At 54.0% G+C, this 70,792-nt stretch overlaps 1 protein-coding gene across 1 annotated transcript; it reads right to left on the reverse strand.

The window, feature by feature from the left end:
• Positions 1-12,836: 12,836 nt before the first annotated feature.
• LOC309684611 (E3 ubiquitin-protein ligase TRIM36-like) lies at positions 12,837-41,908 on the reverse strand (the record flags this gene model as incomplete). Its single annotated transcript, XM_082500488.1, has 7 exons — positions 12,837-13,138; positions 13,424-13,717; positions 14,259-14,383; positions 15,035-15,288; positions 16,221-16,316; positions 17,396-17,542; positions 41,897-41,908. The coding sequence occupies 7 exons, from the start codon at positions 41,906-41,908 to the stop codon at positions 12,837-12,839; spliced, it is 1,230 nt and encodes a 409-aa protein (XP_082356614.1).
• Between the last annotated feature and the right edge of the window lie 28,884 nt (positions 41,909-70,792).

Raw genomic sequence — 70,792 nt, forward strand, 5'->3', positions numbered from 1 at the left:
TAAAGAAATAAAATGTTGGTCTCTATCCCTGGTGCTGTGGTTCCTCCTCCCATCCCGCGGCTGGGGCTGTGCCCCCCTCAGTGCCCGACCCAGTGGGACAGGCTGGCACTGCTGGCACCCACCAACCTGGGGGGGTGGGGGTGTCGGGGGAGCTGGGTGGGCTGGAGAAAGGGATGAAGCACCTCTTGAAACCAGCTTGGCCCTCCCCAGCCACAAAACCCTCCCCAGAGGCACCAGAGGGGACCCCCAGATCCTTGAAGGGCTGCCCCAGACTCCCTCTGGCCTGCAAGATTCCCCCCCAGGACCACATAAGGGCAGCCCAGGACCCCTTACAGACAGCCCAGTGGCGTCCCAAATCTGGGTTCTTCACCTGCTGGGCAAGCCAGTAACACACTGTGTGGGAGCAGCCAGCCAAGCCGGTTTCAGAGCACAAGAGGTGAGAGGCAGGGAGCTGCCGTCCCACTCAGCTCCATCCCCGCCGTGCCTTGGCTGTGCAGAGAGAACTTGGGGGGAGCTGCAAAACAGCTCAGCCCGGGCTTATCTCAAGATGGCACAGAACAACCAAAACCAAATGGCCCTTAACAAACAAAATGCCCCGAGTCCCATCCCACCACTCCTCCTGTGACGTTGAGCGCCGGACATCACAAATTGGCAACAGAGACTTCGCTATGGCACCACCAGAGGGAAATATCCCAGACAGTGTAATCCACTCGGGCATAATCCTGCACCCTCACCGAGTCAGGAAATATAAATCGCAGGGTCTGGGGAGACAAATGGGGAATCCTCCAAGGATACAGCTGGCCCCTCGGAGATCCGCCCCCCCATCCAGGACGCTGTACAGGGTAACTTCCCCGGGATGGAGCGACCTCACCTGAGAGAGAGAGGGTAAGTGACTAAGAAACATCCGTACGGAATAGGGCATGCGATTGAGTTTGTGACTGGTGCACTCTTCTAAGGCATTAATATCTAGCGCCCTTGTGGTTTGTGTTGCTACTTGTCGGGGGCATTTGTAGCTCGCAATAGTGGATCCCGCTAATTTCTTTTAAATTGCAATAGTGTAATCGCCATCGCACACACAGAACTTGCAATAGTGACGTATTGGACCCGTGAGCGAAGTCCAAAGAAATTGTTAATTTGAACCTCTCAGTGAAGCCCTTTTTCCCGTTTCGTCACACTCCCCGAGCCACTGGGTAAAGCGACACCTGGCAAAAAAAAACACCACCACCACCCCAAAAAAAACCCCACACCACATCCCCCACTCCTCACCCACCCCTTCTCCCCCCATCACAGCCATGGGGCAAACTCCCACCCCCACCCCCCCAATCTCAGCTCGGCCGTGACCCCCTCGAGACACTGGAACGAAAGCAACGGAGAGCAGCTCAGGCTCGTGTGAGCTGGAGAGATTTCTCTGTTTTTTGATGTTGTTGTCATTGGGTGGGTTTTGGTTGGTTTTTTTCACAGAACACTTTGCAGTGTGGTGTCGCAGCCCCCAGGGCCGGCGCTGGCACCGCCACCTCACCCCCGGCTCTCGTCCCTCCTCCTGCCCGATGGCTTTCACCACTTTCCTTGCTTGGTTTGGATGTTTTTTTTTTTTCCTTTTTACCTTTCTTTTTTTATATTTGGGGTTTTTGTTTCCTTTTCCTTTTTTTTTCTCTTCCCTCCCCTTTTTTCATTTTCCCTTTTTTTCTTTTTCCCCTTTTTTTCTTCCCCCCCTTTTATCTCTTTTTCTGTTTGTTCTTCTTTCCCCTCTTTTTTTTTCTTCCCCCATTGTTTTCTTTTGTTTTTTTTTTTTTTTTTCTTTTTCTCTTTTCAAACATCTCTCAAGCTTTCTCCGAAGGAACAGCCCCTGGCTCTCAGCCAGCAGAAGGAGACTATGGAAGAGCTCTGGCACCCGTGGGATTGCCTTCCTTCTCCCGACTCGCACTCAGTAGAGAGTTTGTTTTCCAACTCGTTTTTTTTTTATTAAGAAAATAAACAAAAATAATGCTCCAGCTATCAGTTTTACAAGGCATAGAAAATCTCTAAAAGGGAAACAGAAGCGCAATGTGCTGAGGTATGAAAACCTGAGGTAGTTTTTGTGTGTGGATGTGTGTGTGTCATTTGGGGTTGGGGGTTGTGTGTGTTTTACTTTTGAAATTAAAAAAAAAATAATAATTTTGCTAGTGTTTTGTTTTTTTTTTCCCCCTGCCCTGGGCTGACAACCTCTTGGAAATCTGTTTTCCCCCCCTGCCCCTCTTTTCCCACCTTCTCTCCTTGCAACCGGGATCTTTCCCCAAAGCGTTTACGGCCGAGCACGGCCTTTCTTTAACCTCTAGAAAAGCCGGCTTGTGCTAAAAAACAAACATCCACCTCCCGCCCCCACCCCCTCTGAAATTAAATAAATAAATAAATAAATAAAATCCTTACAAAACTTAAAAATCGCTGTTAGTTTTGTTATCGTTACATTAATTCTAAAAACCGATGAGCCGCTGCGCTGTGTGCCGCAGCCCAACCTCCCCCCCTCAACGCTGGGTGAGCTCCTCTGGCCATGCCTGGGATGAAAAACCGGTGGCTTTTAGGAAATAAAAAATTAAAAAAAAAAAGAATAATAAAACCTCTCTTTCTCTCTCTCTCTGCCTGTGTTAGTCCAACTGAAGGGGTAGCGTCGGGAGGCGAGGGAGGAGGAAGGGGGAGGCTGTGGGATGGAGAGAGCCCTCCCCGTACCCCTCGGCTGTGCATCCTCGCAGCACTGTGGGGAATGGGGGTGGGGGGGGTCTTTGGTTTGCACAGGGTGGCCATGGTGGGGGCCCAGCCCCATCCTTACAGTGCTGGGGAGCACGGGGCTACCAGGCGCAGAGTCCCTCCCCCAGTGAGGTGCTTTGGTGCGTTGAGGTGTTAGATGGGGTGGCACAGCCCCTGCCCGCCCCGGGAGGGGGGACACCACCTCTCCGGTGGCACTGGGTGGGAGGGAGGGAGGGAGGGAGCAGAGCTCTTGGAGCCATGGAGAAAGGTGTGGGGGTGTCCCTCATCGTGGCAGCCCCCAGCAGCCCTACCCCGCCACCCGGCCACCCCAAGGGACACCCAAGCCCCATCTTGGTCCTCTCCCCGTTGGGTGATGCCCTTCCACCCACCCCGGAGGTGCTCTCCTCTCCTGCGGGGGGGACGCCCAGTGCTTGCCTGGCTAGAGAAGCACCGGGGGGGTGCTTAGGGGGCATCTGAGCTTCCCAGTTACAAGGGCGTAATTAGTGCACCATTAATAACCATTAATAACGACTTTGGCTTTGCTAACCAACTGCGGCGAGGCCCCCACCCCGCTTTAGCACAGGCTTCCTGATGCCAACGCCTCCCCGAGCCACTGGGTAAAGCGACACCTGGCAAAAAACCACCACCACCCCAAAAAAAAACCCCACACCAGATCCTCCACTCCTCACCCACCCCTTCTCCCCCCATCACAGCCATGGGGCAAACTCCCACCACCACCAACCCCAATCTCAGCTCGGCCGTGATCCCCCCGAGACACTGGAAAGAGAGGAGCGGAGAGCAGCTCAGGCTCGTGTGAGCTGGAGAGATTTCTCTTTGTTTTTTGATGTTGCCGTTGGGTGGGATTTGGTTGGTTGTTTTTCACAGAAAACTTTGCAGTAGAGGACAAAAACGTGGTGTCGCAGCCCCCGGGGCCGGCGCTGGCACCGCCACCTCCCCCCACCTCCCCCCACCTCCCCCCTCCCCCGGCTCCTGTCCCTCCTCCTGCCCCGGGGATGTTCCCACTTGTCGTGGTTTAGGCCAAATCCACCACTGGGGACCCGAGGGACCCCAGCCCGGACGAGCCCCCATGCCGGGACAGGCGGCGGAGGGGCCGGTGGTGTTGCGGTGGGGGGGGCGGCTGCCGGTGGTGCCGGTGCCGGTGCAGGCGGCGGCGGCGGAGGAGGAGGCGCCTGTGCCGTTGCGGTGGGGGGGGCGGCTGCCGGTGGTGCCGTTGCTCCGGGGGGGGCGGCTGCGGCCGGGCCGGGCGGGGCCGCGTTTTGTGCCGCTGCAGATCGCCGAGCGGCTGCGCGGGTCTGAGTGGCGGCAGCGCACGGTCCCCTCCAGCTCCCCCTGCACAGATGTTTCACATGAAACCACCCCTGCACCACATTCAGGAGCCCCAACAACAAAATCACGATCTTAACAAGGTACCAGTCCTTATCCTCAGAGCCCAGAAGGTTTCCATGCCCCAGCTCTGAGGGTGTCACATCAGCATAAGTATCAAAGGGCGAAGTAAACATCCCCCAGGTAGAACCGAAAGTATAATTAATAACAGAATCCATCACCTGATGCCCGAGATATACAGGTAGAGCCGTTACCCAACTCATCGTGTTATACATCTGAATTGCGAACCACACCAAAACAGCACCTTTAAACCTTCGCATAAAAAGACAAAGAATAAATGAAGTTTGCAACACCTTTGGCAGGTTAGACCAAGTTGACTGCATTAAGGTCCAACAAAGCTGTTTAAAGGCATGATACACGATTGCCTCTAAGAACGACATGATGCAAGCTGTCTGTTCTAATCTCGGAGCAAGTTGGAATTCAAACTATTTGGACAATTTATCACAGCTCTGGTGGAGCACTGTTCGGGCCCCACGTTGGGCGCCAATTAATCTGTCGTGGTTTAGGCCAAATCCACCACTGGGGACCCGAGGGACCCCAGACAGGACCGACAGATGCTCCCCTCTACCCCTCTACAAAGAGAGAGGCAGAGGAGGAAAAAGAGACTTACGAGTTTAGAAGAAACTAAACTACTTTAATGAAATATTAATAATAAAATAAAAAGAAATAATGAAAAATATATACAAAACCGTATCAAGCTCCCGAGATGACAATCACGTCACCGGCTGGCACTGGGGCAGTCCCAGGCTGGACTCAGTGACGGACGGGAACTGGATTCCGGATCCAGAGTCAGGATTGGGATCACAGGCAGACAAACAGAGTCCTCCTCAGACATCGGCCATTGAAGGAAGAGCCCGTGACCCTTTGATCCCTCAGCTTTTCTACTGAGCATGAGGCAGATGGGATGGAATACCCTATTGGTCAGTTTTGGGTCACCTGTCCTGTCCGCTCCTCCCTCCAGGTGGGACCCCACTATGCTTTTCCGCTTCCGACCCTCCGACGGGGCAAATAACAAAGTTGGTTGGCCGTGGGGGCTATAGCAATAAGTATAAGCAGGAGCCTCTCTGCATCCCATGCCTGGGCATCAGCTATAAACATTGGTCTGATCTCTCTGAGAGAGTGAACACTGTCTGCACAATATGCAGTTATTTTAGTAGTTAGAAGAGGCCCCGCTAAGAAGCGAAGTTACTGAACGAAATTGGTTCTGTTTTATCTCAAACCAGGACAGTCTCCATCCACAACCTTGGGGGATTCCTCATATACAGGGGTGAAGAGGTGGAGGGTCAGATGTACACATGCGGCACGGGCTGCGTTAACCCCCGCGCCTCCCACTGCAGGAATGACCGCAGGCAGACGCACTGTGAACCAAACATCAAACCTTTAATGAATTAAGAAAGAGAGAGAGATGTGGGAGAGTGGGGCTGGGGCTGGAGTGGGTGGGTGCGGGTCGCATGCGGTGGGGATGCGTGCTCCACGCCTTCTCTATCAGCCCATGAAGAGAGGCTGGGCGAGCGTGGGGCACTTTGCCCCCCAGCATCCACCAGGTTTCTGCGTCGCTTGGTGGCCATAGTGTTGCCATCAGATGCCCTCCGCTTGTTGCTGCCCATGTGCTGCCTGCTGCTGCCCACTGCGGCACCGTCCCGCTCCGGCGTTCCCTCCCACAGGGGTTTGGAGTGTTTTTCCACCTAGCACACCACCATCTTCCTCTTCTTGGGTGGGATGTTGTCCCACGGGGAGGTCTCTTGCGTCCTGGGGGTGCCGTGTGGCGCGGGGCGCTTGGCCTGCTTGCCACCCGCCTCTCCCGATCTAGGCACAGCCTGGCAGGAGACAACGGCTGGTGGCAGCAGCGAGCGGGTCAAAACCTCCTGGGACTGCCTCCTCAGCAGCTCCTCCAACAGTTGGGCCATGCGGGGTGGCCGATGCTGGGGGACAGCCGGGGGTCTGGCCAGGGTTCTTGGCAGCGGGTGACAGAGGGTTCTCAGCAGGGAACTCTCTGGAGGACTCTTCCGGGGATCCTTCCAGGGACTCTTCACAGGACTGTCCTTTAAAGTCTTCTCTGAACTCTCCATGGAGGGACAGCTTTGCTGGTTTTGCTGCCTCGGCTCGGTGGTGGCCGTTGGAGGGCCCCGTAGGCAGGCTCCTTGAGCAGGCTGACCTCAGAACTCGTTGCCGATAATACGGCTATTACAGACGTTATGAAGGCCGAGGCTTCGCGGGGATGGGAGGACTCGGCCTTCACCGCCTTCAGCACTGTGCGTTCGGTGAGGATTTTCTCCCCTATTCCTTCTCCTTCTCTTCCTCCTCCTCCTTCTCTTCCTCCTTCTCTTCCTCTTTCTCCTCCTTCTTTTCCTCCCTCTCTTCCTCCTTCTCCTCCTCTTCCTCCTCTATAGGACTGAGGGTTGGCTGCCATCTCTTGGCTCTGCGTCCATGTCGTCTTTTGGGCATTGCTTTGCCCTTGGGTTGGCTGGTCATGGGTTGGTTTGTGTCGGAGGAGACCCTTGGGACCACCAACCGCCGCCTGGAAGGACACAAAGGGAGAGGTCTACCTGAGGACACAATGGGTTTGGGGCTGCTTTCTGCCCCTCCCCATGAGCCACGTGCCTCCTCATGTAGCCAGCAGCAGGTTGGCTGAGGAAACCCCCTGTGCCGGGACCCTCATCTGACACACAGCTGTCCCATTGTCCCTAGACCACGCTGGGGCTCTCCTGAAGAGCTGGAGAAGATCCAGCCCTGTGAAATGGGGGTGTTCCCAGCAGCCACATCCCACCCCTCCAGGTGCTGCCTTCACCACTCTTGGGTGGTGATGACCAAGGAGCGTTCAGGGCTGGGGAACGGGCTCTTGCTGGGTCAGAAAATCATGGAATGGTTTGGGTTGGAAGGGACATTTAGAGGTTCATCTAGTCCAACGCCCCCCGCTGTCATCGGCAGGGCCACCTTCCAGTAGACCAGGTTGGTTCCAGCCCCATCCAACCTGACCTTGAACACCTCCAGTCAGGCTGATGGAATGGTTTGGGTGGGAAGGGACCTTTGAAGGTCCATCTAGTCCAACACCCCTGCCATGAGCAGGGAGGTCTTCAACCAGATGAGGTTGCTCAAAGCCCCATCCAACCTGGCCTGGAATGTCTCCAGGGATGGAGCGTCTCCCACCTCTCCGGGTAAAATGGCCCCGTGTGGCCGCCCACCCTGAGCCTTCAGCCTCACCTGGCCAGAGACCTTGTCCTCTTCTTCTGCAGCTCCAAGATTTCCCCAAACTGCGGTGTTTTGCTTTGAGTCGGGCTCGGAGCAGCAGGAAAGGGAAAACCGGGAAACCCCACTGGAACCAGAAAGAAGACACCTCCTCAGAAGAGCGTCGCTGTGACGCTGCCAGACCACCCAGGGACACGCAGGGGGTGCTCAGGCCCCTTCCCAAAATGTCTGAGGGTTGGACATTCTGCTCCTCTAGCAGCCCCATCGTGTCCTCCCCAACACCAGCACCATTTCCAATGTGGTTTTCCGACTTCATCATCATCATGATGGTCAGGAAGGAGGAGCCGGGTGGTGCTGGGGAGGGGACAGGTGTCATTTCTGAGGGGAAGAGGGGGAGGAGAAGGCCTTGGCCCACCATCCTCCCACTGTACCCTTGGGCACATCCCACCCCGGGGCTCTCTTTTGGTGACACCAACAAATCGTTAGGACAAAAGGCCCTCAGGAGTTGGCCTGAAGCTTTGGGACAAGTCGGAGCCTTTTGGCGCTCAGCGTCGGCCATTTCCCCACAACATGGCAGAAGTTGGCTGCCCGTCCCATGGAGAAGAGCTGGGAGCTGCTTTACCTTTCCCACCTTGCTGGAGAGCTGGCAAACTGTCTTTTCTCGTCTGCACATCCTCACCAGGGACTTGTCTCGAGGTCTTGAGGAGAGCCCTGGGTGGGTGTTTGGGCACACACTCCATCACAAACCTGGAAAGAAGGAGAAGACACCCATATGACCCATGGCACCACCAGCACTTGCCACTTCCTGCGGCCACTTGCCATGAAGGCCATTGACTTCCCAAGTCTACCACATCCCATCCCCAAGGACGGGCCTGGGAAATGGAGTCGCCCAGCAAAGAAGTCCAGGCCACCACGGGAAGAAATGTCATCCAAATTCCTCTGTCTTTCCCCTCAGAGCTGCCTTATGGGAGTGACTGCGGCCTGGGGACATCATCAAGAGTCGCCGCCTGGTGTCCCCAGGACACCCGCAGCGGCACAAGGAAGAGATGCTACCTTGGGCGTTGGCATCAAAGAGCGGCTACAGCCGCCAACGTACTCACTTGGGAAAGAGGATGACACGGCCGGAGAAGCTCAGTGAGGCCACGGGTACCACTGGGGACACAATCATGTCCTGCAATGGAGGAACACAAAGATTCAGGACATCCTCAACGTGGTTGAAGCACTGCACACTGGAGGATGCCAAAGACAGCAGGACATCCTCAATGTGGTTGAGGGTCTCAGTGTTGGAGGAGGCCAAAGATGGCAGGACATCCCTCCACGTGGTTAAAGCACCCCACATTGGAAGAGGCCAAAAACGGTGGGACATCCCCCACATGGCTGAGGCACTCAAGTGTCGGAGGAGCTTGAGGCAGCAAGTGTTGGCAGGACCGTAACTCTCACCTGGACCGAGTGGCTGAACGTGTCCTGAGGGACCCCACACAAGCAGTGCCAGAACACTGCCGTGGGACCGCACGCACCACAGAGAAACCAAAATGCTTACCTTGAAGACAACCTTCTCCAAGTTCTCCTTCCCAGACAGCCTCTCCAGGAAGCTGCGGTAGAATTTCACGTGCACTTTCGTGCCTTCGATGAGGAGCACCCCCACCTCCCTCAGGATGAGGGCCACATTCTCCCCCTTCCCCAGGCAGTGCGAGAGGAGGGTCGTGGTGCCTTGGATGCAGTCCACCACTTTCTGCCGGGACACGGCGGCTGCCACGGCCACCTTGGAGTACTTGAGGGGCTCCAGCTCCTTGTTGCCTGGAAGAACCACAGGAGAAGGATGGAGACGCTCACCCGGTGGCCCGTGTCCTACAGCTTGTGTGTCACAATCATTGCATTGCCCCAAAAAAACTCAAACCCACTCAATTATTGGACTTTGGAGTTGCTTCAGAGAAGATGACCGTGCAGTCAGCCATCTTACCGGGCAGGTAGTCCTTGTTGTCCATCAGGTTGTGGACAACAGCAAGGTTCCTGGCCAGGTGGAACACCGGCTTCTGGATAGTCACGGTTTCATCTCCGACCTGGACGCGTTCGAGGACAGTACCGAAGGAGCCAAGGGTGGGAATTCGGACGCCCTGCAAGTGGACGAGAAGGGTGGGAGGGTGAGGACTGGCTAGAGGGAAGATCTGGAGGTGACCTCCCCCATCCAGGGATGGTGCTTGAGGCTGGATCCTGCCCTCTCCCACCGTTTGGAGGCACGAGCTGGGCGGTGGGGAGAACTTTGGGGAGGAGATGTTGAGTCCTTCCCCTCCTCAGGAGAAAAAACCAGCACTGGAGTTTGGGCAGAACCAGGACGAGGCCATCCCGGGGGGGTCTCCAGCGACCTGGATCAGCCCTACCAGAAGTGACACCAACATTGCACAGGCCCCGTTTGGCCATCAGTGGGGACTTTTGGGGTGAGATTCCTGTTTTCTGAGGAGTTGAAGGGTGAGAGCAGGCCACGCCCCAGGGGGATCCCACCACCCCTCATGGTGCATGAGGAGGACGCGGGTGTTGCACCACCTTGTGGAGCAGGAGTTGGTCTTGAATGTAGCCAGCCACTGCATCCCAGACGGCCGTTCGCTCTGAAAAAACAAAGAAGAACCAGGTCAGGCCCCATCTCCACCAGCTCTCAGGTCCACCCCAAACATCTCCCCCTTGAGCCGCGACGCGGTGGCAGACGCCAAGTGTCAGGGCTGGCTCCGAAATGGTGACAAGCCCTTGAGTCTTGGCTGCCGGAGAGGTGGCTGCGGTTGGCCGTACCTTCAGCGGTGACGCTGGACATAGCGAAGGTGTGCTCCATCCCATCCCAGAAGTCCATCTTGGTCCGCCTCACGCTGGCAGGTCGGTTCTTGGTGGCGACAGCCATGTTGGAGGTCATCTTATGGACGTTCCTCCAAAGTGTGGGACCCACCACCCGGTGGGCCCTTTTATACCCCCTGAGTGGGTGTGCCACGCACCTCTTGTGACATCAGGGTGACATGTTCATCGCTGATTGACTGACCGTGGTGACACGGCAACCGCCAACCTCTGGTGGGGTGGCCATTAGCAGGGAGAGCTTCAAGCAGCTCAGGATGCTCCAAGCCCCGTCCAACCTGACCTCGGACCTTCCAGTCATGGACACACAGATTGGTTTGGCTTGGAGGAGACATTTGAAGGTCCATCTCGTCCAACCTCCCCTGTCTTCGGCAGGGGCATATTCCAGTAGAGCAGGTTACTCAACGCCCCATCCAACCGGACCTTGGATACATCCACTCAGACCCACAGAATGGTTTGCATTGGTTGAGTTGGATTTTTGGGTGGTTTGGGTTCCAACAGACCAGGTTGGTCCCAGCCCTGTCCAATCTGACCTTGAACCCCTCCAATCAGACTCATAGAAGGTTTGGGTTGGTTGAGTTGGATTTTTGGGCTGGAAGGTTTGGGAACCAGTAGAGAAGGTTGGTCCCAGTCTCATCCAGCCTTACGTTGGACACTTCCAGTCATAGACCCACAGAACGGTTTGTGTTGAAGGGGACCTTTGAAGGTCCATCCAGTCCAACCTCCCCATCATCGGCTGGGACACCTTCCAGTAGACCAGGTTGGTCCCAGCCCCATCCAACCTGACCTTGAACACCTCCAACCGGACCCAAAGAACAGTTTGGATTGGATTTCTGGGTGGTTTGGGATCCAGTAGACGGGGTTGGTTGCAGCCCCATCCAACCTGACCTCAGACACTTCCAGTCATGGACCCAAAGACTGGTTTGGGTGGGAGGGGACCTTGGAAGGTCCATCCTGTCAAACCCCCCAATCACTGCAGTGGCCGAGAATAAAAGTAGTGCCACGAGTGGGGCGGGTGCTCCTGCGTTATTGTATCTCATCCTATTGTATTATTTTATCTCTTTCGTTTATTTTGTTTTTTCCTCTTGAGCTGTTGAGCAGAGATGGTTCTCGTGCTCTCTTCCCATCTCGGGGGGGTCGTTGGGCTGCGGCGTGGGGCTGCAGAGCCCGGGAGGAGAGGACAACCCCGAAGAAAAGGTCCCCTTGCCGCCCTCCACCAGCAGCGGTGGGATGGGTGCAGGGACCCTCCTGCCATCGGCTTATCCCGTCCCCTGCGGGAGCCTTTTTCTGCAGCAAACCGACCCAAAACGACAACGGCACGTTGGTGCTTCTTGCTAAATGGGGAGGGGGGAGAAAAACAAATCTATCAGTTTGCTCTGTAAGGATGGAAGCAGCGCATCCCCAAACAGGGCCAAAATCAGGCGGCTTTTACAGGATGGGGTTTTGCAAAGCTGCTGGTGCCAGTGCCCCATGGTGACGGTCAGAGGGGGAAGAAACTGGTTTAGCCCTTAAAAAGAGGAAAAGAAAAAGGCTCGGAGGAAGGGAAAGGTGCAGTGCCGGGGTTTCCTTGCTGCTGTTCCTCCGGGATGCCCGTGCGCGTCCCCTCCACGCTGCCCTCCGGGCAGGACCGTGCTCACTGCTCCGGCTCTGCCTCCCTGGAGGGGAAAGGTCCCGGCGCAGGAGAGTCCCCATCTCTCCCCCCTTCCCAAAAGATACTTTTATTACCGGAGAGGTACATTATTACGCCGGTGACCCACAGTGGCTGTGGGGCTGGGGGGCTGTGGTACCAGCCCTATTGCTGCCCTACCCTTAAAATGGAATTATACACTTCTAATATAGGACAATTTGGTTTTCTTTTTTCCATTTTGTTTTCCTCCCTGTAAAAGGAGGGAGCGGGGCTGAGCTTCGCTCCCTCCTGGCAGGGACCGGGAGAAATGAGAAAATCAGGATCTAATTTCTCATTTTTCAAAAAGTCTCCATCTGACTTTCAGAAGCTTGAGACACTGGCGTTTTTATAATTTCAGTATGTTATACAGCAGAAGGCCAACACTTTTGTTAGATTCATGAAAAAGTTAAGAGCCCCTGGGAGATAGCCTCCCAGCCTGCAGTTCCTAGACACATCCAGGCTTACTACAACTGTAATTGAGAGCTGGAAATCTTTTTGCTGGTTTGTCCACTGCACTTTGGCTTGTGCTCAGTAGCACTCCAGTGTCATATGCAAATCTATAGCCTGGGATGAGCCAGTGACTTGGAATCCACCATGACGCAAGCTACAGCAAAGACACACAGATATGCACAGTGAACATTGTACCTCTGAGTGGCTGCCAAACCTAGTATGCTAAGGGAATTAAGGCAGAATCTTACTATTGACAACTAAGCATTGCTTCAATCTTGCAAATGATGCTTTTTTTTCTCTTTTTTAACCTTCTTGCTTTAACTGACATATCTTGATATCTGTAGAAACCCGATTTCTTTCCCAGAAAGAAAGAAAATAGGACTCTGGACAATTAGAACATCTTCCTACTAATAGTAGAGGATGAAGAGGACAACCTGCTTACACTATATCCTTCAAGCCACTTCCCACTGCTTAGGTTCATCTTGTATACTAATTGAGACCAGGCTCGCTCTTAATTTATTTTTTAAAAAGCCATCTCCTTATACAAAACATGTATTAAGCAAGAGTCTGCAATTTACCTTGGGCTGGTCACATCATGGGTATTATGGAACAACTTCTGTATCTTGTTGCTAGAAACAACTCCCACTTTCACCAGGTAGGAATAGGCTTCCACGTGAAAAGCCCAGAAGTGCTTCCCTTTGGCAATCCCAGTGTCGCCAATGATGTAATCCAGGGTTGTGTAGCATCCGACCTGCATGCGCTCAGACCCCAGCAGTAGAGGAAATCCAGCCCTACTTTCCACAGAGGTTCTTCCTGGGTTCAGCAGGAGATGTTCACTGTTGTACCCGCATTTGTCATCAAAAAGAAAACTGAGAACTGAAAAACAGCATCCCAAAAAATTTTCTCTTAGTTAAGTATTTCTGTGCTTATAAACTATATTTTAAGTCACGCTGGCACTAGAATTCCTCGCTTTTAAAGGCTACCAGGAACATTACGCAAGCTAACACAGTCTCAGTATGCTACCTACTTAACCTGTTTGTTAACAGTGCTTTTAAACATTTATACAACCGGTAACAGTGTAGTAGAAGTCTGGGAGCTACTGGAAACCACCTACAGCTCTTAACACCACCAGCAGCTCGTGGACATAAGAAAACCCAATACCTGGGGCTGGAGGCGTACGCAAGATAACTTCTCGGCTCCAAGGGCTAGAGATGGATCCTTTATATCCTCGAACTCTGAAGGCATAGCTGCTGTCGTCATCGAGATCAGATATTACTTTGCTCTTGCTGCAAACTTCGATCTCCTGCCACGTTGTACTCTCCTCTTCTCTATTAAGCTTATGATACTCAAGAACATAGATATCAGCTGAGTCTGTCTTCCCAGGGCATTCCCAACTGATCAGAGCTTTGTTGTACATTTTGCTCTGCTCTTCATTGATTTCTGGTATTTCTAGACCTGGAATGACAGAGATTCAGGAGAAAAAAACCTCAAATGTAGATACATGTTGTTTTAGAATTAAACACAGAAGCCCTTTGTTGAGTGGCTACAGCACTGGGGGGACAGTGGGGGGGGGGAATCTGACTCAGTCAAAGAGTGCAGATGAGGACGGGTCTGTTCATGCACTTAAATCCTTTCTGGTTTTACTTTGAAAGTTGTATTATTTATTTTTGCTGGCAACTAAAAAACCATATAAAAACCTATTCTTTTCTGTCATGCAATCACGACAAAAAGCTGCTAGGAAGACCTAGTATTACTTAACTACAATATTTTGGAAGCCAATGTAAACTGGTTCTGAATGCCATGGCATCTTAGCTTCTTTATCAAAGCTGAAGCTAGCATTGCTGCCAGGTAATGCCTTGAGAATCACAGAGGCAGAAGGGACAATGCAAGTCACAAGATTGAGTTCTGCAACTGCAGCCCTGCACAAGTTTTGCCTCTTTCCAGAGAAGCCCTTAAAGCTATAACTCAAGAAAGACATGATGCTCTCATAATTTGCCATTGGAATGGAAGGACAAGTCACCAAGGATCTCTTCTTGCTTGGCTATGTCCATCACAAAGTCCTCGAAAGTAGTTTCAGCTGCTGGCTTGAAGCTCTTCAGAGATTCAGTAGCTTTTTGGATTCTGAAAGCACAGAAGCAGAGGGATGGCAGAAGAGGGAAAAAGGAATTCACATGGGTGCATTCCTTAAAGCAAAACCGCTAGGTTTTGCTTTAAAAAAAGTTCTCTTTTCAGGTACTTACTCACGTGTCCCAGAAACTTGTCTCTCTAGACAGAATTAAAATGCAAAATTTAAAGGCCTTTTGTACATCAGTGTAAAGATAACTAACAGGGAATCTTTTGGTTGGCAGAGCATTTTAACAATTTGGGGCATTACATTCAAAGAACAAAATACGTGTGAAGCGCTAATGGAGCACAACTATTCAGATCAAAGAGTTTAAAGCCAGAAGAGACCTGTTAGATTAACTTGCAAATACCCGATGCAATCTCTGAGCAAAGGACTGTATCAGTGAGCTGAATGGGTTACCCTTCCACTGCAGTCCTACTGAAGAAGGCTAGGCGTTGGCGCAGGACAGAGCCCCTCCTCTGGGCTGTTTTTTAACGCACACTGTAATATAGGAATTTCTACTGAATGGTACCGGGACCGCCTCTGAGGCTCTGCAACACAAAGTACTTGCATTCAGTACTTTCCTAGCAGGTGTCCAAAGAATATGACTGACCAGACATCCCTGGAACAGTACCTGTACCTCAAACGGAAGATAATTAATAAGATACCTGACATGAAGTTGTTTTGCTGTTTGAACAAAACAAGATGGATCAGTTTCTTTAAGCAGTTCTTGAGCAAGTCCTACAAGGCCATTATTTTCCAGGAGCCCTTGAGATTCTTCTGCTTGTGTTTGCAATTTTTCCAGCCTTAAATTCTTAGAAGCTTCAATTGCCCTAAGAGCTGCGGATTTCTTCTCTTCCAGGACATGAGATAATTTCTCAAAACTCTGAGATGCTTCTTCTTTAGCTCTTTCACTGTTGCACTAGGAGGGAACAAAAGACATTTTAGACGGATCCCACAGCACTGTGGCTGTGTACAGAAATGTACTTAGGGTTGTTCAAGAGATCAGAGCAAACTAGTCATCTGTTTGACTGACAAGACTAACGAGCTTTGTTATGCTCTTCAACACTGAAAATGCAATCAGCACTGCACCCAAGCTAGTAAGCGTCTCCTACGTTAACACAGAGAGGAAAGAGCAGGAAATTATTCCTCCGATTATGTATTGAGTTACGCACAGCGTTTGTCTAAATAGTTCATGGAAAAGCACTGTAAAAGCAAGTCAGCGTCTGAAGTCTTCATGCCCAAGACCTAGGTGCTCTTCCACCTTCCCCAGTCACCCTGAACTGGGAGTCCAGCCCAGTTTCTCCCCTATGCCCTGTAGTGCCACCTCTGATGAGTGCCCTGGATTAAAGGAACTATGAAGCACAAAGGCCATCTGCAGCAAGATACAGGCAGGGCCAGGAGCTCCTGCCAATTTTTGCCATTGCGTTTTTCAGCTCGTATGTGAGCTCCCAGCTCTGACTCTTCTGCAGGGAGATTTTGCCCTTAATTCTGACTTCACTGCAACATCCTCAAGGTAAACAGACAGCATAAATTGTGCAGCACCACTCATATGCAAGAGCTGTAAGTCTAACCCACCTCTCTTTGGGTAAGGTATCAAATAAGCTTTATGTCAATTAAATTCACAGCAGCACCCAAAACTTAACTTCCCTCTGTAGGTTGCCCAAATTTCCCACACTGTCAGGATTAGGTCTTACCGTCTGTGACTCAGAACCAACACAAACTGTTCAGAAATGGTTTTGCTGGCTAACAAAAAAAAAAACCAAAGGATCTGGAACACTTCACTGTTCCATTTGGAGTCCCTGCTGTGTCCTTGCAAGGTCCATCCCCAGACAACCCACAAGCCACTCTCACCTCTGTTTCTTTCAGCAGCAGATCCAGCTGCGTGATGCGAGCTTTCACCTGGCTCTCCTTACTGATGAGGTACTCGATATCTTTTGAAAGCTTCTCCTGTTAAAAGAAAACAGCAAACTGGCAGGCAGAACAAGGGCATCCCACCCAAACTGACAACAAGCACAGGTGGGCCACCCAGCCAGCACTCAGTTTCTGTAGTTACGAGGACAAGAGCCTGCCATCAGTTATGAGCAGCAACCCTGCGGAGAACTGCTCAGTGACCCGCCATGACTGGCCCGGGACATCAGGCCACTGCCATGTGCAGGACTGGTGGCACAGCCTCTGAGGAGAAGAGGTGACAGCCTCAGCTGGCTCATCCTTCCCCAGCCACAGCAGTCACCTTCTCTCTTAGGCTAGGAACACGAGTCTTCAAGACATTACCAGAACTAATAGAAAAGCCTCATAGGTTATTAACTCATCTGTAGTAAGGTTTGCTAGAAAAATGAGTGGTTGGAAACTTGAACTTAGGAGTGTCTCTGCACTTCCTTAGTTGCAAGAGTTAACAGCTGTACAGGAAAAGCCTTGCAAACAGGCGAGGAGGCCAAAGAGCAGAAGGCAGGCTGGGATGGGCTTTTTTTTTTTTTTTCTCTCCTGTGAGCAAGAGAGGAAGCAAAGGAAGAAGAGGAGGCAGCAGCAATCATTCTTTAATAACAAAGCAGTGTTTGCAAGGCTGCCCTGTTGTATGGTGCTTAGGGAATCAACAGCTCTGCAACTTCAAAAACATACAGCGTCCCAGCCGATAACTGCCGATGCAGATTCTTCAGGAGTGCTTCTGAAGTATAAGCTAACCCAAGCCACAAGGACACTTGCCTTAAAAAAGCCAGATTGTAAACCATTAACTTCTTAAACCTTCTGCATTGGTCAGTACTGATGCACAGTTGGCTAACATAAGGTGGAAGCGCTTTTAAGGGGTTCTGTTTGAAGCCTCATAGAAAATATAGTTTAGTTTCTTAGCCGCACACTATGTCACACTAATATATACATTAACAGATGTTGCACAGCAGCATGCCTCATGACTCGTTCAGTGTCCTCCAAACACACGTCCTGGCATCCTGCCAGGGGAAGTTTGCCCTTAAACCCGAGGCTCAGTGCTCTTCCCCCTTCTTAAGGCCAGGTCCAACAATATTTACTTTTACCTTAAAGGTTTTGTAGGCAGTGCTTATGGTTGTTACTCTGTGGTTTGCATGACATCCACCCGGTTTACATAGACGACAAACAGGCCTTCTGCAGATTTCACAGTACATGTTTACCCTCTCCATTTCATGTTCTGGACACATCAAAATCTGGAAGAAAAAAAAAGAGAGCAGAGAGAATGCAGGTGTCCTTCCAAAAACTGAGGTGCTCAACAAACCACCAAAACACTCAATTATCCCACAGCAGCGTCTGACTTATCAGTGGGTATTTTTTATATTCTGTTTATCTTCCACCTTTTACATTTGTCCATGCCAGTGAAAGCCAGCAGATGAAAACAAACAGTTTCACCAGGTTTACAGTGAGTGAACCTGTAGCAATGTCTGTGTACACATCACATAGCCTCCATACTGCAATCAACCATTTTGCTAATCCCTGAAGCTGTCTGCACACCTCAAGCTCCCCGCACTCCAGTTCGGAGATGTAAATGCAATACAGAACATGTCCACCCTGTCAAATTTAACCCTGTTCACACCGGCATCTCTTGAAACACCTATGAACTGTTTCTTAAAGCAAGAGTTGACATAATACTGTAATGACTGAGGTCTAAGCTAGACTCTGACCAGCCACATAGCCATTGCTCTTGGAGCAACAAATGAAACGCAGCCACCACCACCAGTCACAGCCATCTTAAAGACAAAAGGCCCCAGTGTTTCAATTTTTCTGTCTGACTCCAATTACAAGTTGCTCATGCTGAGCGCTAATTCCAGCAACAGCTTAAACAGCACTGTAAAAAACCTGGTGTTCACTAAAACTCATCTTTCAAAAACTGAGCGTGTTGAAATAACTGCTCAAAGAGGGAAAAAGTGCCGCTCAACTCCAAGATCATGCAACAGATAAAGCCATCTAAAAGGCACATAAAGTAGCATAAACACGGACACTCAAAGCTAAGGTTGCAGACCATCTCCAAAACCAACTCTCAAGCTCCAAATGTTATCTTAGGCTATGGTGAAAAGCCCAAAGACAAAGGAAATGTTCAGGAAAATTAGCTGTGCAGGCAGACATCTCCAAAAACTGCAGTCATGCTGTTAGTCTGTGGAAGCAGTTTTTCCACAGCAGTGCACAGTCACACCTAACGGAAACTGCACACTTTTATTCATCTCCTCGTGTAAGTAAGAATTACAGCCTGCAAGCTAGAGACCGAAGAGGTCAGCAGATTACCTCGTCTAGTTCTCTCAGAATTCAAGAACAATCAGCCCAGTATCTGCTTCTCCCATCCCCACCACACACGTTACAAAGTGCTCTCCAGTCTGGTTGTGAATGAAAGCGGGTTTATGAAAGGTGGGTTAACCTTGACCAGCAGCCAGACAACAACCAAGCTGCTCACTCGCTCCCCGTCCTCAAGATGATACGAGGGGAAAGATGATCATGGGTCAAAACAAAGACAGGGAAATCACTTACAAATTATCAGTTCATTGCCAAGTCAAGTAGACTTGGATAGTCAGAAACTATGACTAAATATTTTAGACCATTCCCCCACCCCACTTTTTTTTTTTTTTTCCCTAGGCTCAAATTACTCCTTCATTTGCATTTGCATTTCTTCTTCTCACTCCCGCCTGGAGAGGCACACGAGGGATGGGAAATGGAGGATTACAGTCAGTGCATAACACTCCATCTCTGCTACTCCTTCCTCATTATAAGTTTCCTCTCTTCATCACAGGTCCTCTCCACAGGAGACCAAGGTGTTTGTGGCCAAGGGGATCTGTTCTCATTTCTTTCTGTCTTACTTTTGTCCTCTACACTCACAGAATGGGTGAGGTTGGAAGGCACCTCTGGAGACCGTGTAGTCCAAGCCCCAGCTGAGGCAGGGTCAGCTACAGCAGGTTGCTCAGGACCTTCTCTCGGTGGGTTTTGAATAACTCCGTTATTAGAGACTCCACCACCTCTCTGAGACACCTGTTCCAGTGTTTGTTCACCCTCAAAATTCAAAGCTCACTGGGAACTCCTGAGGGTTTGGAAGATCTCCATTGGTGGAGAGTTAACAACCTCTTTGGGCGGTTGCAGTGTTCCAGTGGTTCCAGGGTTTGACAACCTTCCGAGTCTACTCACTGGGAACTCCTGAGGTACAGTTGGCTCCCTTGCCTTCATTCCCTCCCATCAGGCATTGAGACACCTTAATAAGGTCTCCCTGAGCCATTTTTTCTCCAGACTGAACAGCCCCAGATCTCTCAGCCTGAAGAGGACTTCAGGTGTGTAGGGGCCATCGTGTCTACAGGCAGGTCCATGAAACTCTCCACGACAGCGGAGACAGGAGATGTGATGGGACACCGTACCACAGACCTATGGCACATCCTCCGCTTGAACGGCAGGTAACCGTGGCTGAAGAAGACACCAGAGGGGAAGGAAACACTGGAAACTCTTGGGGAGAGTGAAAGAGGGAACGGGGAAGGAGGGCTAAGACAACAGTGACAGGAAAGGAGAAGAGACAAATTGTCCCTTCCCAGGGGCGGGCTCACAGGGGGCGGGCTCACAGGACACAGCCAAGGGGGGTGAAGATGTCCATAAGAGCGTCCCACCCTGTGCCTGAGCTCTGCTTCCAGCAACAATGGCCCAAGGAGCTGCTCAGACATGCAAGTTTATGCACCTACCTTCAGACAGCGCTGAGTAAGAAAGCAAGGCCTGGAGTTACTAGGAACCAATTAAGGAAGCTAATTATGGCCTTCAAGCATGAACTGAAGTCCTCCAACTTCTCCAATAACCAAAGCACCCACTGAACCTTGCTCCCAGACAGAACCGCTGTCCTGAGGATAACAGTTATTGCCCACCATGTCAGGGATGAGGTGGACTCTCCTTCCCAGGCCCAAGGGGGTTAAACCCACACCTTAGACTGAAATAACGACTTTTCAGAGCAGCACTGGCACAGTTGGAAGCCCATCATCACCTGAAGGGCTCTGAGCTCTGCACCAGGCCAGTGCCCCTGGACGCCACGGCCGCGGCACGAGGAAGCAGTGACTCGGGGCACTTACAGTCACCGTGAGGTTCTCCCAGGTGATGCCAGACACATTGATCTTGTTGCTCTCCCAGAACTGCAGGGTTTCGTTGCTGGGATGGGTCGGTGCCTCACCCTTACAGCTGGGAGGAGAGAAGCCAAGACAGAGGTGAGGGGAAGGCGATGGAGGTGCAGCCCTGAGCTCCTGCCAAGGGGCAGCGGCACTTTAGGAGGAAGAAACCCACTAGGAGATGGTGAGGAAGTCCAGCTTGCTGTGCGTGTGCACAGGGTAGGCCTCTCGCAGGTGACTCAGCTTCTCCAGAGCCTCATAGATGAAGATGATGCAGATGAGGGAGGCGAAGGCTTCTTCGGTGAAGCGGGTGATGTAGCACACCAAAGAGCTAGCGTCAGTGGCCACCAGCACCATGCAGAAGAAGGCGGTCCACAGCCCAATGCACGCCATAGAGAGAGGTAGAAGAGTGCGTAGTCCCTGGGAAAGCAAAAGAAAACGCAGGGTGGAAAGGGCAGCAAGAGGCTCCGAGCCGTGCCTTCCTTTGGGGAAAGTCGGCAGCAATTCAGGAGCGTGTCAAGGCTGCGGATGGTAAATGCAGTTTCCACGTCCTACGACAGACAGCCTCGGGGCTGCGGCGCAGGGTGTGGGCCCGCAGGAGGAGAGGCCAATTATTTAATTATCATTCTTTAACAATTACCTTGTGTTAATGCCTCGGAGGCTAATTGAGGTCAGGTCCCTGTTGTGGAAGGTGGTGTTCTCCCACATCACCCCGATGCCCTAACAGCGAAAGCGGCTGGGTTTGCACCCAGTTACCCGCTGCCAGCAAGTTGGGGCTTCATAATAAATTTAATTGCAATAAGAGAGGTTAATCTCCCATCACAGTTGCCACAACAAAAAGACTGTCATGGAAAATATCCATTTTGCCTGAAAAGCTCCTGCTTTTTCAAAAATCATCAAAACATTTGACCAGAAAACTGTTTGGATATGTGGGTAAAATATATTTCCACTTCCAGCAAAAAACATGCAAAAAAGTGCCCGAGTTTGTACTGAGAGGAAAGCAAATCTTCCCTCATTCCCAAACCAGAGTCATTTGTCTCATCTTCCCTGTGCAGCCCATCTCGGGCATCCATATCCTTGTGGTTTCTCCTCCTCCTGCTCTTTCACTTTAACTCTAAAAACCCTGAACCACCCATCCATCCTTCAGAGACCGAGGGCTCCTGCACCGTCACATACTAAAGCAGCAGCGCGTGATGTCTGTGACACAGAAGACAACTTAAATCTACCAACTACCACTAAGAAAAACATCTTTTCTCCATCCCTGCCTTCTTCTGAAGGCGCTCGCAGCACCTGGCCGCAGCAGCCAGCCTTACTTGCAGAATTTGTAGAGGATCTTCTCGAACACGAGGACGGGGCCGGTGCTGCCGAGGATGGCGAGAGGTTGGCCAGCAAAGAGGAAATACACCACGCCGGTCACGGATGCGCCCAGCAGCGACTCCATGGCACTCTGTCCAGGGAAGAGAGGCAGCAGCGAGTAATTAAATCATTAGAGGGAAAACCACAAGTGCAAATTCACTGCAGCAAGGACTTTTGCATGAGTGTTGTCCTCCCTCGTGCCACCCAACAGAGAGAGGTGCTCACTATGTGGCTGTTGGTCGCCTCCCCCACCAGTCCCCCAAAGGTGATTGATGACGGGGGACATGCAGGCACAGTAGAGGAAGAGGAAGGACGCCAGACACTGCAGGCTCAGACCATCCCGAAAGTCACTCCAGAACCAGGGGGCTTTTCGCTTCACATCCCGGATCAAACCTCCAAAGAGCCTGGAGGAAGGAAAAAAAATTAAACCACTTTCGTGGAAGACCACGTTAAGTTTTCTTGGCTGAGGAAGGACAATCGCAAGCACAGAGTAACTTCCATTGCTAAAAAGAAGTCTCCTTCTCCCATTTTAGCCCCAGGAGAAACTGAGGCATACAAAAAAAACACAGAATCACAGAATAGTCAGGGTTGGAAGGGACCTCTGGAGATCATCTAGTCCAACCCCCCTGCCAGAGCAGGGTCACCTACAACAGGTTGCACAGGACAGCGTCCAGGCGGGTTTTGAACATCTCCAGAGTGGGAGACTCCACAACCTCTCTGGGCAGCCTGTTCCAGTGCTCCACTACCCTCAAAGTGAAGAAGTTCCTCCTCATGTTAAGATAGAACTTCCTATGTTCAAGCTTGTGCCCATTACCCCTCGTCCTATCAATGAGCACCACTGAAAAAAGACTCCTCCCATCCCTCTGGCATCCTCCCTTTAAGTATTTGAAAGCATTAATAAGATTCCCCCTCATTCTTCTTTTCTCTACACTAAAGAGACCCAAGTTCCTCAGCCTTTCCTCATATGAAAGATGTTCTAATCCCCTAATCATCTTCGTAGCCCTTTGCTGGACCCTCTCCAGCAGATCCCTGTCTTTCTTGAACTGGGGAGCCCAGAACTGGACGCAGTACTCCAGATGCGGCCTCACCAGGGCAGAGTAGAGGGGGAGGATGACCTCCCTCCACCTGCTGGCCACACTCTTTTTGATGCACCCCAGGATGCCATTGGCCCTCTTGGCCACCAGGGCACATTGCTGGCTCATGGTCATCCTGTTGTCCACCAGGACTCCCAGGTCCCTTTCCACAGAGCTGCTGTTTTCTTGCAATGGGGCTGATCGTGCCCGATGTCCGCAGGTGGCTGAAGTTTGAGGAGGACGTGGAAGACGGCAGCGAACGCTGGAGCAAGCCCTACGTGGCCATCGATTGGCAACAGTTCAGCCCTAAATATTGGGCTGGCCCCTCTCCCCCGGGTCTGGCCAGGCTTGCACAGAGCCATGGAGAAGGAGAACCATCTGTTCCACCTCTGCATAAGGATGGGCCACTTTCCTTCCCCACGTTTCCATTTTTAAAGGCAGGATCCCTCTAAGGAAGACCAGCCTCAATCCATTATGCCTTCAACTGCCTCCCAAATAATGCCACTTTCCCTCAGAAGAACAGCAAACCACACCAATCAGCCACACGGACCTGCTTGCAGAGGACCCCGGCACCCACGCAGCCCCGAGGAGGCTCATGAATGCTGCGGCGGGACTTACAGTGGTAGCCCTGCTCCATCGGGGCACAGTCCTCCCGTTCCTTCTTCCGATGCTTCTGGCGGTGGGGTCGGTGGTGCCGGTGGCTTTGCCTCACCAGCGGCATCCGCATGCCCACGGACAGGGTGTGGTGGCCTGCAAAAAAAGCAGCGTTCTCATCACTCTCGATATTGCGGAGACGGTTGACGCCGCTGCCATGATTAAACCAGCACAGCCATCCCAGGAGGAAACACCAACTTCTCTTCATTTTAGTTTCACTGCATTCCTGAATGTCAGAGACCCGTCCCTTTTTCCAAGCCTGTTTTACTCTAACTTTGCAACAACAGAGCAACAACAAGCGATGGCTCCGGGTCACCTAAAAGTGCCCTGAAAGTATCAACCCTCGTCTCAAATTCCAGCTTCGGCTGGACAACACTCAGACCTGCTCATTAAGCAGCCACAGAAGGTAATTATTTTTAAAATCTTTGTCGGCACAAGGCGACAAGAGGAGATCCAATTAGTCCCGTGATAATGAAGTCTGGAACAAAAAAAAAGAAAATCACAGCCCTGTGTCTGCAGCCATCAAATTATTCTCCTGACCTCTCCAAGCCAAGAGCAGCCTCTGAGAAAACAAGCTGGGAACTGCCCAGCTCCGTGGCCAACACTCACACCACAGATGCCGCGGGGGCTTTTTCCCCTCTGTCTAAAAGCCACAACATTAAAAAAAATGTGAAAATAACTGTGCTTGTTTATTTAGAAGCACGCCACGTTTCGCTGCAGGTGATGCGTACACTGAGCACAGGACGCGGCAGGGACTTTGCGCAACGGGAAAACGCGTGGGGCTGGTGCCACCTCTCCCGACTCACCTTCCAGCTCCTCCTTCTCATAGTGAATATTGGCAACGGTGCTCGTTCTTCCCTGGTCCATCACCGCCTCCTCGTCGTGTCTCTGTTTAGCGAGAAGAAGAAGGTACAAGTTGGGGCCAGGTGAGGAGAGCTCCCTTACGTCCTCCCAGTCATCACCCATCCCCGCGGCCACGCGAGCCAACGAGCATCACACCTCTGCATGTCTCCCCCTTCAGGCACAGCCCTAAAAACACGGACTTGGAGGAGGTTTTTTTTCCCCTACCCAAATAAAACCACCTGTAATGTCACCTGTATTGTATACACCGTGAGTCTGGAAGGATTTACTAAAAGGGGAGACAGTTGAGTGTTTCAAACCAAAACCAAGCCTCCTGCTTCATTCTTGTGGTTCCTTTCGAAAAATTAAAATAGGGATTTCCAAACTGGGGGTGGGGTGGGGTGGGGAGACCCAACCCCACACTTTTGAGCACAGCCAGTTTCATTCTCCAAACGTGATACCTGCAGGACTCACTAGATGGCACTTGGCCACAGGACATGGCCACCACCAACCTCCAAAGGCCCTCAGAACCTACAAGGGTGAAGCTTCGTCTTCAGCCCAACCAGGCTCAGGCTTCTCTTGCTGCAAGCCCGCTTTCCACACAAAACTGCATTTTTCTCCTCAAAAAAAAAAAGCCAAGGGCTGACAGCTAATGCCCTCCTTGGCTGAAATACCACTGCCAGCGCTGCACAAAGAGCATCTGTGCCTTAAAAGCTGAAGGAGAACTACAGGAGTTCTCTTCTCCCCTTGCCCCCGGGGCTGGGGAAGCATCACTGGGATCACCGCGCTCAAAGAAATAAAAAACCAACCACGTCTCACACTCGAGTCACAACTGCAGCTTTCAAAGGGCCTCCAGGAAACCCTTCTCTTTAGAGAAGAGCAAAATACTGGAAATCTGCTTTTTATCCCCCAAATTCCTGCTTCGACCCAATGGCATCACCTGCCGCCGCGCAGCAGCGACGCTCGGGGAAGCTCACACCTCCCACTCGCCAGCCAATTTAACGAGCAAAAGGAACAAACGTTCCCATCTGGGAATGAGCTTTTTCTGGCCCCCAAGTACTTTGTCCTTTGCCGCCGCTGCCAGGTGCCTGGAAAACATCAAAGCATCGAAACTGGGCTGGGAAAGGGGATGGCGAGCTCACTTTTGAGTTTTGGAGCAGAGAGTGTTGTTCCATCTCAAGAAAACTTCTCCAAATTATTATTTTGCTGCAGCGTTTTTTTTGTCCCAGCAGGAGAGAGAGGGATTTTTGACTGTCCTGCCTCAGTTTACCTGTCTCAGTGCAACTCCTCCAGTTAGAAAGAAAAATCTTTCCCTGGGGAAGCGTTGGTGTAATTGAGGATGAGGAAAAGTACAAAGCAGAGGTTCACGTCCGGCTTTGAGTCCTCCCGGTGCCGGGGGAGGCCAAAAGCATCGCACGAGCACGCAAACTTCCCACCTCAGCCCCCTCGTCCTGTCACACGCAAGCTGGACTGGCCACCAGCAGCAGGAGGGAGGATTAATGTAATTAATCTCGCGCAAAGTGTAATTAATAACACTGATCCCAGTGTTATAAGGGGATGAGGGGCCAAACTGGGGGAGCTGCTCTGGTGGCGGAGCAGGAGACCCCCCTCCTTGCCCCTCTCCATCTCCATCCTACCCAGACGAAGCCACCGGTCCTGTGGCTCCCTCCTTTGCTATCGTTGGGGTCAGCACCGTCCCTGCGGGGACCCCTCTGGCTCCTGAGCCAGGATTTGGGCTGTGACGGGGACTGGACCCGGGAGAGGACACATCTCCAGAGCCCCAAAGTGGGGCTGTGAGGGGGGGGGACACGCAGGTCACAGCTGAGCATCACCAGGACGTGACCGTCATCCCTTGCTGGCGGAGACGCAAATTCCTCTCCGTCTTTGCCGTGAGCTGTAATTTCAGGGCAGATTAATTAATTCCCCACCTCTCGTTTGCCCCCGAGAGCAGCTCCTGCAGCCGGGTCCCATGGGTGCAGCGGGGGGGCGGACAGGCCCTCCCCCAGGCTAAGGAAATGCAGAAAGATGGGGGGACCACCCAGCCACCTCCTGCCTGCACCCCAACACCAGGCGCATCCGCACAAGCGCCCGGTGGGACAATAGCTGAGGTGACCGGGTGGCATGGGGCTCTGTGGGGACAGTGGCCTTTGTCCCCCTGCTCTGAAGGGCCACAGCATCACCAGGGGGTCACATCGAGATGCGGAGGAGGGGACAAGGAGGGGGGGTCTGGTGGGGAGACCCCCAACAGGCATCACCCAGGTGCCTCCCTCCCACACCCACCTTGGGTACCCCTCACCTCCCCCTTTGAGCCCCCACCCCTCCGCCTTGCAGATGCCTTACACCCCCCTTCAGCGGCCTGCTGCCCCCCCTCCTTGCACACCCCCAGCACCCCATTTTAGACACCTACCACCCTCCTTACCCCCTCCAACCTTGCAGATGCCCTTCACTCCCCTTTCCATAGCCCTCACAGCCCCCCCCCCTCCCCCCCGTGCAGATGCTTTGCCTCCCCCATTTGCCCCCACCCCCTGCTCCCCCTGTGTTTCCTCCCTGCCATGGGAAATGCCGCAGTGAGCAGCCATGGAGCATCCTCCAGCCACACCGGCGGCACGGCCCGCCCGGGGGTACCGGGCATCCCCCTCCCTGCCCCGGTGCCGCTGCCTCCCACCTGACAGCTGAGGACCCCATCGGCCCATTGCTGCCGGCGGGCACGGCGGGGCTGGGGGGAGATAATTGCTTGATAACGATACTCTTAAGACATCCAAACAAAACACCAACAAAAATCACTACCATCACAAAAATGAATAGGTTTCGCAATAGGCTTTGCAGCCGTCAGCTCAGGGCAAACTCAAAGCCATGCAAGATTTTGTTCAACCATCCGACTTCTATTGCCTCTCGTAGATTTCTGCCATCCAAGTAGAAGGCAAATTAATTTTTCTTATTTTCTCTTTTGACTGATTCCCTGTCCAATCAACACACCAAGGAGTAGATCGCATGTAATGCCATTCTCCGTGTTCTGCCGTCTTCCAAACGGAAGGGAACTGCATTCGAGAAAGTGCTCGAAAGCCCAGCAGTTATCACCTCTGTTTTGGACCCGCGCTTCAAGGAGATGCAGTTTCTCAGTCCCAGCCTGAGAAGCGAGCTGCACCAGCCAGTGAGAACCACGCTGTTGTGGGTTTGCAACCACCAGTCCCCATCTGCCACCCAGTCTGGGGTGCCAAACTCGGATTCCAAAGCCACAGGCGCAGATGCTGGCAGCCAGCTGCCTGCTCGCAAGGACCCATGCACCAGCGCCCCATCTCAGAGCATCTATGACATCCTTTTGGGGTAGGACCCGAGGAGAGCATACCCGAGATCCACCAGCAACTGGAAAACTACATCCTGGAGCCCCTCTGCAAGCGCAGCACCAGCTGCTGCACTGGTGGAAGAAGAACGAGCATCGCTTCCCGGCCGTGGGGCGGCTGAGCCGGCAGTACCTCGCCATCCCCACCACCGCCTTCCTGCCAGACCAGGCCTTCGCTGCCGGGGAAAGCGCCCTGGAGCATCGGTGCACTGTCCTGGCGCCGGAGAATCTGGTCCAAATTCTGTTCTTGCATCCGCATTCTGATTTTTTAGAATGCACAATTTTTGGGATGGCGACTGAGAAATTAGGTCTTGTGGTTCCCATTGAAACACCCATTAATTCATACAACCAAAACCCAGCCACATGAAAAGGCGATGTTAAACCTCAGCCCCGAGGGAAAAGAAATGTGCCCGACCAGGTGCTAAAACGCGCTCTGGCAAACCACCCCCCCTCTCCAAACTGCAGTTTGCTCCAGGAAACTGACAAGTTTTCTTCCTCTGCGGCCTTAGCGAGGCTGTAGATTTTTCCACCCTGCAGGGAAAGAAACAATCCTCAAAAGCAGATGTTATTCTGCCTGCAAGGAAAGCTTTAAAATATTTTTCTTTTTTTAAAGGCAGAATGCCTAAATGGAACATCCGAGCTGGTTTCTCCATGAAAATAACACTTTGCACTTGCACAGCAAAGCAACGCTCATTAACCAATCTCGGAAAGCTTCGCAGGCATTAAGAAACACTCCAAGTAACACACCTGCGTGCACCCTGTAAGCACACGTGCAAAGAGGAATCCCTGTTTACGCACCCCGGCTATATCAAACCGCACTATTTCCCTCACAAGCCATGATGGAAACGGGCCACGCTCCCATTCCTCGGCTCCAGAGCTCCGGCGATGCCGGGATCATGCCGACCCTCAGCCGCTGCGGGCATCAGCTCTGCTAACACCCCGCTGATGGGTCAGCGACAGGAATCTGGGAGCAGGAAGGGGATTGTACCACCCAGGCTCCCCAAAATCCCCCGCACTTAAGAGGAATGAGAATCTCAGGCTCCCCTAAGCCACCACTCACCGTGACCACTGCACTAACACCCAGAGCAGTTTTTAAGCAGCACGCACCAGGTTTAACCTCCACGCCTGAGAAAGTCCCTGTCCTGAGGGCTGCCGGTCCCCTCGGCCCAATGCAGGAGGCAGCAGCAAACCCCTCCAGACAGGGCAAGAGGTGCTTCTAAGAGTGACATCCAGCTAATAACCAAAAAGCACTTAAACCAACCCCAAACTTTGGAGACATTTAGTCTCGGGCCAGCAGCAGCATGTTGCTCAGTAAAGCACGCTTCCACGACTCCCCTCAATTAACCGTCACCTCCAGAGCAAGACCTCTGGAGGCGAGAAGTTCGTGTAGGTTGACTCTTGACGTCCCTTTCCCTCCCACAGGCAAAGAGACCCCAAGTATTTCCACTTGAGAGTGCAGTTCCCCTTCCACGGGCACCCAGCTCGCTCTGCAGTTTTGGATTATCACTCAGCAGGGAGTGCGGGAGTCGCGGCAGCAGTTGCATCGATAAGCAATCTGTGCAACAGTTCCTAAAACAGGGGCTGCCCACAATCAGAAGTTGACTCTTTGGTACAAACTCCCTCCACACCAGTCATCACACAGGGGGAAAAAAAACAACCAAGCTATTGTAGGGCTCAGTATTACCCATTTCTCCGCAGCAGGGCAGAAATACACACTTTTGCGGCTTTTCCCACACTGGAAAATTCAAAGCATTAGTACTAAGAAAAAGACTTCTTTTTCTAATGCCTCTGTTGGAGGGCTCCGGAACGTGGTCTGCAACGAGCGAATATCCACACAAAAACAAGCCCCAAAAGTCCCACAAAGCTGCTCTACCTCTTACGGTTTATTGCTGGGGTACCCACCAACACCTAAACCCACGTCCCACCCCCCACACGGTACATCCTTTGCCATTTTGAACTTTGCCGCAAAACATTTTACCATTTTCCACCCCTCTTTCTTGGGAAAAGAAAGAGGGAACGAGACAACTCCAAACCGCTCTCTTTTATTTGATTTGCAGTGATCTGACAACCCCAGCCCTTCCCGCTGCCTTAGGCTTTGGGAAACAATTCAAGGGTCCTCAGCCACCAGTAAGGAACGAGCTGTTATTCATGGGCGAATCAGTGGAAACAGCAGCCCCGATCATTAGGAGAAAGTCTCATTTTTCAGTCATGGATTTTCACGGGTTTTGTTTTCAGGCCACCCAAACAGGGCGCGCTTTTAGAGCCATCAGCAATTAAATTCTCTGTCCCCTCCAGAAAAGCCTTTTCCTAAAGGCGCTCTCCTTCCAAGGGCAGACCCACAAAAAGAAGCCCACACTGCTTAATCCATTTCACAGAGAATTTCAAATGCAAACAACAATTAAACAGGACGTCTTTTCCCCGCTTCAGGGAAAGCCAGTAATATACACCTTGGCAACAGATTTAGCAAATCTATCATTGTAATGCCTTTGCATTTCCCATTTCCACCTGGAGAGCAGGCTGAAAGGACTCTCATAAAAAAAAAAACCAAACCAACCACAAAACATATTCCTGTCTAGGGGGTAATTTTATGAAACGATTTGAACACCTTAACAATTTGAACATCTTTTTACAGGTACAAGGCAACAAGAAACATTCTCCAGGTGAAAAAAAAGAAAACAACACCTATTCACCTCTTTACCCCAAAGATCTTTTCACCACATGGATTCCACCACCAATACACAGCTGCTAAATATCCCCGGCTGCTGCCGATCCGTAAGAAACCCTTCAAAATACAAGAGAACGCCGAGCCCGGCATGCTGACGGTGCTGCCAGGGCTGTGAGTCAGAGCTGGACAGAGTTGCAGCCCCTGAGGTTGAAATCAGACCCACGTTTAGGCACAACTCGGGGTTTTAAGCCTCGCTACAAACCAGACCCCCGCTTTTCAAGAAAAACAGGGAGATTCAACTCAAAATAAACCACGTTCTCGACGCCAAAGGGGCGCTGGTACATGGCCGCCGCCGCCCTTAGGGCCAGTTCCATGGGGCTTTGCTTGACCTGGAGCAGAACTCGAGGGCGTGAGGACAACAAGCCCCCTACACAAAATCTAAAAAAAAGGAAAATTTAAATAAGATTTGCTGTTACTCACCCACCAAAGCCTAACCACTACAACTGGCCCTTTCACAACCAGGCCTGATCGCAGAAGAAAACTGGAATATCCCAATTCCCGGTTCAAACACAAGGCGTGGAGCTGCCCAGACCCCACGTGTGGGCTGGGCAGACGGGGGGGCTCTTCTTATCAAAACCCGCAGGAAGAGAAAGGGCAGGAGTGTTTTCCCAGCCCTGGAAGAGGCTGTGGGGAGAAGGTGGGAGGGAGGAAAAGGCTGCCCAGGAGTGGAGTCAGGGGAAGGAGAGGGCTCCATCCATAGGGGAAACGCCATTCCTGGCCACACAGGAGGCTGCGGGACCACCCTGGGGATGGATTTGGGGGCTCTCCCTGAGGGAAACACTGCTCTCAGCCATGCAGGAGGCTGTAGGGCAACGACAGAGATGGATTTGGGGCCTCTCCCTGAAGGAAACCCCATTCCCGGCAACGCAGGAGGCTGTGGGGACACCCCGGGAACAGGTTTGGAGACACTCCCTGAAGGAAACTCCATTCCCGGACACACAGGAGGCTGTGGGGCCGCCCGGGGGACAGATTTGGGGGCTCTCCCTGAGGAGAGCCTGTGGGGAGGAGGGAGGCGGGGGCCGCCCCAGGGCCGGGGGCACTCCTGGAAGGGGAGGGGGGGATCTCCAGCCGCCCACGCGGGGCTGCCCGAAGCCTGAGGAGATGAAAAGAAGAGGAGAAAAGCCAAGAGTTCCCTCACCGCCATCGCCTCTCACAGCCCCGGCCCTCCCCGCCGCGCCTCATGGCGGCTGTGTGCGGTGTCACCTGAGCGGGGGGCGGCGGCTGTGGCAGGAAAAGGCGAGAAGGGAAGGGAAGGGAAGGGAAGGGAAGGGAAGGGAAGGGAAGGGAAGGGAAGGGAAGGGAAGGGAAGGGAAGGGAAGGGAAGGGAAGGGAAGGGAAGGGAAGGGAAGGGAAGGGAAGGGAAGGGAAGGGAAGGGAAGGGAAGGGAAGGGAAGGGCGGCGCCATTTTGAATGGGAGGAGAGGGGAAAGGGGGGGCGAGGGTGTGAGGGGAGTAGGTGTTGTGTGAGGGGGGAGTGAGGGGGGAATGGGTTTTCGGGAGAGGGAGGTTTGCAGGGCTGTGAGGTGTCTGTGAGAGAGGAGGCCCCGGAGGGAGGTGAGTGGAAAGGGCTGTGTGTGAAAAAAAAAGCTTTAAGGACAGGCCGGGCTGGGGAAAGGCGGTGGGCCCTGAGGGAGGGCTTGGGGACCGGGGCCGGAAGCGTGGGTTTGGGGGCAAAACTCTGGGAAAGAAACTGCAGGACAGGGCCAATCTGAGTATACAGTTTAGCGAAGCTTCTAGGAAAAGGTGACCAAAGGTGCCTCTTGTCCTTTTGTGGGCTGGTTTTGTCTAAGTTATTCATGCGAGTGGACTTTTGCCACATGGGATGGGAACTTTCGCTTCCCGGGATAGCTGATGCCCCTGGATAACCACCGCCCGCGAAGCACTGCGAAACCCCGTGATCAAAAATGAGAACAAAGGCCGGGTTTTGCCTCTCAGAAGGATCTCTAAGCCCCATCTCCAAGCTATTTTCAGTACCTTTCTGGTTGTTTTCTTCCCCCCCATCCCCGTGATATCCGTCGGGGGGGGCTGGCGGAGCTCTGCAGGCGGATGTCCGGCTCTTTTTGGGGAGGGCTGGGATGGTTTCGGGCTCGCATTGCCCGACGCGGAGAGAAGCTGTGCTGCGGGGCTCGTTCTCCTCGGCGCGGCCCCGCCCCCTCGCTCGCGTTTGCCGCGGCGACGCAGGGGGGCGTGGCCCGGGTTTTCGCCTCGGCACATGCGCGGGTGGGCGGACGTGAGGGGGAGCACTTCCGGTGTACGGCGGCGGGCGGGAGCTGCGACGGTCGGTACCGGGGGAGACGGGGGGACCGGAGCCGAGGAGGGCGGGAGCGGGCGGGCGGGGTGGCGGCGCGGAGGTGTGCAGGGCCAGTTCGGGGGGTTTGTGGGGTGGCGGGACCGGGCTGGGGGGCTCGGGGGGCGGTCTGGGCCTGTTTGGGGGTGGCGGAGCCGAGTGGGGGGTCCCCGGGGGAAACAGAGCCGATTCAGGCCACCCCCCCCCGTCCCCCGCTGCCGCCCCCTCACCCCCCGCTCGCTCCCCGCAGGTGGCGGCAGCCCCGGCCGCAGCGCAGGGTGCCCGGGGCAAGCCTGGCGGGGCGCTTGGCTCCGCTCTGGGCTCCGCTCTCAGCCCCCCCCTTCCTCCGGCAGGTCAGCCCGGCCGTGCCCCCTTCGCCCGCCTCCAGCCCACGGCCGAGTCCCCCCAGGTACCCCCGAGATGGGTCGGGGGGTGTCAGCGCTGGGCCCCCTGAAGCGGGGGTGGGTGGTGGGCACGGGCATTGCTGGGAGCCCGTGGGCAGCCCTGGGACCCCCTTAAAGCCCACGGAGACCCGCGGGGCCCCCTTGTCTCCCCCAGAGCCGACGGGGAGCCGTAGCTGTGGAGTCAGCTTAAGGAGTCTGCCCTAAGGACTGCTGCTTTTTGGAGCGTTGGGGGAGGGGGAGGGTTGTCGGTGTGGGGAGTGGAGGTGTGTGGGAGGAGTCCCGTGTCTTGAGGGAGGTTTGGGGATGTTGAGCAGATTTGGGGGAGTGGGGGAGGGGTCCCCTCACTTGGAACCCCCTGGTTCTTCTAAACTGTGGGAGGCAGCGGGCGTAGGGGGAAGGCAGTAGAGTGGGTTGCTGTGTTTCAGTCCTTGGTTGAGAGTCAGCGACTCTGCTCCCTTGCTGCTCAGCAGACTATTAGCTCCGTGGGGCTGTTTCTCCAGGCAGGCTACGACTACAGAAACGGACCGACTTCCTCAGAAGGGTTGTTAGCAGTGACGTCTCCTGGGAACGTACTGCCTGACATTGGATAGACCTGGCACCACGCAGCAGCTCAGAGCCCCACAGCGTATGCTGCCGCTCTCAGTTGGCTCCATCAAATCCTCTGACCTGAGAATACCAAAGGTACGGAGTTGAAACGGGCCCTTCCTCACCCGCTGAGTCAGATGAACCTTTTTGTGCCCAAGTTGGCTGGGGACTGCTCCTGCCTCGCCGCCTTCAGGCGGAGCATGGCTGTGAGCAGGGGAGCTCAACACACAGTGCTTGCTGATTGCACCTGCTCCCTCGGGGGAGCACCCGCAGCGGTGGGATGGGAGGAGGGAGGACAGCACGAGGGCTAGAGACAAACATTTTATTTCTTTAACGTTTCACATAGGGGGTACCCCAGAGGGGTTCCCGGCCCCACACCCCACAGCCGCTCAGTATTCGGGGCACTGTTGGTCTTCTGGGCCTGGCGCTGTCACCACTTGCAGGGCTGGCAGAAGCAGACACGGCTAGTGGCATCTCCACCAGCCCTTCAGGTAGCCCCACAGCCAGGCGCAGCCCTACCGTGGGCATCTTCCTGCCCTGCACAGCCCTGGGTCTGCCTGGCCACACTCCCTGCCCGTGGTCTTGCAGGGTTCCTCCCTCTTTGCCTTCAAGGCCTGGAAAGCGCAGGTGATCTCCCGCACCCGCTCCACCTTGTCCATGTCCATGGCTGGGGGCCTTCTGGGGGACAGTTGCTCTTCCGTGGGCCTCTGTGTCCTGTCCATCCCCTGCTGGGGAACCCACTCTTTCTCGGTCCCTGCTGGCAGCTCCTGTGGAGGCTCCTGGCTGAGGACCAGCCCCAGTTTCCCCACTGCCCCACCAGCAGCCATGGGAGAGCGGGGGTGTCCTGAGTGTGTGAGCACCACTGGCTCTGTTGCTGCACTGGGCCAGGGCTCCAGGAAGTGGTAGAGGGAGCTCTGGGAAGAGGAGCTGCTCCTCAACAGGCTGCTGCAGTCCTCCGAGTTGGCCAGCGAGCACAGGCTGCAGGGGCTCTTGCGGTGGCCCTCGGGGGGCCCAGGAGCCCGGGGGGTGCCTGGACCAGAAGGAGCTGTCCCCACTGATAGGACCTATAGGCGGCAGAGGAGGGCAGGGGGACTTGGGGGGGGAGGGGGGACAGGGGGTAGAGAGAGGCATCTCTGCTCGGATGGTATATGGTTGGCAGGGAGCCCAGTGGGTCCTGTGGGGCCCGGTGCTCCCTCCTCGCTGCCTCCTCGGTTGCCCTGCAGAGGAGGAGAGAGAAGAAACCCGCTGCACCCCGTCTCCTCCGCTGGAGCCCGCGGGCAGCACCCCCTCCTCAGCAGGCGGGCAGGGCTGCCCAGCACAGGCAGGGCAGGGCACAGGCTGAGGGTCTGGGGCAGGATCTGGGGGTCTCCCCCACACTCCCTGCTTCTCCTGCATCGACTTGAGCTCCCAGCCTTCATCTGCTAGCCAAGAAGCTGCTGAGGGAGGGGACGGAGTGAGCGGCCGGCAGCCCCCGGCACAGCCCCGGCTCAGGGCTGCCGTGGGGTGTGGGCTGTTTGCATGGTGCTCGGTGCCAGGGCCACTCACCGCTCTGCTCCTCTGGGCGGGCTCTCGTGTCTGTCGTCCCTTGCTTTGGCTTCTTCCAGTCCCTCTGCAGGACCCCGGGAGCTGGGTGAGACGGGAGCAGCTCCCAGCCCTGCGCCACAGCCCCCAACCCCTCCCCACGCTGTGGCACAGTGCGGTGCAGCAGTCGCCTACCTGGAGCCGCTTGGTCCGTAGCACAGAAGAGACCGCGCTGAGCCCCATCAAAAGCATCACGAGCGGAGCCAGGTGAGCTGTGGGGGGGACGTTGGAGTCCCCCCTGGCACCAGCTGCGGTGCAGCCGCGCAACCCTGGGGTGCCCCCCATGGGAAATGTGAAAGAAATAAAATGTTGGTCTCTATCCCTGGTGCTGTGGTTCCTCCTCCCATCCCGCGGCTGGGGCTGTGCCCCCCTCAGTGCCCGACCCAGTGGGACAGGCTGGCACTGCTGGCACCCACCAACCTGGGGGGGTGGTGGTGTCGGGGGAGCTGGGTGGGCTGGAGAAAGGGAGGAAGCACCTCTTGAAACCAGCTTGGCCCTCCCCAGCCACAAAACCCTCCCCAGAGGCACCAGAGGGGACCCCCAGATCCTTGAAGGGCTGCCCCAGACTCCCTCTGGCCTGCAAGATTCCCCCCCAGGACCACATAAGGGCAGCCCAGGACCCCTTACAGACAGCCCAGTGGCGTCCCAAATCTGGGTTCTTCACCTGCTGGGCAAGCCAGTAACACACTGTGTGGGAGCAGCCAGCCAAGCCGGTTTCAGAGCACCAGAGGTGAGAGGCAGGGAGCTGCCATCCCACTCAGCTCCATCTCTGCCGTGCCTTGGCTGTGCAGAGAGAACTTGGGGGCAGCTGCAAAACAGCTCAGCCCGGGCTTATCTCAAGATGGCACAGAACAACCAAAACCAAATGGCCCTTAACAAACAAAATGCCCCGAGTCCCATCCCACCACTCCTCCTGTGACGTTGAGCGCCGGACATCACAAATTGGCAACAGAGACTTCGCTATGGCACCACCAGAGGGAAATATCCCAGACAGTGTAATCCACTCGGGCATAATCCTGCACCCTCACCGAGTCAGGAAATATAAATCGCAGGGTCTGGGGAGACAAATGGGGAATCCTCCAAGGATACAGCTGGCCCCTCGGAGATCCACACCCCCCCCCCCCCCATCCAGGACGCTGTACAGGGTAACTTCCCCGGGATGGAGCGACCTCACCTGAGAGAGAGAGGGTAAGTGACTAAGAAACATCCGTACGGTATATGCCATGTGATTGAGTTTGTGACTGGTGCACTCTTTTAAGGTATTAATATCTAGCGCCCTTGTGGTTTGTGTTGCTACTTGTCGGGGGCATTTGTAGCTCGCAATAGTGGATCCTGCTAATTGCTTCTAAACTGCAATAGTGAAATCGCCATCGCACACGCAGAACTTGCAATAGTGACGTATTGGGCCTGTGAACGAAGTCCAAAGAAATTGTTAATTTGAACCTCTCAGTGAAGCCCCTTTTCCCGTTTCGTCACACTCCCCGAGCCACTGGGTAAAGCGACACCTGGCAAAAAACCCACCACCACCCCAAAAAAAACCCCACAGCACATCCCCCACTCCCCACCCACCCCTTCTCCCCCCATCACAGCCATGGGGCAAACTCCCACCACCACCCCCCCAATCTCAGCTCGGCCGTGACCCCCCCTGAGACACTGGAATGAAAGCAATGGAGAGCAGCTCAGGCTCGTGTGAGCTGGAGAGATTTCTCTTTGTTTTTTGATGTTGTCGTTGGGTGGGATTTGGTTGGTTTTTTTCACAGAACACTTTGCAGTGTGGTGTCGCAGCCCCTGGGGCCGGCGCTGGCACCACCACCTCACCCCCGGCTCTCGTCCCTCTTGCCCGATGGCTTTCACCACTTTCCTTGCTTGGTTTGGTTGGTTTTTTTTTTTTTCCTTTTTACCTTTCTTTTTTTATATTTGGGGTTTTTGTTTCCTTTTCCTTTTTTTTTCTCTTCCCTCCCCTTTTTTCATTTTCCCTTTTTTTCTTTTTCCCCCTTTTTTCTTCCCCCCCTTTTATCTCCTTTTTCTCTTTGTTCTTCTTTCCCCTCTTTTTTTTCTCCCCCCATTTTTTTCTTTTGTTTTTTTTTCTTTTTCTCTTTTCAAACATTTCTCAAGCTTTCTCCAAAGGAACAGCCCCTGGCTCTCAGCCAGCGGAAGGAGACTATGGAAGAGCTCTGGCACCCGTGGGATTGCATTCCTTCTCCCGCCTCGCACTCAGTAAGAGTGTGTTTTCCAACTCGTTTTTTTTTTTTTATTAAGAAAATAAACAAAAATAATGCTCCAGCTATCAGTTTTACAAGGCATAGAAAATCTCTAAAAGGGAAACAGAAGCGCAATGTTCTGAGGTATGAAAACCTGAGGTAGTTTTTGTGTGTGGATGTGTGTGTGTCATTTGGGGTTGGGGGTTGTGTGTGTTTTATTTTTGAAATTAAAAAAAAAATAATAATTTTGCTAGTGTTTTGTTTTTTTTTTCTCCCAGCCCTGGGCTGACAACCTCTTGGAAATCTGTTTTCCCCCCCTGCCCCTCTTTTCCCACCTTCTCTCCTTGCAACCGGGAACTTTCCCCAAAGCGTTTACGGCCGAGCACGGCCTTTCTTTAACCTCTAGAAAAGCCGGCTTGTGCTAAAAAACAAACATCCCCCTCCCGCCCCCACCCCCTCTGAAATGAAATAAATAAATAAATAAATAAAATCCTTACAAAACTTAAAAATCGCTGTTAGTTTTGTTATCGTTACATTAATTCTAAAAACTGATGAGCCGCTGCGCTGTGTGCCGCAGCCCAACCTCCCCCCCTCAACGCTGGGTGAGCTCCTCTGGCCATGCCTGGGATGAAAAACCGGTGGCTTTTAGGAAATAAAAAATTTAAAAAAAAAAGAATAATAAAACCTCTCTTTCTCTCTCTCTCTGCCTGTGTTAGTCCAACTGAAGGGGTAGCGTCGGGAGGCGAGGGAGGAGGAAGGGGGAGGCTGTGGGATGGAGAGAGCCCTCCCCGTACCCCTCGGCTGTGCACCCTCGCAGCGCTGCGGGGAATGGGGGTGGGGGGGGTCTTTGGTTTGCACAGGGTGGCCATGGTGGGGGCTCAGCCCCATCCTTACAGTGCTGGGGAGCACGGGGCTACCAGGCGCAGAGTCCCTCCCCCAGTGAGGTGCTTTGGTGCGCTGAGGTGTTAGATGGGGTGGCACAGCCCCTGCCCGCCCCGGGAGGGGGGACACCACCTCTCCGGTGGCACTGGATGGGTGGGAGGGAGAGAGGGAGCAGAGCTCTGGGAGCCATGGAGAAAGGTGTGGGGGTGTCCCTCATCGTGGCAGCCCCCAGCAGCCCTACCCCGCCACCCGGCCACCCCAAGGGACACCCAAGCCCCATCTTGGTCCTCTCCCCGTTGGGTGATGCCCTTCCACCCACCCCGGAGGTGCGCTCCTCTCCTGCGGGGGGGACGCCCAGCGCTCGCCTGGCTAGAGAAGCACCGGGGGGGTGCTTAGGGGGCATCTGAGCTTCCCAGTTACAAGGGCGTAATTAGTGCACCATTAATAACCATTAATAACGACTTTGGCTCTGCTAACCAACTGCGGCGAGGCCCCCACCCCGCTTTAGCACAGGCTTCCTGATGCCAACGCCTCCCCGAGCCACTGGGTAAAGCGACACCTGGCAAAAAACCACCACCACCCCAAAAAAAAACCCCACAGCACATCCTCCACTCCTCACCCACCCCTTCTCCCCCCATCACAGCCATGGGGCAAACTCCCACCACCACCACCCCCCAATCTCAGCTCGGCCGTGACCGCCCCCCCGAGACACTGGAAAGAGAGCAACGGAGAGCAGCTCAGGCTCGTGTGAGCTGGAGAGATTTCTCTTTGGTTTTTGATGTTGTCGTTGGGTGGGATTTGGTTGGTTGTTTTTCACAGAACACTTTGCAGTAGAGGACAAAAACGTGGTGTCGCAGCCCCCGGGGCCGGCGCTGGCACCGCCACCTCCCCCCACCTCCCCCCACCTCCCCCCTCCCCCGGCTCCTGTCCCTCCTCCTGCCCGGGGGATGTTCCCACTTTCCTTCCTTGGTTTGTTCGTTTGTTTGTTTCCTTTCTACCTTTCTTTTTTAATATGTGGGTTTTTTTTTTCTTTTGCCCTTTCTCTTCTTTCTCCCTTTTGTTTTTAGCTTCCCCCTCCTTTTTTCTCTTTTTCCCCTTTTTTTTCCGATTTTTTTTTGCCTTTTCCCCCATTTTTCTGTTTCCCCTTTCCCCCCATTTTTATTTTTCTCTTTTTTCACTTCTTCCCCCTTTTTTCTCTTTTTCCCCTTTTTTCTTTTTCCCTTTTTGTTTTTTGCTTTTTCCCCCTTTTTTCTTTTTCCCGTCCCCCCCGTTTTACTTTTTCTCTTTTTTTACTTTTTTCCTCTTTTTCCCCTTTGTTCTTTTTCCCTTTTTTTTTCTTTTCCCCCCTTTTTTCTCTGTTTCTCCCTTTTCCCCCGTTTTAATTTTTCTCTTTTTTACTTTTTTCCCCTTTTTTTATCTTTTTCCTCTTTTTTCTTTTCCCACTTCTCCCCCCTTTTTTTTTTTCCTCTTTTTAAACAAGCTCTCTCCTGAAGGAGCGGCCCCTGGCTCTCCGCTGGCAGAAGAGCCTACGGAAGAGCTCTGGCACTGACACGGGCAGGAACACCCACTCACACATCGCAGCACAGCAGTTAGTTTGGCAACACCCCCACCCCCTGTCACAAGTGAGACCTGCACAGACAAAAGGCTCCTGAGTGAGGGCACTGGGGCAGCCCCACCTTAGAAGCAGCAGAGGAGCAGAGCCGTCCGGAGCCATCAAGAGCACAGGAAGGGCTATTCAGGGCCTCATTGTCTGCGCCGAGTGACCGTCTGCTGAGAACCGCTCTGGCGGCTCAGAGCTCAGCCCCAGCAGCAGTCTGGAGCCAACGGGGAAAAGTACACTGGGAGGAAGACTGGCAGCCTTCCTCCACAACGCCCCGGAGAGAATGACTACAGTGCTGCCTATTCCCATCGTTTTGTCCAACTCGTTTCTTTTTTTATTAGAAAATTAATAAAAAAACCCTCCAACTCTCAGGTTTCCAAGGCATACAAAATCTCTAAAAGGGAGACACAAGCGTGAGGTGCTGAGGTACCCAAACCTGCCCACGTTAGTCCAACTAAAGGGAGAGCGTCGGGAGGCGAGGGAGGAGGAAGGGGGAGGCTGTGGGATGGAGAGAGCCCTCCCCGTACCCCTCGGCTGTGCATCCTCGCAGCGCCGCGGGGAATGGGGGGCTGTGTGTTTGGGGGGGTCTTTGGTTTGCTCCCCTGACCTGCTGGGGGTGGGGGAGGAGGATTTGGGAGGGGGGGGATGTCCGGCTGGGGGGTTACATTCATCGGGCGGTGCTGGGCGGCACGGCGGGAGCCTCCCTTGCTGTGCTGCGAGGCCGGGGCTCCCGGAGCGTGTTTCTGCTCCTGCTGCTTCACCTGCTGGAGCATTTCCCTCATCTTGCGCTGTGCAGTCCTGGGGAGGAGAGGGGAAAAGCAAGAGGTGGGGGTCAGGGCACTGTTTCTCCCCCCACCAACCACTCCCGAGCCCCCATCGAGCATCTCGCTGCTCCCAACTTGTCACTCTGGACAAGCTGTAATTAATTTCAGGTTGGTTGGTTGGCTGTTTTTTTAACTTGTGCTTCACTCCTCGAGAGAGCCTGAATTTTTTGGGGGGTCGCCATGCCACCTAAGTGTACAGGAGACAAGGTTATGGAAGATGCACCCAGGTGGGATGCGCATGGATTTGCCCACACCGGGGAGTCCATTCACACCCCGGGTGCTGCTCTGCACAGCATCCAAAACACCCATTTTTAGATCAATCTAGCCAATCTTCAATTTCAGCGCTCGCACAGCCGGGGGGAGCTACCGAAACACCTTCAGTGCCTCTTGGGGACACAGGGACCTCCCAAAAGAAGAGCAGCAGGTCGCTCGGGTGGTGCTGGGCTCAGCAAGCCCCACACCTTTCCTCGGTGGATGAAAGCGGCCGGGGAAGATCAGGTAAAGCCACAGCCAAACCGTACCTGACTGGCAAAGAAATGCCCAATGATTTTAACGATGACCTCCTCGTTCTCGTCCAGGGTTTGGTCTCATGGCACAAGGACTTCCGCACTGGTTAAGTTTTGCAGTTCGTTCACCTGGAGCGAACCACAAGAGGCTTCTGTTGTGGAAGAGCCAAAATCCTCCACTGCCGGTGTCACCACGGCACCAGGCACCCTGTGTGTCTCCCCCTTCCTTGGGACCAACGAGAACCACCACCAGGACATGGGGGCTGAGGGTCAAGACGTCGCTGAAACCACTGTGCACCCGGGATTTGTCCCCCTGGGGTGGGCAGGGGTGATGGGTGATGCCCAACTCTGCGTCCCCGGGGCACCACCACCTACCGTTTTGCCACCTTTGCCTATCACGTGGCCGGCTGCAAAGGAAGGCACCTTGATGTGGGCTTCAAGCTTCACTTCTTCTTTCGCGTTAAAGAAGTTTGCCTCTTTCAGCTTCCCAAATATTCACCCCTGGGCCTGGGGAGGACACGGACAGAAAGGAAAACCATCAGGCAGCGCCCGCTGTGCCTCTCCATCCCCAAAGCTGATAATGTCCCCACGTCCAGCAGCATCAAAACCAGGGTACCCAACAAAGAGCTCCCCCGGCGCTGAGGGAGGCCAAGCCAGGCTGGCAGCACAGTGGTGACCACAGGGACGCCTGCGACTTGTCCCTTACTGTTCCCCCCCCCCATAGTCCCCACCCAGCGCACCCTGAACTGAGCCTCGGGCGGCCCTGTGATGATGACCATCCGCTCGCTGCCCTCGGGACCTTCTGCCGGGGCGATCTGGGGAGGGATGGGGGAGAGGGAGCATGAGCGCGGCCCCCACTTTGGCGAGACCTTCCCTCTGTGGCATTTCCCCCCCAGTGCAGGGCAACCCCCCCATGCAGGAGCATCGCCTCCCACCCGAGCCGGGGTGATAACCGGGTGCTGCAGGCCTGGCCTTCTACTAACGACAGGCTGGAGAGGTGGGCACATGCCAACCTCATGAAGTTCAATGAGGCCCAGTGCAAGGTCCTGCACCTGGGTCGGGGCAATCCCAAGCCCAAATCCAGGCTGGGCGGAGAATGGATGGAGCGCAGCCCTGGGGAGAAGGACCTGGGGGTGCTGATTGATGAGAAGCTCAACATGAGCCAGCAACATGTGATCGCAGCCCAGAAAGCCATCCATATCCCAGGCTGCATCAGAAGTGTGGCCAGCAGGGCAAGGGATGTGGTTCTGCCCCTCTGCTGCGTTCTGGTGAGACCCCACCTGGAGTACTGTGTCCAGCTCTGGAGCCCCCAACATAGGAAAGACATGGACCTGCTGGAGCGGGGCCAGAGGAGGCCACGGAGATGCTGTGAGGGCTGGAGCCCCTCTGCTGGGAGGACAGGCTGAGCGTTGGGGTTGTTCAGCCTGGAGCAGGCGCCGGCCGGGGGGGCTCCGTACAGACCCGAGAGGTACGCCCAGGAGCTCCATGGTGGGAGAGAAAACGAGGGTCAGTGACGGCCCCAGCATGCCAGACCCTTCCCCGCCACCCCCAGCCCGACGCAGAGCAGCGTGCCACCACAGTGAGCCTGGCAGGGACACAGGGACAACCCTTCAGGCCCTGAAACCCCCCCTCACAGAGCACGGGGGCACCCGAGGGTGCATTGGGGTGAGCTGCGGCCCCGACCCAGCACCCAGGTACCCCCAGTTCCTCCCCGCTGCCATCTTTCTGCCTGTGTCCTGCCTTTGTAGGGGAAAACCGGCCCCAACGGCCTTTCAGAGCAGCCGCAACCCCGCAAAGCTGAAACCATGCTGTGACCACCATCGGTCCCCTGCGCAGAAAGTAGGGGATTGGTGAGAACCGAGCACCATGTCTGGTTTGGCTCTGATTCCCATCACTGTTTCACTTTTCCAGGTCCAAGAGAAGAGAAAGCCAAGGCTGAGGAAGATGTTCCCCCAAGACCTGGGCTGGGGACAGGGGGGAAAGCAGCAAGGGGTGCGTGCCAGCACCCCAACCCAAGTCAACCCAGCCCAAAGCCTCGTCAACTCTTCCATGTCTCAAATCCATCAGAAATCTCCCCTGGCAGTAGACACAACTCTCTCCTGCTCTGCATTCCAGCAAGTGCAACCAGATGCTACCTGCAAACCACCATTTCTCACATGGAGGACGAGCAGACCCAGCTCCCCTGCCCAGGCTGGACGCTGCTCTCGCTCCCAGCCCTCTAGTTATAACCTCTGCACCGAGGTTGTGCTCCCTGTCACATTGAACCCATGCTCCCTGTGTCCACCCTCTGCTTCTGGCCACGGGCTGCTCCATGGCTCCTACACCAACATGTCCTCTCCTGCCCAGCCAGTCCTCAAGGCCAGCGTGGACGCCGCACCTCCTCACTTCCCTCCCTTCACCAGGAGGCTCATTCCTTCTCCTCCATCCTTCCCAGGTCTCTACAGCTCCACAGTTGAAGCTACAGCCACCGGCCCCAGGTCCTGCTGAGGATGCAGTCAGAAATGACCACTCCACGGTGTGAAACGTAAAGTACTTGGGTGGAAGGAGCAGAGGCCTCACCAGGGTGGCTTCAATAAGGTCCCACAAAGTTTTGGGCTGAAGGGGGTCCCACCAAACGCTGCCCTTTGGGACACCTGCCCAGCTCTTCTCCAATACGCCAACAAACGCTCAACCAGACGCTTCCCCAAGGCCGCGCTTGCTCGGGCGGTCGCTGCGGGCAGAGCATCCTCCCGCACAGCCAGACCAACCGACCCTTCTCAGTGCCTTCCGGGGCCACCGCGCACATCACACTCACATGCCCCTCCGCACCACCAGCCTGGCACTCACCCTTCTCCTCCGACGGCTCTGCTGCTGGCGTTGCCAGGAGAAGAAAACAGCACAAGTAAACTTCAGACAACAGCACAAGTGAACTTCAGAACTCAGCTTGGCCACTGCAGTTAAAGACAATAAGAAGAGATTCTTTGAGTATATCAATAGAAAAAGGAAGATTAGGGAAAATGTAGGCCCACTGGCGAATGAGACAGGTGCCCTAGTGGTGGAAGACACAGAGAAGGCAGAGTTCCTGAATGCCGCCTTTTCTTCGGTCTTCACTGCTAAAGCTGTCCCTCACGAATCCCATACTCTGAAGGCAAAGGAGAAGGTCTGGAGAGAGGAAGATTTTCCCTCAGTTGAGGAGGACCGGGTCAGAGACCACTTGGCCAAGCTGGACATTCATAAGTCCATGGGCCTTGACGAGATGCACCCGCGAGTGCTGAGAGAGCTGGCAGATGTTATTGCTGGACCACTCTCCATCATCTTTGAAAGGTCATGGAGAACAGGAGAGGTGCCTGAGGACTGGAGGAAGGCTGACATCACTCCGATCTTCAAAAAAGGCAAGAAGGAGGACCCAGGGAAATACAGACCACTTAGTCTCACCTCTGTCCCTGGGAAAGTAATGGAGCGACTCATCTCCAAACACGTTGAGGAACAGGAAGTTATTGGAAGTGGTCAACATGGATTTACCAAGGGTAAATCATGCTTGGCCAATCTGATAGCTTTCTATGATGTTATAACTGGTTGGCTGGATGAGGGGAGAGTCGTAGATGTCACCTACCTTGACTTTAGCAAGGCTTTTGACACTGTCTCCCATAACATCCTCATTAGGAAGCTGAGGAAGTATGGGCTAGATGAGGTGACAGCGAGGTGGATCGAGAGTTGGCTGTGGGACAGAACTCAGAGGGTTGTGATCAGTGGCACAGAGTCTAGTTGGAGGCCTGTAACCAGTGGTGTCCCCCAGGGGTCAATACTGGGTCCAATTTTGTTTAATATATTCATTAATGACCTGGATGAGGGGACAGAGTGTATCCTCAGCAAGTTTGCTGATGATACCAAACTGGGTGGGGTGGCTGACACCCCAGAGGGCCGTGCTGCCATCCAGCGTGACCTGGACAGGCTGGAGAGCTGGGCAGAGAAGAACCTAATGAGGTTCAACAAAAGCAAGTGCAAGGTCCTGCACCTGGGGAGGAAGAATGTAAAGCACCAGTATCGGTTAGGGGCGGACCTGCTGGGAAGTAGCTTGGAGGAGAAGGATCTGGGGGTTGTGGTAGACAGTAAATTATCCATGGCCCAGCAATGTGCCCTTGTTGCCAAAAAGGCCAATGGAATCCTGGGCTGCATAGGGAAGAGTGTGGCCAGTAGGTCGAGGGAGGTCATTCTCCCCTTCTACTCTGCACTGGTGAGGCCACAACTGCAATACTTTGTCCAGTTTTGGGCTCCCCAGCTCAAGAGGGACAGGGAACTGTTGGAGCGAGTCCAGCGAAGGGCAACTAAGATGATGAAGGGATTGGAGCATCTCCCGTATGAGGAAAGGCTGAGAGCGCTGGGACTCTTTAGCCTGGAGAAGAGAAGGCTGAGGGGAGACCTTATTATGGCATATGAGTATCTAAAGGGTGGGTTGAAGGAGGATGGAGCCAGGCTCTTTTCAATGGTTCCCAGTGACAGGACGAGGGGCAATGGGCACAAGTTAGAACACAGGAAGTTCCGTTCAAATACAGGGAAACACTTCTTTACGGTGAGGGTGACAGAGCACTGGCCCAGGCTGCCCAGGGAGGTTGTGGAGTCCCCTTCCCTGGAGATTTTCAAGACCCGCCTGGATGCAGTCCTGAGTCATGTGCTCTGGGCAATCCTGCTTTAGCAGGGGAGTTGGTCTCTAGAGGTCCCTTCCAACTCTTAAAACTCCGTGATTCTGTGATTCCATAGCGGAAATTGCTAAAATAGCATTAACTGCATGAGAGTCCAGGAGATCGGGCATCTCAGACTGAGTTTGTGGTTAAGGAAAGTTCAGAGTTACGAGATTGCCCTGATCCAACAAAATCTAACGCAGATGCTTCAAAACTTAAGCGACAGCCTCACTCTGATTTGCCAGGATGTTATGAATCACCTACGAAGAAGTCTAATACTGCAAGTTTCACAGGGGAAGGTACTATTTTAGCAGACTTTAATGAAGATGTCCCTTTTTGATATGATCCAGTTGAAAAATGGAGGCAAATAACGCAAAAGGCACTGGACAGTGGAGATACAGCATGTGGAAATGCAATAGCGTGTCCCGTCTTACGACGAACGGATCAGCCTAATGAGCACTCACCTTTTCCTTATGAAGTAATTAAAGACTTGAGACAAACTCTTATGCAAAATGGGTTAAGTGCACCACATACTCAAAGTTTGCTACAAGGAATATTTGGGGGGAATGAGTTAACACCCTATGATATTTGGCAAATTACACGTTTAATACTTACTCCTACGCAAATGGTATTATTTGAGTCAATGTGGAAATCTGCTTGCCAAGTGGCAGCCCTTGCAAGCAGCGAATGCTGCTGCGAAAGAGTCTTTGTTAACGCAGCTTGTTGTGGGAAATGCTAATTATGAACGTCAGTGTATTTTGCGTTTGTTACAAAATCCAACGATAGTCCAAATGATTGAGGCATGTCAAAGAATGGGTTCTAACTCTCATAACATGGAGATGTTGGCGACAACTTTTGCTGCAGAGATGAAAGTACGAGGAAGTTGTTTTTTGTGTGGGCTGGCTATAGCCCAGCGGTTGCTTTGGTCTTTCACAAGTGTGTCGCGTGAATCTGTCAGATCATTCAGAATCTGTGCGTAAAAACATTCAAATGTTAAAGGAGGGGGTCAGAAAGTTGCAAGTAGACAATGAATGGAATTGGTTGAACGATTTGTTATCTGGTTGGGGAATTACAGGATGGATAGCTGCAATTATTAAGACAGGATTAATGATATTGATCATAATTTTTTTTATAGCATTAATTGTTCCATGTTTATACTCTTGTCTGCAAAGGGCCCTGCAGAAGATGATAAACTCGGCGTTTTTAATTGAAAAACAAAAAAGGGGAGATGTGGGGACTGAGGCAAAAGAAGGGTTAAGTGGGGTAGAACTAATAGGGAGGAATAAGCAGCTGCAGCACTGGTCTGGCAGACCACGAAGTTGTGTGAAGCTCCTCCCGAGATAAGGAGGTGCTGCTCACAGGGAAGAGAGATTCCCTTTTCGGTGGGAACGTGATCTTTTGGAGTACGCGATGGTGTAAACAAGCAAAGTAGGCAATTACTGGCCGTGGTAGAAAAGTACGTAAAGAGCACGCTTGCTTAATACAGCGGATGTCGGTTTCGATCCTGCATATCGCAGTCCGCGCGTTCCCACCGCCACACGCCCCCTCCCCCGCGGGCCGCCCCCCGGCCCCGGCAGCGCCCCGCTCCGCCCGCCCGCCCCCGCCCTGGGCAGGAGCTCCCCGAGCCCGCGCCGCCCCGCCGGAGCGCAGCGGGACGAGCAGCTGCAGCGCCCGGTGCCGCGGGGCCGGTTCCTGCGCGCCGTCACCCGCGGCGGGAGGAGCCGCACCGCGCCCGCGGGCACCGGCGGGGCTCGGCTCCGCTCGGATGGGGTCGGCGGGGGTCGGATCTGTTCGGCCCATCCATCCCCCAGTGGTGGGAGGGGAGAAGGGAACCCCCTCTCTTTGCCAGCGCCGCCTCCTCCCCACAGTGTCCCCCAGAGAAGGCTCTGAACTCGGGACGATGCCAACGCGGGGGGGGACTGCAGTCTCTGCCCTCCGGCACCCACTCCGAGGGGATCTTCCGCTCTCTGACCATCTCCTGCTCCCGCTGCGGGGAGTTCCTGCTCTGGATGGATCCAGCCGGTTATGGAGGTATCGAGGGAAGTTGGACTCTCGCGTCCGCTACGGGGAGGTCAGAGCTGGGAAGCGCTCCGTACCCCGGCAGCAGCGGGGGGGGTCGAGCTGAGCAGGGAGGTGTTGGCCGGGCAGGAGGAACTGCTGCGCCGTCCCTGTCTCCCTCCAGAAGGACAGCGGCAAGAGAGGAGTGTGGGAGGAGGAGGTGGCGGGGGCAGAAGAGGAGGGGGAAGGGGAGCCGAACGCGGAGGAGCTGCGGGAGAAGAGCTGGACCATGGGGCTGTCCTGCCCCCCGCTGCCGGGCACGGGGGTCTGGGGGCACTGAGGGCTGGAGCTGTGCTCCGCAGGGCTGTGCTGGCCCCCAGGTGCGGTTTTAATGTTGAATTTCTGTAAAGAACTGGCTTGTAGAAGGCATGTGTAGATTTGGGGAGGGGGGAAGCAGGAGCTGTGGCCGTGGGGGGGTGCATGCAGCTGAGGGGGTGGAGCTGTGACCTTGCTGGGCAGGAAGGACCACGGACCTGTCCGTGTCTGATCCCTGCAGCCCCCCCGGCTGTCCCCCTGCAGCTCTAGGGGAAGGGGCTGCCAGCGTCGGACAGGCGGCTCCTGCTCCTGCCCCCCTCCGGGGGAAAAGGGTCCCCGGGGCTGCGGGCAGAGCCCCTCCTGTGCTCCCCGGGGGCTCTCGGGACAACGCCAAGGTGCCGTCAGGGGCGACCTCCTCTTGCAGTAGCAGCGGGGGGGGCAGTGCCGCCCGAACCAAGGTGCCTGCCTGTGTCAGGTTCTGCAGGCAGCCTGTGGGCAGGGACGGTGCCCGGAGGGGGCTGGGGGGACCCCGCGCTCTTCCCACATGCCTGCAGCAGGGCAAGCAGCCCCAGGACCCTCCAGCTCCCCACGAGCGCTGGGGGATGTGCCTGTCCCCTCCATGGCCCCGCTGGGGGGAAACAACATCCAGAGAGACATTGCAACATGGCAAAATGCATAGCAAGAGTCGTAGCTAAGAGGTTCCTGAATGGTGACCCTGGGGCAGCTCTACCTTGGAAGTGGCAGAAAGCAGAGCCATCTGGAGCCATAGAGCAGCGGCTTTGGCAACCAGATAAGGACAGTTGACCAAAACAATACAGTGATTAAAAAGGAGTCAACGACTCCCAGAGGATTCTGAAGGACTATCCGAGAGACTATAATGCGCATACCGGGGTGGGTAGTAGCCGATGGTAATGAGTTCCCGGAAAAGTAACGAACATGTTAAGCATTTCCCCAAAACCTTGTGAATGTGTATATATGGCATGTCTGTAAGCTGTATAACTAACCCTTTACGGTGTGCAAGTTTGGAGGAGCGATCCCCCTTGCACCCAGCGCTGCAATAGACATAGCTGCTTTATAACTCTGCGTGAGCTGTGGAGTTTGTTTCCGCACGTCAGCACTGCAGGGCTCAAGGATGGGGACACCCCCCCCCCCCTCCCCCGTCCCCTCCCTTCTGCCCGCAGGGAGCAGCCCCAGGCAGGGATGCTGAGCACGGGGGTTTCTTGACAGGCCTGGGGCTGGCAGCGGTGACACTTGGCTGTAGGACATGTCCCACCCAGGCAGGGGTGCAACTCCTTCTGGGGGCAGCATGTCACTGAGAGCTGGGGGGGACTTGGATGGTCTCGGGCAGAGCGAGTGTTACCCCAGCCTGCCACCATGGCCCTTTGCAGCTCCGGCGGTACCCGGGCAGGGACGGGATGGGCTGGCCTGAGGCTGGAGCACCCGAGGGTGATGCCCCCCCCACCACAGAGCATCCTCAGACCAATGGGCGCTGTGGGGATGGTGGGGCAGGGCTGGATAAAGGATGTGGGGCAGCGGGGCCAGGGCAGGGCCAGGGCCATCACCTGTAGCTGTAGCCAAGGGGAAGCCGAAGTCCTTTTGGGGTGAAGGTGGTGGAAGGAGTAGCGAGGGCGGCACTCGCTGTCGGACAGGTCCAGGTTGCAGTTCCAGCCGATGGTCACACTGATCATCCAGTCCTGCAGCAGGGACCAGCAGACCTCGCACAGTGCCAGCACGCTGCGGGCACAGCATCCCAACGGGCACGGCACCACCATGGTCACAGCATCTCCAGGGGCACGGCATCCCCATGGGTACAGCACCTACGTCCCTGCAGGCGTAGAATCTCCACAGACATGGCAATCCCCCAGGCACAGCACCCCAGTGGGCATGGCATCCCTGCGGGCACAGCATGTCCACAGCTATGGCATCCCTGGGGGCATGCAGCATCCCCCCAACCCACGCTGCTCCCGCCCGGCCACGAGCACAGCCCCATCCTCGCCCTCCCCAGCAGGACGGGGCTGGGTTGCCACAGGCGTTGGGCCACAGGCCCTTGCCAGGGACGCCGTTGGCACTGCCTGCTGGCCCAAGAGTGCCCGGGAAGGGGCTTCCCAGAGGAGCTGGCCGGGCAGCAAGGAGCAGGTCCCAAAGGACGGGAAGACGCTGGGGACGGGCAGGGGGGCAGAGAGCGGGGGAAGGATGGAACAGCGTCGAGTGCCTCTCCTGGGGGGGACTTGTCTGCTCCCGCAGGTGCAGAGGGCAGGGAGGGCCCTGCGGGGACGCTGCGCTGCTCGGCCACCCGCCCCCCATCCCCGGCAGAGGCGGGAGGGAGTCCCGGGGAGGCGGCACTGCCTCGCTCCGGCCGCGCCTGCCGCCTGCTCCCCCCGCCCGGCTCGGCCCGGCTCTGCCCGCACGGCTGGCTGGATCGGCTCGGCTGGGCCGGGCTGGGCTGGGCTCGGCTCGGCTCGGCTGGGCTGGGCCGGGCTGGGCTCGGCTCGGCTCGGCTCGAGTGGGCTGCGACCCTGCGGGCCCGGGCCGGGCCGTGCGGCGGGAGCCCCGGCGGAGCGGCGGGGCAGGTGTGGGCGCGGAGGGGGCCGGGGGTCCCGGTGGGTGCGTGCGGGGGCTGCGGGCAGGGGGCGTGTGGGCCTCGCTCCGCGGAGGCTGCGGAGGCCGCGGCGGGGCCCGAGGGCAGAAGCGCGGGGCCGGCGGGCCCGTGAGCGGGTCCCCGCGGGAGCGGGCAGCGGCGCAGCCGTCGGGCGTCCCCCGGGCACGGCCCCGCCCCTGCCCGCTGCTGCCGGGGGTCTGGCGGGGCGGCCGTCGGCGGGCAGCGGGGGTGCGGAGAGGGGCCGGGCTGCGGCCGCTGGCTGCGCTCCCCCCGGTGCCGGCGGGGACGGGGACGGGGATGGGGACGGGCCCGGGGAGAGGCGGGCTGGCGGCGGGGCAGAGGCTGCGGGGCTCCCCCGGGGCACAGGGTCGGGCCCGGGCCGGTGGAGACGCTCTCGGGCTGCGGCCGGGACAGACGAGGCCCAGCCGGCGGCTCTGGCAGAGGAGACGGAGGCTCCGCTTCGATTGCCCGCTCCATCCTGAGGCAGCATGGCGCCTGCAGCCTGTGCAAGCAGGCCGTGCCCGGCCCAGGGCAGAAGACCCCCGGGGGGCTCGTGCAGGGAGGTCCCGGAGGTGCCCCTGCCAAGCTGGCACAGGGAGGAGAGGCGGAGGGATGGAGGGCACCGCTGGACTCCCGCTCCTGCCAGGACAGGGAACCGCTGGCCACAACTGGCCCCGAGGAGCCCTGGCGAGGGGCCGTGCTCGGGGCTGCAGAGGAAGGCGAAAAACGCCCGGGGGCCCGTGCCAGTGTGCCCCGGGGAAAAAATTCCTTCCTGACCCAAAAGTGGCGATGGGCTGTTCCCTGAGGACTCGAGCAAGACCTTTTGCGAGGCCTCCAGGGCAGCGGTGGCTCCAGGGGACACCAGCACTGCCCAACCCCTCCTCTGCTTCCACTGGGGGCACCTCAGGGCCGTCCAAGCATGTAAAACTGACATGGTTTTCTCTACCAAAACACTCTTTTTCTATGAAAATGTATCCTACAGGGTCCACACAAGACTCCTCCCAGGCAACTCCTGCAGGCTCTTGATCACAGCTTTAGGGACCTGAGATCCCAGGAAGCAACCCCAGACTCGTCCAGGGAAGATACCCGAGATGATTTTTCTCCTTGGACAATGCTCCATCCTCTGGGATGCACCCGAGACTTATCCCAGCTATGTCCCAGGTATGGCCCTGAGTCTTTTTTTCCTATGTTTTGGTGACCTGTGATCCCGGGTAGCAACCCCAGACTCCTCCAGGGAAGATACCCGAGATGATTTTTCTCTCTTGACAGTGGTCCATCCTGCGGGATCTACCCAGAAGTCCTCCCAGGCATCTCCCGCAGAGTTTTCTCCAATGCTTTAGGGCCCTGTGATCCCGGGTAGCAACCCCAGACTCCTCCAGGGAAGATACCCGAGATGATTTTTATCCTTGGACAATGCTCCATCCTCTGGGATGCACCCGAGATTCCTCCCAGGCATCTCCCACAGATATTTTTCCTGTGGTTTGGGGCCCTGTCATCCCGGGTAGGAACCCCAGACTCCTCCAGGGAAGGTACCCAAGAGGATTTTTCTCCTTGGACAATGCTCCATCCTCTGGGATTCACCGGAGACTCCTCGCAGGTATGTCCCTGATTCTTTTTTCCGGTGGTTTGAGGCCCTGTGATCCCGGGTAGCAACCCCAGACTCCTCCAGGGAAGATACCCGAGATGATTTTTCTCCTTGGACTATTGTCCATCCTTCGGGATGCACCCAGGAATCCTCCCAGCTCTGTTTCTGAGTGTTTTCTTCCTGGGGTTTAGGGCCCTGTGATCCCAGGTAGCAACCCCAGACTCCTCCAGGGAAGATACCCAAGATGATTTTTCTCCTTTGACAATGCTCCATCCTGCGGGATGCACCCGAGACTGCTCGCAGGTATGTCACCGAGTCTTATTTCCGGTGGTTTAGGGCGCTGTGATCCCGGGTAGCAACCCCAGACTCCTCCAGGGAAGATACCCAACATGAATTTTCTCCTTGGGCAATGCTCCATCCTCTGGAATTCACCGGAGTTTCCTCACAGGTATGTCCCTGAGACATTTTTACGGTGGTTTAGGGTCCTGTCATCCGAGGTAGCAACCCCAGACTCCTCCACGGAAGATACCCGAGATGATTTTTCTCTCTTGACAGTGGTCCATCCTGCGGGATCTACCCAGAACTCCTCCCAGGCATCTCCCGCAGAGTTTTCTCAAAAGCTTTAGGGCCCTGTGATCCCGGGTAACAACCCCGACTCCTCCAGGGAAGATAGCCGAGATGATTTTTATCCTTGGACAATGCTCCATTCTGCTGGATGCACCGGAGACTCCTCCCAGCTCTGTTTCTGAGTGTTTTCTTCCTGGGGTTTAGGGCCCTGTGATCCCAGGTAGCAACCCCAGACTCCTCCAGGGAAGATACCCGAGATGATTTTTGTCCTTGGGCAATGCTCCATCCTCTGGGATGCACCCGAGATTCCTCCCAGGCATCTCCCGCAGATATTTTTCCTGTGGTTTGGGGCCCTGTCATCCCGGGTAGGAACCCCAGACTCCTCCAGGGAAGGTACCCAAGAGGATTTTTCTCCTTGGACAATGCTCCATCCTCTGGGATTCACCGGAGACTCCTCGCAGGAATGTCCCGGAGTCTTTTTTCCGGTGGTTTGAGGCCCTGTGATCCCGGGTAGCAACCCCAGACTCCTCCAGGGAAGGTACCCAAGATGATTTTTCTCCTTGGGCAATGCTCCATCCTCTGGGATACACCAGAGATTCTTCCCAGTCGTCTCCCGCAGATATTTTTCCTGTGGTTTGGGGCCCTGTCATCCCAGGTAGCAACCCCAGACTCCTCCAGGGAAGATACCCAACATGAATTTTCTCCTTGGGCAATGCTCCATCCTCTGGAATTCACCGGAGTTTCCTCACAGGTATGTCCCTGAGACATTTTTACGGTGGTTTAGGGTCCTGTCATCCGAGGTAGCAACCCCAGACTCCTCCACGGAAGATACCCGAGATGATTTTTCTCTCTTGACAGTGGTCCATCCTGCGGGATCTACCCAGAACTCCTCCCAGGCATCTCCCGCAGAGTTTTCTCAAAAGCTTTAGGGCCCTGTGATCCCGGGTAACAACCCCGACTCCTCCAGGGAAGATAGCCGAGATGATTTTTATCCTTGGACAATGCTCCATTCTGCTGGATGCACCGGAGACTCCTCCCAGCTCTGTTTCTGAGTGTTTTCTTCCTGGGGTTTAGGGCCCTGTGATCCCAGGTAGCAACCCCAGACTCCTCCAGGGAAGATACCCGAGATGATTTTTGTCCTTGGGCAATGCTCCATCCTCTGGGATGCACCCGAGATTCCTCCCAGGCATCTCCCGCAGATATTTTTCCTGTGGTTTGGGGCCCTGTCATCCCGGGTAGGAACCCCAGACTCCTCCAGGGAAGGTACCCAAGAGGATTTTTCTCCTTGGACAATGCTCCATCCTCTGGGATTCACCGGAGACTCCTCGCAGGAATGTCCCGGAGTCTTTTTTCCGGTGGTTTGAGGCCCTGTGATCCCGGGTAGCAACCCCAGACTCCTCCAGGGAAGGTACCCAAGATGATTTTTCTCCTTGGGCAATGCTCCATCCTCTGGGATACACCAGAGATTCTTCCCAGTCGTCTCCCGCAGATATTTTTCCTGTGGTTTGGGGCCCTGTCATCCCAGGTAGCAACCCCAGACTCCTCCAGGGAAGATACCCGAGGTGATTTTTCTCCTTGGACAGCGCTGCATCCTCTGGGATTCACCGGAGACTCCTCGCAGGTATGTCCCTGAGTCTTTTTTCCAGTGGTTTAGGGTCCTGTCATCCCGGGTAGCAACCCCAGACTCCTCCAGGGAAGATACCCGAGATGATTTTTCTCTTTAGAATCTGCTCCATCCTCTGGGATGTACCCCTGACTCCTCCCAGTTGTCTCCCACAGACTTTTCTCTAGTGGTTTAGGTATCTGAAATCCCAGGTAGCAACCCCAGACTCCTCCAGGGAAGATACCCGAGATGATTTTTCTCCTTGGGCAATGCTCCATCCTCTGGGATGCACCTGAGATTTCTCCCAGGCATCTCCCGCAGATATTTTTCCTGTGGTTTGGCGCACTGTAATCCTGCGTAGCAACCCCAGACTCCTCCAGGGAAGATACCTGAGATGATTTTTCTCCTTGGGCAATGCTCCATCCTCTGGAATTCACCGGAGGTTCCTCACAGGTATGTCCCTCAGTCTTTTTTCCGGTGGTTTAGGGTCCTGTCATCCCAGGTAGCAACCCCAGACTGCTCCAGGGAAGATACTTGAGATGATTTTCCTCCTTTGGCAGTGCTCCATCCTCTGGGATGCACCTGAGATTCCTCCCAGTCGTCTCCTGCAGACATTTTTCCTGTGGTTTGGGGCCCTATAATCCTGGATAGCAAGACCAGACTTCTCCAGGGAAGATATCCGAGATGATTATTCTCCTTGGACAATTCTCCATCCTCCGGGATGCACCTGAGACTCCTCCCAGCTCTGTTTCTGAGTGTTTTCTTCCTGGGGTTTAGGGCCCTGTGATCCCAGGTAGCAACCCTGGACTCCTCCAGGGACGATAACCAAGATGATTTTTCTCCTTTGACAATGCTCCATCCTGCAGGATGCACCCGAGACTCCTCGCAGGTATGTCACCGAGTCTTATTTCCGGTGGTTTAGGGTCCTGTGATCCCGGGTAGCAACACCAGACTCCTCCAGGGAAGGTACCCAAGATGATTTTTCTCCTTGGATAATGCTCCATCGTCTGGGATGCATCCGAGACTTATCGCAGCTATGTCCCTGAGACATTTTTCCGGTGGTTTACATACCTGTCATCCCAGGTAGCAACCCCAGACTCCTCCAGGGAAGATACCCGAGATGATATTTCTCTCTTGACTGTGGTCCATCCTGCGGGATCTACCCAGAAGTCCTCCCAGGCATCTCCCGCAGACTTTTCTCCAGTGGTTTGGAGCCCTGTTGTCCCAGGTAGCAACCCCAGACTCCTCCAGGGAAGATACCCGAGATGATTTTTCTCTTTAGAATATGCTCCATCCTCTGGGATGTACCCCCGACTCCTCCCAGTTGTCTCCCGCAGACTTTTCTCTAGTGGTTTAGGTATCTGAAATCCCAGGAGCAACCCCAGACTCCTCCAGGGAAGATACCCGAGATGATTTTTCTCCTTGGGCAATGCTCCATCCTCTGGGATTCACCGGAGACTCCTCGCAGGTATGTCCCTGAGTCTTTTTTCCGGTGGTTTAGGGTCCTGTCATCCCGGGTAGCAACCCCAGACTCCTCCAGGGAAGATACCCAAGATGATATTTCTCTCTTGACAGTGTTCCATCCTGCGGGATCTACCCAGAACTCTTCCCAGGCCTCTCCCGCAGAGGTTTCTCCAATGCTTTAGGGCCCTGTGATCCCGGGTAGCAATCCCAGACTCCTCCAGGGAAGATACCCGAGGTGATTTTTCTCCTTGGGCAATGCTGCATCGTCTGGGATTCACCGGAGACTCCTCGCAGGTATGTCCCTGAGTCTTTTTTCCGGTGGTTTAGGGTCCTGTGTTCCCGCGTAGCAACCCCAGACTCCTCCAGGGAAGATACCCGAGATGGTTTTTAACCTTGGACTATTGTCCATCCTTCGGGATGCACCCCAGACTCCTCCCAGCTCTGTTTCTGAGTGTTTTCTTCCTGGCGTTTCGGGCCCTGTGATCCCAGGTGGCAACCCCAGACTCCTCCAGGGAAGATACCCGAGATGATTTTTCTCCTTGGGCAATGCTCCATCCTCTGGGATGCACCAGAGATTCTTCCCAGTCGTCTCCCGCAGATATTTTTCCTGTGGTTTGGGGCCCTGTAATCCCGGGTAGCAACCCCAGACTCCTCCAGGGAAGATACCCGAGGTGATTTTTCTCCTTGGACAGCGCTGCATCCTCTGGGATTCACCGGAGACTCCTCGCAGGTATGTCCCTGAGTCTTTTTTCCGGTGGTTTAGGGTCCTGTCATCCCGGGTAGCAACCCCAGACTCCTCCAGGGAAGATACCCAAGATGATATTTCTCTCTTGACAGTGTTCCATCCTGCGGGATCTACCCAGAACTCTTCCCAGGCCTCTCCCGCAGAGGTTTCTCCAATGCTTTAGGGCCCTTTGATCCCGGGTAGCAACCCTAGACTCCTCCATGGAAGATACCCGGGAAGAATTTTCTCCTTAGAAAATGTTCCATCCTCTGGGATGCATCTGAGATTCTTCCCAGGCATCTCCCGCAGACTTTTCTCCAGTAGTTTGGAGCCCTGTTATCCCAGGTAGCAACCCCAGACTCCTCCAGGGAAGATACCCGAGATGATTTTTCTCTTTAGAATATGCTCCATCCTCTGGGATGTACCCCTGACTCCTCCCAGTTGTCTCCCGCAGACTTTTCTCTAGTGGTTTAGGTATCTGAAATCCCAGGTCGCAACCCCAGACTCCTCCAGGGAAAATAGTCGAGATGATTTTTCTCCTTGGGCAATGCTCCTTCCTCTGGGATGTATCTGAGATTCTTCCCAGGCGTCTCCCTGAGACATTTTTCCTGTGGTTTGGGGCCCTGTAATCCCTGGTAGCAACCCCAGACTCCTCTAGGGAAGATACCCAAGATGATTTTCGTCCTTGGGCAATGCTCCATCCTGCGGGATGCACCCGAGACTCCTCCCAGCTCTGTTCCTGAGTGTTTTCTTCCTGGGGTTTAGGGCCCTGTGATTCCAGGTAGCAACCCCAGACTCCTCCAGGGAAGATACCCGAGATGAATTTTCTCCTTGGAATATTGTCCGTCCTGCGGGATGCACCTTAGACTCCTCCTAGGCATCTCCCACACAGTTTATCCTTTGGTTTATGACCCTGTAATCCTGGGTACCAATCCCAGACTCCTGCAGGGAAGATACCTGAGATGATTTTTCTCCTTGGACAATGTTCCATCCTCTGGGTTTCACCCGAGGCTCCTTCCAGGCTTCTGGTGTTGTCTTTTGTCATGTATTTTAGGGTCCTCAGATCCCTGGTAGGACCTCCAGACTCTCCGAAGGGAGATAACTGTGATGGTTTTTTCTCATTGGGAAATGTTTTTTCTCTTTTAGGCAAAGCTTTTTACCCTGCGACAAACCCATGACTCCTCCCAGGGATCTCCCACAGACTTTTGAACTCTAGTTGAGGGACCTGATATCACAGGTAGCTACCAAGACTCCTCCAAGGAAGCTTCCTTCTGTTTTGCCAATAGGTCTCTGTTCCTGGATCCATCCAACCCTCCCATTAGCGTTAGGTTAGGGTGTGAGTTCTGTATGAGAATCCCACAGCTCCAGGGACACCTGGCTGGAAAAGATATGTCGAGGAGGGAACGGTATTGCACCAACATCGCTTCCTTGACACTGTGATGGTGTGCTCCCCCTCCCCGCCTTCCAACCTGACCTTTATCTCCCGTGACCCTGCCCAAGCACTAACACCCGTGGTGGTCACAATGGGCACGTGTACATGTGATGGCTGCCCCCGGCTCGATGTGGTTTCGGGGAAACACATAACACCACAGTAGCCAAGGGCTAACTTGAGCAGTGCTGGTACTGTGGCCAATATGCAGATATGACTATAGGTCAATCATCTCACCCACATCAACAGCGAACAGCCCAAGAGCCCTTTGAGCTCCCCTGCACACCAGGATCTCCCCATGAGCGGGGACGCCTCTCAAGGTTACTCCTCGAGCTTCACAGATTCTTTGCCGCAACAGATCCTCGGTCAGTGACTAATAGCACGCGAAACTGTGAAATCTTAGCTAAGTGATAGAAAGGATCGATTGCACATATATAATCCCTTAGACATAAACCGCTGACCCAGTCTGGGACCAGGATTGGATCCAGCCGCACCCAGACTCCTCTCTGAGAAGGAGGTTAGAAAGCAAGGGGCTCCTTTCCGAACCTCAGCCCAACAGGAGGGTCTCCCTGGCAGTTCTGCCTGACCCTGTCCTCCATGCAGGAAATAACCAAGTGTACCTTGCCATCGAATCCTGCTAAAGCACTGTCGCATTTACTCTCAAACTTTGTTAAATCCCTGTTTTGTATCAATAAACGTGTCGCTGCTTCTCTCTACGAGTGAAGTGCATCGCTCCATCCGCAGCAGACACCTCTCTCCTCTGGGCCACCCGTGCTGCTGGGGACCTCAGCCTCAGCCCACGCTGCCATTAGCTGCCTGTCAGAGCGCTGCTACGGGATGGTGAAGGCAGGAACAGCTTTCCATCCTTGCTCCTTTTGTGTAGGAGCAGTCGCTGGATGTTTTCCATTTTGGAGCGGGGCTCTGGCGAGTGTGGGAGAGAGTGTTGGGAGCGTTACGGTGCAAGGAAAGCGCAGAGCCCCAGTGTTGGTCGGGCTGTGAAAGTGCTGCCGAGGGATAGTGAGGGCAAGCAGTCTAATATGACCGAATTGAATGAAACAATCCAGGAATTCTTTATTTACAGAATCTCACTTGGCTACAGCCCACGCTAAGGGGCTGTAACAGTAACTCACCAGCAGGAGTGAGGGAGAATAGCGGCGCGGTTGGGTGTTTGCGGTGTTAAGATGTCGAGCAGGAGGAGTGTCGGGGACCCGGAGTATTTAACCAGACACATCCCTCAGAATCCCAGATACCAACATATAAAAACCCGCCTTGATACTGGAAACAGTTTGACAAAATACACCGAGAGGTTGGAAGAGATCAAAAGAAATTACAGGTATAAAAAGGATGAGCTGTTTAAAAGACTGAAAGTGACTACTTTTGCCCAGTTGGTCATCCAGGTTGCCTCTCTATCTGATGAAACCTTAGAAGTGACAAATGAGGAGATCCACAAGCTGGAAGATGGTGATTCTGTTGCTCCAGATGCTGAAGTCACAGCAGGGACAAATGGGAAAGGAAGCCCTGATGTGACACCTAGTCCAATCCTGTTTATAAACAACACAGGAGCTGGGGAATCCTATCGGTCCACGCTGCAGAGTGCGATAAGTGGCATTGGTGAACTGGATATAGAAAAGGACACTCCTTTCTGTTACACAATGTAAAATTCTGTTGTACAGGAGAAGTTTATTTGTTTGCTTGCTTTAAGAACTAAAGGTGGTTTCAAACCCTAAAAATGCAAGGTAACCAAAGTACAGAAGGAGATACCCGAGCTAAACAAAAGACATCTCTCTCGTCTGTGCTATCGCCTAGCAGCCAACTACTCCCCTCGATAAATATCACCGTCAGGAGGAGCCCAATTTGACCTCTCCCTGAATGGCAGCTGCACTGCACGCCAGGCGACTCTCCCCGTGGGCAGGGGCGACTCTCAAGGTTAGAGATTCCTTACCTGAGACTGAGAGCCTTCCTCACCCACGGCGGAGAGATGCCTTAGCTGCGGCAGATCCCCAGTAAGTGACTGAGAGCGTGCTGAATTAGTACTAATGAGACATTACTAATCCATGCAGCTACTCAATATTATTGCAAACATTGTATAGATAATTCCGTTAGACATAAGCTGTTCTCCAAGTGTGAGACCGGGGCTCCATAAGGAGTTTAGAAGGCAAGGGGATCCACTCTGAACCTCGTGACTCAATGGGAGGGTCTTCCTTACTCTTTGCGTCTCCAGTCTCTGTGTGAATCAGCCTAACCTGCTTCTAACTCAGTTTTCCTTTGTATGTTTTTTCCAAGCGGTAGTTAATCATAGAACGGTCTGGGTCGTCTTCAATTGGATCTGGTTGCTCAGAGCCCCATCCAACCTGACCTGGAATGTTTCCAGGTATGGGCCATCTCCCACCTCTTTGGGCAACCTGGGCCAGTGTCTCCCCACCCTCATCATCAAAAAACATAATCTTCCCAGATGCCCCATCCCTGCTTATTGCAGGGGGTTGGACTCAACAACCTCTAAAGGTCCCTTCCAACCCAAATGATTCTATGATACTGTGATTTCACTGATGTTTCCCTGTTGGCTTCTGTTCCGTCAGAAGCCCCTGGCTCATCTCCATAAGACTGCGAGTCTGCTGCACCCAGCACGTCTCAGACCAACAGGCTGAGGGTCCTCGCTGGCGCCCCGTCCCCCTGACCTTAGCATGTTCCCGCAGCTTGTCACGGGCAAGCCTGATCCTATCCCTGACCCCTTCAAGTCTGATCCTATCCCTGACCCCTTCAAGTCTAGTTTAAAGCTCTGCCAATGAACCCCACTGGCTCCTGAGCAAAGACCCTCTTCCCCCTTTCAGAAAGCTCAATCCCATCTGACCCCAGCAGGCCTGGCACCATGGAGGCCACCCTATTTGTGCAAAAAACCAAAAATTGTGGTGGTGACAGCAGCCACGGAGCCATGTATTAAGAGACCAGGTCCGTCTGTTCCTTCCAGTGTCGCTGCGCATAACTGGAAGGAGAGAGGAAAAATAGCCGGCGCTCCAGATTCCCTTACCACCCATCCCAAGGCCCTGAAGTCTCTCCGGATCGCCCTCGGACTACGCATTGTGGCTTCGTGGCCACCCACAGGGAAGAGCAGCGCTGGGCAATAGTCCGAGGGCCGTACCAGGCCGGGAAGTTTCCTAGTGACGTCCTTAACCCGGGCCCAGGGGGGCAGCAGACTTCCCCAAGAGGAGGGTCTGCCCGGTGAGTCAGGGGTATGTGATAGAGACAATAACACATTGTGCACTGATTGACTAGCAGTGATTCATAACCTAAAGGACAGGCCTGATAAAAAGCAAGAAGTCTTGAGATTGCCAAGGACAGCTCCTGATAACGAATAAGAGTATGCCTTGAAAAGCGGCTGAAACCAACCCTGCGGTCTGGACAAAGACCAAAGAAGAACTGAGTCTGCGCAAGGACAAAGAGTTACTTGCGGTGATGAAGAGGAATCATCAGCCTTCGTGGTCACGACCCTCAGCGACCACCACCAGGAGGCATTGCGCAAGCGCAGTTGGGAGGAGTTTATGGAAATGACTTCTTAGAGCTAATTTGAATACGAAGTGGGGACAGGTTATGCATATGTATAGGCGTATTGGGAAATCTTATGATTATGTAATTAAGAACTATATATATTTGAGAAGGCCGCTGCATTGGGCGCGCACGATTGTGGTGGGGCGACCCCCCCGTGCTGCCCAGCGCTGAATAAACACCTACTTTACAGCCTTCCCGGTTGTGGAGTCTCTGGAGTTTCGTTTCCGCATGTCACCGGCAGATCCGGTCCTCCGTTCCCGTCCCCGTCTCCGGGAGGGCAGAGCGCGGCTCCAGCGGCCCCTCTCTCTCTCGCTCACGCTCCCGGCTGCTCCTCAGCCTTTCTCCTTCCCCCCCGGCTCCGCCGCCAGGCCGAGCGCACCGTCCCCCTGCTCCCCCCTCACGCTGCGCTGCTCTCCGCCGCGGAGCGGGCCGGCCCCGGAGCGGCTCCCTCGGCCACCGGCCGCTCCCTCCGCTGCGGCGCGTTTGAGCCTCCCGCCGTTGCCCGGGCAACGCCCAGGTCTCGCCAGCGGCTGTGGCGAGAGGTACCGGCTGCCGCTCGGCCCCGCTCGGCAACACTCGGCCCCGCTCGGATCGGCTCGTCATCTCGCGGCCCCTCTCGGCCGGTCAGGGCCGTCCCCGAGCGCGGCGGCGGGGCCGGGCTGGCGCAGGGCGGGCAGAGGAGCGGCGGGCGGAGGGTCCGAGCCGCCCCGGGAGGCGGCCGCGGGGCGCTCCCCTCCTGCGCTGCCCCGAGGTCCCGGCCGGTCCGGGGCAGCCGCGCGGTGTCCCTCGGGTCCCCGCTGTCCGGGCGTCGGGGCAGCCCCGGGGCTGGGCTGGGGCCGCTCCGTCCCGGCGGCCATCCCCCTTTGGCGGGGCAGCCGGCGGGGGGCACGGCCGGACCCTCCTGCCTGCCCCGGGCCCCGCCGCACGGGCTCTGTGCCGCACACACCGTCCCGTCCGTACCCGCCCTCTCCCCCGCTGGGAGGGCGGTGGGGCCACCGCGGGGCGGGCAGAGCCCTGCGGGGCTGCGCCCGGGAGTCACCGAGCGCCGCAGGTTGCCCGATGCGGAGCGAAAGGAGCCCGAGGGGCCGCCCAGAGCAGCCCCCGCAGCGCAGCGCGGCGCAGCGGCACAGGCAGCGGCAGGAGGGGCAGCCCCCGGCCGGGGGAGCCCCCGTCGGGGCGGGTAAGTAGCACAGCCACGTCTGCGCAAGAGGAGCAACGCAGAAGCCTTTTCCCGCCCCGACTGCTCCCGCCAGCGAGCTCGGGGCCGGTGGCACTGACGGCGGCAGCCAGGAGCATCGGGCCCCGAGTCACCGGTGCCGACAGCACAGGCGCCGCTGGAGGCGTCCGCCTCTTCCCGCCCCGACGGGATGCCGAGGGCAAGAGCGGGAAGAGGCCCCCAGACGCAGCCCCGCTGCCTTGCTGCGGCTCCTCTGCTTCCACTACCTTTCCCTTTCCTTCCACAAGGCCGCCGTATCTTCACCAATCTTGACCTTTTCCTGCTGGGAAGCAGAGGCCCGGCTCATACTAGAAACCTCTGCTGCTTCTTGGAGGGAATGAGTGTTTTCTGCCGGGGCAAGACTGATTAAAGACTGATTAAAATAACACCAAGTTCCAAGTTGCTGCTTCTTTTATTAGAATCCCATAGAACAGTTTTTCAAAGGCACATTGCCGCTTTGTGATTAAACGAATTCAAGTTTGATTTGGCTTACACTACCCAGGGCTAATAATATCCTATTCTGGACACTGACAAAGGCTCTATCAAGGTAAAGTGTTGTATCTTACTTTCTCTGGCATGAAATACAACAAATCTGATCTGCAGGAGTGTTATTAAAATGGGTTTGCTAGGATACACATGCTGCTCCTAGGCAAGCAAGAGATGCGGAAGAATAACAGCAAGTGGAATAACAGAAAATGCCCACGCTTCATCTTATTTCTTTGATATTTTTAATATAATGCACAGAATCCTGATTGTATATAGAGCTGCAAATTGGTCAGCTTGAACAGTACAAATAGACTTACCATTTTTCATCATTTTTATTTTCAGTCCGTTGCATTTCCTGGCTCTCAGAAAATGCTATCCCTGTACTGGAATGGTTTTGCTGCAAATATTACGGGTAGATATAAATTCCTAAGGAAAAGAATATCTTTTCTGATTTTCTTCTAATTAAGTGCAAATTATTTTTGTGAACTTGATATTCTTTCTCAAAATCTACATTTTGTACTTAGTAAAGAGAATTCTGATTCAGAAAATTGGTAGCAAAAGAACGTCTACAAGCCAAAAAAAGGTAATCTTAGCATTTCTAAATCCTCCAAAACTGATGCCATGAGGAGCGATACAGGCCTGCCTATTATTCAGCATGTTTAAACGAGTTTCACAGGTGGGGTCCTGAACTCACTCACTTCAGCCCAGGTATTACTGATTGTGTGTTTCCCTCAGCTGTAAATATCTTAAAAGGTATTGGAAGAAAGAAGGTTTCTGCCTCAAATTAATCTATCCACCAGCTGGAAGAGACAGCCAGCCTTTTTAAAATAGCGTAGAATGGTCAAAGTGTTCCTCTTTTCAAAAGGCCTTATTCAGCACTGCCTCATCTGTCCAGTCAGAGGAGTGAGTGCCTGTGATTCTTCCTACTCTCTGTAGTTGGGAGATGCTCTCGGAAGAGAGCGTCTTTCCTACTTTCTTGTAGTTGGAAGACGTCAACCTCCGCAGAAGATTTTTCCTAAAAGGCACAATCTGTCTATTTAATGATTCCTTCAATATAATGATTTAAAAACTGTACCTGCTGGTCTGAACCTGGACTTGATATTCTAGTTCCCTCCAAATAAAATAATGTTCTTGTCTGCAGATGCCCCATTGCCACAGGGTGTACAAGAAGGGATTCTGCCTCCGGCCCATCATCAAGAATCACTCAGAAATCAAAAGAATATTTTACTACCCGTTCACCCTCCACTGATTATAAACCTCAACGACGAGGAGGATGAAGAGGATGACGAAGAGGAAGAGAACTGTAAAGGGTTTTTTTCTCTCTTTTACAAGGAAGCAGAATGGGTTTTTTGGACTCCTGCAGTGTATACATCACAACTGATGTATTATAATAACAATTACATTGTTAGAAAAGAGTTGTTGCCAAGTTTTGGAAATAGCTTCCAGCTAATCCTCAAAATATTGGAACTGGTAGTCCCCAGATGTGAGTGAGGCAATGTTTTCTAACCCCTGTGAAATGCCTAGCTGTATATTTCAATGGTGGTACAATTCACTTCTTTTTCATTCAATGAAGTTTAAAATGTGATCCACTATTCAGATGATGTGATCCACCATTCAAAAATTCTCAGAATTTGGGGATGAAATCACAAATTCAGGAGGTACTTCTTTCCCGGGAAACAAACTTTGGAACAGGGGCTGTAGACACTCATCACTGAAGGTGAAGTCACAGGTTTGTTTACAAAAGATAGCCGAGTGACTTCAACTTAAATAATTTGTTTGACTGATTTCCTAAACTCTGAAGGCAGTCTCATTTTATTGCAGAAAGTTACTCTCGAGTCTAGCGAAGAGAAACCAGACAAAACTCTTCACTAGATTAACTGCAGTGTCTATATGTATATATTTACATTATTATTTATTCCCTTTTTGTGAACTGTAGTTAAACCGTTGACTGTATCTCACTCAGAGATGAGAGATTCAGAGTGATGGAATGAATTGCACATTCCCAGAGCGTGAGAGAACAACCTACTCTCCTGCGTGCACCCTGGAAATGACGGTGCTAGTTCTCAGGCAGCCCCGAGCCGCCTTTGCTTTTCCCGCTGTCCTTCGGGTGAGCGGGCAGGGCTGCCTGTTAGGGCCTCCAAACTCGGTTTCAGTCTGAGTTGGCCACGTTAACTTCAACAACAGAAAGAGCAGGGCTTTGCTCGTCTTAGTAGCCTGAACTGAGACAGATAAGGAGCGCTCATTTCACCAGCTCTGCTGGCAGGCGTTACAGGACAGTAACTTTGGGCAGAGGTTTTGTGACAAGCGCTCCCTGGGGACATGTTTAGTCACAAGATTTCCTTTTGGGTGTAAATGAAGGACTGTTTTGCAAATAAGTACTGAAGATTTTTTTTCACTCATTTTAAATCAACAAACATTAACTTCTTAATAGGTGTTGTAACTGCAATTCCATTGCACTTGGCAATACCTAATATTACGGAATCATTTTTCTGCCCAGAAGCAGAGGTTGCAGTCAGAAAAGAAACACCCATGACAGAAATTCATTATGGTATTTGATTCTTAAGAATTATTGGAGGCCTTTGTATAGATAACTAGTAATCTTTTAAAAATCTGTCCTATAGATGTTTCTAATTGGGTGCCTAAGACTGCTACAGATATTGAAGAGGAAAGAGCAATAAAGGAAATGTGCTATAAATCTGGTAAGTATGGAATTAGTCACTCCTTCCTAAACAGCAGTGCTGCCAATATAGTAAACTTTGCATTTTTTTTCCCTCTTGGGATATATTTAGCTGAGTATTACAAGATTCCAACAACAAAACAAAATCAACAAAAACCACCAATCAACAAAAACTGTGTCTTCACCTCAGCAAAATGAGCTATTACCCTTGGAAGCGACCGGGCGAGACTTGCAGAAGGCAAGTACTTTCCATCTTCTCAGACAATGTTTACCAGTTTTTAAATTACTGTTAGAGGAAGGAACTATGACATCATTTGCCCATCCTCCCCGCTTTTTGAACTTGGTGATGATGAAAGATAGCATATTACAAAGAGGATAGAAACACTTTTAATTTTCCCCCATATATATAGGGGATCAGGCCTAGTACCAGGGGATCAGGCCTAGTTACCAGGGGGCGAGGCCTAGTCAGCATGGGTTTATGGAAGGCAGGTCCTGCCAAACGAACCTCATCTCCTTCTATGACAAGATAACCAGAATCTTGGACGAGGGAAAGGCTGTTGGTATTGTATACCTGGACTTTCGAAAAGCATTCGATACTGTCCCCCATACAATTCTCGTGGAAAAACTGGCTTCGCGGGGCCTGGATGAGCATACGATCCGCTGGATCAAGCACTGGCTGACTGGAAGGTCCCAAAGAGTGGTGCTCAGTGGATTTAAATCCAGCTGGCGGCCGGTCACAAGTGGTGTGCCTCAGGGCTCAGTGTTGGGACCATTTCTGTTTAACGTCTTTATTGATGATCTCGATAAGGACATAGGGTGTATCATCAGCAAGTTTGCAGATGACACCACGTTAAGCAGGAGTGTTGATTCCCAGGAGGATAGGGAAGCTCTACAGAGAGACTTAGATTGGATCATTGGGCCAACATCAATGGTATGAGTTTCAACAAGGGCAAGTGCCAGGTCCTGCACTTGGGCCACAATAACCCCGTGCAGCGCTACAGGCTTGGGGAGGTGTGGCTGGAAAGCTGCCGGGCAGAAAGAGACCTGGGGGTTCTAATTGACAAGGGGCTGAATATGAGCCGGCAGTGTGCCCAGGTGGCCAAGAAAGCCACCGGCATCCTGGCTGGTCTTAGAAATAGCGTGGCCAGCAGAAGTAGGGAGGTGATTGTGCCCCTGTACTCAGCACTGGTGAGGCCACACCTCGAGTATTGTGTCCAGTTTTGGGCACCTCAATACAAGAGAGATATCGAGGTGCTGGAGGGAGTGCAGAGGAGGGCAACGAAGCTGGTGAAGGGCCTAGCAAACAAATCATACGAAGAGCGGTTGAAGAAGCTGGGACTGTTTAGTTGGAGGAGGAGGAGGCTGAGGGGAGACCTCATCACTCTCTACAACTATTTGAAAGGGCACTGTAGAGAGGTTGGTGCTGGTCTCTTCTCACAGGTAATTAATGACAGAACAAGAGGGAATGGCTTCAAGCTCCAACAGGGTAGAGTTAGACTGAACATTAGGAAAGAATTTTTCACAGCAAGAGTGGTCGGGCATTGGAATAGACTGCCCAGGGAGGCAGTTGAGTCACTATCCCTGGATGTGTTTAAGAGATGTTTAGATGTGGTGTTGGGGGATATGGTGTAGGGGAGAACTTTGTAGAGTAGGGTAGATGGTTGGACTCGATGATCCCAAGGGTTTCTTCCAACCTAGACAATTCTATGATTCTATGATTCAATGATTCTACATATATTGTCACACACGTGGTGACTCCCTGTAACAACTGAGTGTAGATAGAAAAGGTGGAAATGGGCTGTTAACCCTTCGTGTACTTTCCTGAGATATACAACATACGTCTTTCATAGAGCTTTTCTTCATGATCAAGATTTGTGTGGTCTAAGTTTAGCCACCCTAAGGTTAGGAATGTAGTTTAAATTTCTCATGTAGGCTCTCTGTTGGAAATGGAGAGATATAGGCACTCTTTTGGGGCTATTTATTGAATCATAAGACAGTGCCAAAGACAGGTGAGAGGACTCACTTTCCCAGAGGTGCTCCATGCTCTCTGCTGGCTGTCTTGAGTGTCTACAGGATTAGATGCAGTGATACACCAAACTTTTATATTACTAAATGTAGATTAAATAAATACCCCCTTGAAGTGTCTTGTAAAAGGTAGTAACAAGAGAGTTCCGTTTTGTTTTGAATGTTGGGCTTTATCCAACATAATTAAGGTCAGAGGAAGACAAGCTAATAAATATTTACCTCCCTTAATATGTTTCTCCTTATTCTTGGCCAAGTGGCATGACTGAAGAAAATATAATTAGTTTATTCAATGAATCAGTACCAATATAATTCCACTATAGGAGGGAGAGTTATGTTCTTAACATGACAAGACACCAGAGTAACCAGTAGATTAGGCATGAAGAATTGCCACTGACCTGCCACGTGTAATAAAAAAGATTATTATTGTTTGTTTTGTGTAAATGTGCAGGATAAAATCTTGATAATACTGTGTCGTTGTTGGGACGGACACGACACTGGACATCAAGTTGCAGCAATCCAATTTCTTTACTTAACAAGCAGTGCTTTTTTATAGTCTTTTACCCAGGTGCTTATCTATGCATATATTCAGCATTCTACTTTTGCCCGATACGCTCTCACATCACACACTGTTCATGCTCTGGTCAAAGCCAGGATGTTTGCCAACCTTTATCTTTTTACTTAGCTCTTCTCAGGACTCCCCAGTCTCTTCAAGGGTACACGGATATCTGCTCAAGGTCAACGTTAAACTCGCATTCTGATCCCTCGGACCAGCCAAGGTTTCCCACAGGATGGAATACCCTGTTGGTCAGTTTTGGGTCACCTGTCCTGTCTGCTCCTCCCTCCAGGTGGGACCCCACTATGCTTTTCCGCTTCCGACCCTCCGACGGGGCAAATAACAAAGTTGGTTGGCCTTGTCTGTTATGGCAATAAGTATAAGCAGGAGCCTCTCTGCATCCCATGCCTGGGCATCAGCTATAAACAATTGGTCTGATCTCTCTGAGAGAGTGAACACTGTCTGCACAATATGCAGTTATTTTAGTAGTTAGAAGAGGCCCCGCTAAGAAGCGAAGTTACTGAACGAAATTGGTTCTGTTTTATCTCAAACCAGGACAGTCTCCATCCACAACCTTGGGGGATTCCTCATATACAGGGGTGAAGAGGTGGAGGGTCAGATGTACACATGCGGCACGGGCTGCGTTAACCCCCGCGCCTCCCACTGCAGGAATGACCGCAGGCAGACGCACTGTGAACCAAACATCAAACCTTTAATGAATTAAGAAAGAGAGAGAGATGTGGGAGAGTGGGGCTGGGGCTGGAGTGGGTGGGTGCGGGTCGCATGCGGTGGGGATGCGTGCTCCACGCCTTCTCTATCAGCCCATGAAGAGAGGCTGGGCGAGCGTGGGGCACTTTGCCCCCCAGCATCCACCAGGTTTCTGCGTCGCTTGGTGGCCATAGTGTTGCCATCAGATGCCCTCCGCTTGTTGCTGCCCATGTGCTGCCTGCTGCTGCCCACTGCGGCACCGTCCCGCTCCGGCATTCCCTCCCACAGGGGTTTGGAGTGTTTTTCCACCTAGCACACCACCATCTTCCTCTTCTTGGGTGGGATGTTGTCCCACGAGGAGGTCTCTTGCGTCCTGGGGGTGCCGTGTGGCGCGGGGCGCTTGGCCTGCTTGCCACCCGCCTCTCCCGATCTAGGCACAGCCTGGCAGGAGACAACGGCTGGTGGCAGCAGCGAGCGGGTCAAAACCTCCTGGGACTGCCTCCTCAGCAGCTCCTCCAACAGTTGGGCCATGCGGGGTGGCCGATGCTGGGGGACAGCCGGGGGTCTGGCCAGGGTTCTTGGCAGCGGGTGACAGAGGGTTCTCAGCAGGGAACTCTCTGGAGGACTCTTCAGGGGATCCTTCCAGGGACTCTTCACAGGACTGTCCTTTAAAGTCTTCTCTGAACTCTCCATGGAGGGACAGCTTTGCTGGTTTTGCTGCCTCGGCTCGGTGGTGGCCGTTGGAGGGCCCCGTAGGCAGGCTCCTTGAGCAGGCTGACCTCAGAACTCGTTGCCGATAATACGGCTATTACAGACGTTATGAAGGCCGAGGCTTCGTGAGGATGGGAGGACTCGGCCTTCACCGCCTTCAGCACTGTGCGTTCGGTGAGGATTTTCTCCACTACTCCTTCTCTTCCTCCTTCTCCTTCTCTTCCTCCTTCTCTTCCTCTTTCTCCTCCTTCTCCTACTCGTTCTTCTTCTCTTCCTCTTTCTCCTCCTTCTCTTCCTCCTTCTCTTCCTCCTTCTCCTCCTCTTCCTCCTCTATAGGACTGAGGGTTGGCTGCCATCTCTTGGCTCTGCGTCTATGTTTTCTTTTGGGCATTGTTTTGCCCTTGGGTTGGCTGGTCATGGGTTGGTTTGTGTCGGAGGAGACCCTTGGGACCACCAACCGCCGCCTGGAAGGACACAAAGGGAGAGGTCTACCTGAGGACACAATGGGTTTGGGGCTGCTTTCTGCCCCTCCCCATGAGCCACGTGCCTCCTCATGTAGCCAGCAGCAGGTTGGCTGAGGAAACCCCCTGTGCCGGGACCCTCATCTGACACACAGCTGTCCCAT

The sequence above is a fragment of the Vanellus vanellus genome (assembly GCF_965231255.1).
Source record: "Vanellus vanellus genome assembly, contig: HAP1_SCAFFOLD_319, whole genome shotgun sequence".
Taxonomy (NCBI): Eukaryota; Metazoa; Chordata; class Aves; order Charadriiformes; family Charadriidae; genus Vanellus; species Vanellus vanellus.